General features: G+C 35.1%; 3 protein-coding genes across 4 annotated transcripts; 2 read left to right on the plus strand and 1 right to left on the minus strand.

Annotated features, from left to right (window-relative positions):
- The first annotated feature begins 817 nt into the window (after positions 1–817).
- MAPK15_3 (Mitogen-activated protein kinase 15) lies at positions 818–39051 on the plus strand. Of its 2 annotated transcripts, XM_051217334.1 has the most exons (16): positions 818–900; positions 11110–11208; positions 12124–12244; positions 12723–12853; positions 15901–16237; positions 16645–16830; positions 21439–21496; positions 24228–24359; positions 25818–25923; positions 27577–28016; positions 29090–29329; positions 32808–32880; positions 33907–34317; positions 35333–35908; positions 38519–38853; positions 38931–39051. In XM_051217334.1, exons 7-16 carry the CDS (start codon positions 21441–21443, stop codon positions 39013–39015), a joined length of 2454 nt encoding a protein of 817 aa, XP_051064720.1. In that variant the 5' UTR covers positions 818–900; positions 11110–11208; positions 12124–12244; positions 12723–12853; positions 15901–16237; positions 16645–16830; positions 21439–21440; the 3' UTR covers positions 39016–39051. The 2 variants fall into 2 exon arrangements, with proteins under 2 accessions (XP_051064720.1, XP_051064721.1); XM_051217335.1 differs by lacking the exons at positions 818–900; positions 11110–11208; positions 12124–12244; ... (6 more) ...; positions 27577–28016; positions 29090–29329 and having other exon boundaries at positions 32740–32880; positions 38519–39051.
- Positions 39052–41389: 2338 nt separating this feature from the next.
- On the plus strand, positions 41390–45276 carry MS3_00008993 (uncharacterized protein). The gene has a single exon (XM_051217336.1). It carries the CDS (start codon positions 42040–42042, stop codon positions 45088–45090), a length of 3051 nt encoding a protein of 1016 aa, XP_051064722.1. The 5' UTR covers positions 41390–42039; the 3' UTR covers positions 45091–45276.
- A 15493-nt stretch (positions 45277–60769) lies between these two features.
- On the minus strand, positions 60770–66439 carry MS3_00008994 (uncharacterized protein). The gene is made up of 8 exons (XM_051217337.1): positions 66150–66439; positions 66024–66113; positions 65897–65966; positions 65514–65606; positions 64453–64503; positions 63428–63492; positions 62382–62460; positions 60770–61043 (listed from the first exon to the last, which is right to left on the minus strand). The coding sequence occupies exons 2-8, from the start codon at positions 66093–66095 to the stop codon at positions 60973–60975; spliced, it is 501 nt and encodes a 166-aa protein (XP_051064723.1). The 5' UTR covers positions 66096–66113; positions 66150–66439; the 3' UTR covers positions 60770–60972.
- Between the last annotated feature and the right edge of the window lie 15 nt (positions 66440–66454).

A 66454-nucleotide genomic window follows, 5' to 3' on the forward strand; every position in this document is an offset into this window, starting at 1 on the left:
CCTTCCTCAGTGTGTGCCCTATCCACTTCCATCGCTTCTTCCTGATTTCTTCCTCCTCTGGAATCTGGTTTGTTCTCTTCTATAGTAGGTTATTGCTGATATTGTCTGGTCAACAGATCCGAAGTATTTTTCATAGACAACTGTTAATAAACACTTGTATCTTGTAGATGATGGCTTTCGTAGTTCTCCAGGTTTCCGTCCCATACAGTAGAAATGTTTTGACATTTGTATTGAAAATCTTGACCTTGTTGTTGGTTGACAGTTGTTTTGAGTTCCAGATATTCTTCAATATTAAATATACTGCTATTGCTTTTCCGATCCGCGCCTCCAGATCTGCATCAGATCGACCGTGCTCAACAATGATGCTGTCCAGATATGTGGAGGTTTTTACATCTTCCAAATATTCTGCGTCAGTTTCTATAAAGGAAAATCAATTTTTTTGAAATGTAGATACATCCAGCTGACTTAATCCTAAATAAGATTCTACTATTCACTACTATCCATTTTTTGCTTATTGAATAACAATCTAATGAAATAGAATTTAATTTTCTAAAATGAATAAAAATAATGATAAATAAATCAAATCTAAAAGTAAAATTTGAAAAGAGAAACAAATTTTTGCAACCAATCAACATTACATAATATAACCTTGAATATCTTAAACCAATGAGAAAGCAGTTGTATGGATAATGACCTTGTCCAATCAATTTTCAATGAATAGTCAATAGAATGAATAATCATTCTAATGTAAATTATTATTATTATTATTATTATTATATAATTAGAATCTACTATATTGATGTATATAATTTTATATATTGGATATTGTTATTCATGTCATCAGAACTTGAACCGCATATATTGAAACGTTATGAAATTGAGAAGAGAATAGGAAAAGGTGTAAGTGAGCAAATTTATTCGTTTTATTGTTTTAATATATAAACTGTTAAGTAATAATTATTATGTGCAAAGATGAATAATGGCTAGCAATGGAATCTAGGACTCATGTTTCGTCCTAGTTGAGACTCGTCAGCTGGATGTATCTGCATCTTACGAGTTGATGTTCATTACGGGACATAAACTCAGTACTGTTCATTTCAAACGCCATCGTGTTATGTAATTCGGTACTGAGTGCTGATAGCCACTTGCTTGTGCAATAAAGTGAAGTTTAAATTCAATTGACATCATTTATTTTACTACTATTCATCTTTGCATATAATCCTTGTGAATTAAAGTAATATCAAGGTAATACACACAGGATGCATATATATGTCAGTAAGAGACTGATCAATTGATCAATCTTAAACATCAATGAGACGATTCCAGTAAACAATATCAAATGAATTCATTAGGTAATAACTGTTGTTTGTCAAAATGTTTGTCACAATTTCTTGATTAGTCAACTTTATATTCATTGATTGTAACAAATTTACCATTCATATGTCTATATACAGATAGATTCAATGAGCTAATGAACCATGAAATTAGTAATATAAACTACTATATTCACGACTTAAACAGGTTTACTTTCCGTGATGTATTATTACATTATGTTTCAATGTTCTAAATGAATTATTCTAGTTGTTTGCCTTTAAACGGTTACTGATTTGGTTCAATCTATAAAATGGTATCTTTACGCTGGTCAACATGGTTCTAGTTGTACAGTTCTTTGCAGTCAAAAAAATATATTGTAATTTCACATTTATAGTTTCTAAAATGAGGTAGCTTACTAGCTTATCAAACAATTTCTAAATCTAATGGTTAAAATCATGAGTCAATTGAAACTAGACCACTATGGGAAACTTGGAAGCATTGGATGGCTGTTTAGTCCTACTGCGCAATGCTAAAATGTCCCACAATAGGATGAAATGACCGTTCGATATTTTCAGGTCTTCCATGGTGGTCTAGCTTCAATTGACTCATGATCTTAACGATTAAAATTACTATAATATCCACAAAATCTCTTCTAATATTAATTTGTAAATCTTTTGAAATATTTACACAGTTGTATCATTGTACAAAAATGACTTCATAAATGACCAGTGTAAAGCATTTATTACAGGGGTGTCTCTTTTTTTTCCCACAACAAATATACAAAGTGAACCTAAATGGATCCCTTACCCCATCTTCATTGACTATAGGACACTATACTTTGATATGTGGTCTAACTTACAAATGTAACTTTTCATTTATAATCTAACAATGGTCAGCTTTCGATATTATTCAATGTTTACTATAATTGTGAGTGAAGAAAGAAAGTCATTACATTATACTTAAATGCTTTATCATACTGTAGTGAACAAAGAACACAAACGGGAATAACCAAATGTATCCGGACACAAAATTATAGAATTTCTTAGTGAACTCTGAGAACTTTACAGTGAACACTTGATGTGTAAAATGTTAATCAGTCGTCTCACATTTCATTGTTCTTTCACTTCCACATCAGCCAATCTTTGTTCTTATTCTCTTTTATTCGATCTTCTTAACTTTCTCCTATCAGGCATTTCATATTCAATTGATGTTACATACTACTTATATCTGTCGATATCAATAGCACACACCAAAATACATCTCATGCCATAACTGTATCTCATTTGTATAAAATATCGAATTTCAATCCTTAAACCAGTTGTCCAAATCAACCTTGACTTGCTAAAATTTTAGTGACTAATTATAACTATTGATTATAAATGTGTTTTAGTGCAATACACTTAACTACATTAAGTTATGCACGTTAGCATTGTAGTGGACGAGAACTCAGCTGGTGACAACCACTTTTTTATAAAGTGTAAAAACCATACATTGAATACTTTATTTGTAAACTTCCATCAATTGTTCTCTACATTCTTCATGATTATTCCAATTCTAACTTCCTTTATGTTTTGTTATCTGTTACAAAACTGCTAATCATTCAATAATAAATATTCTTTGTTATATTCCAATGAGTAGAAAAATAATATTTCCGACGTTTCGTAAGTTAATGTAAGCCACTTCTTCAGAGTAGAATTCAATTATTTATTTACTTTGAAGAAGTAGCTTACATGAAGTTACGAAACATCGGGAATACAATTATTTCATTCATTGTGATGTAACAGAAGTACATATATATTAGTGTTATTATCATTTTACTTAATACTCAATTTGTTTGAAAGTATCAAGTCCAACCTTGACATTGACATGTAAATGACTAATCAATAGCTGTGTCATTCTAGTTTGAAGCATTTGAATAGTGTATAAATATGAGCCCATAGTATATTCATTCATGATGATTTCCGACTATTCACGAACCTGTTTCTCTATTCATTTTAGAAAGTTATTTGAATATATTTAAGGTTATTTTACTTTTACTGAGACATATGCTTATATCTTGAAACAGAACTAATCATGGAACTAATAACATGTGATTTAGAAATTAATAAAAGACACAATACACGGTAAATTATAGTTTAGAATTGATTGAAGTTAGACATTAACATGGTTGTATTCAAGCCAGCTCATTGTTCTAGTTAGGTTAGGTATTCTCATGCGACGAGACCAAATATCCTGGATTCGACTCCCGCGTGCAGGATCGTGAATATGCACTTCTGAATAGTCCTATCTTAGAACGAAACGTTTATCCAATGCATCCAGGTTTTCCATGATGGTCTAGCTTAAATCGACTCATGAATCCAACTATTAATTTTAGAGATATATTGACAAACCTTTATATAATAAGTGAATTTTTTCAATATTACTAAAGTTGTGAATTTGGATAAAAATCATAAAACCAAACAGGCTGTGTATCATATTATTTTATCGGGGAAATCTTGAACACTTTGGAAATAAGTAGCTCCAGGTACTTTCTTAAGTTACTGTAACTATACCGAGAGTAAGTCGGTCTATTCAAACGTCTAAACCAACATTCTTTCCAAATGGTCATAAATCCCTATATATGAAATTCCCTTTCATTTAATAATCCCGTTAAACATATACATATATGTATAGTCTCTTCAATAAATAGTGTACAACTTAAATACTGTGAAACTTATGAAGGACTATGAAAGTGGTATGATTTTATTTTTCGGTGAGACTATAATTTATGAACAAGTTTTGAGAGATGCTAAAATGATCTTGAGAGTGTCCACCTAATAACTAGAACCAAATGAGGATCATAAACCAGCGTGAGAAATTAGAATTAGGATTTACGTTTGATGAGTAGGTTTAGAAATTAGATTTATAGTTTTTGTCACGAAAGGACATCAGATAAAATGCCGAAATGTTATTTAGACAAGTGAATGAATGAATTTTGCGTTGAAATCTAAGACCGGTTCTCATAAATTTGATTGGCTCATTCATAAATTATAGTGTCGCCGTGTTTTGTGCTGACAAGTGTCAACTAGCATAAAAAAGAACCAAAGTCGAGCAGGGTATTCAACTGATTACCTCCAACTAGCTAACATTTCAACAACTTTCTTTTATTAATGTTAAACTAATATTGAAATGTACGTTAGTACTTTATTTGGAGACAAAATATATAACGGATTATAATCATTAGTCATTGAATTTAAATAAATAGTTTCATTATGCTTACTCTCCACAGGTTAGGTTGAAAGAACTGTCACTTGACATTTCTTAGTGTCTTATTAAACGTCGGTGTATTCAATTTACAGGAATTATCAAATTAAAAATCAGTCAGTCAGTCAGTCAGTAACAACGTAGGACTTCGTACACACGAATATCAGTTCGAATTGCCATACCACAATAGAAGAGAGATACAGTTGTCGATTCAAATCTCGTAGTGGTAGAGATAGTAACGTTATTAAAGTTATAAGTTAATCACTTAATCCTCCGTAAATTGTTTATGCAATCGTAATATATAGTACAATTACGAAATAAAGTTTCATTACTGAAAACATTTACTTACTTACTTACTTACTTACTTGCTTACTTACTTACTTACTTACTTACTTACTTACTTACTTACTTATTTACTTACTTACTTATTTACTTACTTACTTACTTACTTACTCCTGTTACTCCTCGTGAAGGAGCATAGGCCGCTCACCAGCATTCTCTATCCAACTCTGTCCTGCGCAATCCTTTCTAGCTCTTTCCAGTTGTTATTCATCCTTTTCATATCTGCTTCTATTTACCAATGTAATGTGTTCTTTGGCCTTCCTCTTTTCCGCTTCCCTTCAGGATTCCAAGTTAGGGGTTGCCTCGTAATGCAGTTTGATGATTTGCGTAATGTATGTCCTATCCATTTCCATCGTCTTTTTCTAAATTCCTCTTCAGCTGGAAGCTGGTTTGTTCTTTCCAACAATAGGCTGTTATTAACGGTATCCGACCAATGAATGTTGAGTATCTTGTATAGACAACCATTTATAAATACTTGTACCTTCTCGATGATGGTTGTAGTAGTTCTCTATATTTCAGCTCCATAGAGTAGAACTGCAGACACCAGTTTGTTATCATAATAAATTTGTAAAAAATATTATGAACTAACCTTATCAAACATACATTAGGAAACATTTTACAGCTGTATCATTCTTGTACAATACTGTCCCACGGTAGTCTTCATATACAATTTCATCAGAAGGGATTGAATCCTTGAAATACCTTGAAATCTTGTGAAAAGCGTTCAACTTTTGGATGGCAGAAGTGAAATTTATTTATTTATATTTGTAATAAACTTCAGTTAGAAACATTAAACAACCTTTTTCTAATTTCATAAATTAACAATGTTTAAGGTGTATTCTTATGATTTAAATATTTATAAGACATATACATTGATTCCTTGATTTTATTTCACACTCCTTTAATTATTCTTTATCTTAGAATATTTGGATTGTGATTAACAATGAAATTCCAGATGGTCTAACATCAATTGGTTCATGATCTCAATCAAAAACTTAATAATCTCCACAATCCCTATACTAGTAATTAATATATGCTCACTAGTGACTAGCTTTGTGAGGGAATTCTCGGCGTTCTAGTGAGAAGCCGTGATCAGTGGAGTTAATCCATGTTGAGTAGAGACAGGTATCTGCCTCAGTAAAATGGAAGATGGTTGCGCAATTTCGTGGATTGGTTAGGGTTTGGCATTAACACCATTCGATGCCGGCTCAGTGGTCCAGTAGGTAAAGCGTTCGCGCGCGAAACCGAAGGTCCTGTGTTCGAATACCACGAGCGGGATCGTGGATGCGCACTGCTGAGTAGTCCCACAATAGGACGAAACGGCCGTCCAGTGCTTCCAGGTTTTCAATGGTGGTCTAACATCAATCGGTTCATGATCTCAATCGAAAACTTAATAATCTCCACAACCCCTATACTAGTATATTAACAAGTGAAGAGAGAAGCTTTTAAATTCAAATCTGTGTTGAACAGTATCATTAAGATGAAGATAAATCTAGCGGATCGATAAGGATTAAGACGAAACAGATGACTTGAATTTCACTATTGGTTTCAATCAAACTATAATATTTATCAATGATAAGGGTGGATATTTTTTGGAAATCAGATAACTTGTTACATAATTTCGAAGTGATAGATTGAAATAATAATGATTGCAATATTAGTTTTTAAAAAAAAGTGAGACTATAATTTATGGACGAATCAATCAGATTTATGATAACAGATCCTAGATTTCGGCGTGAAAATCACCCGTTTATTTGGCTAAATAAAGTCTTGTCATTATAGCTGATATCAGTACATGATGAACATTATAAACCTAATTTCTAACCCTAACTATTTCCTTGTAAATCATAATCCTTATTCTTTAAACTGCTTTGTAGCTCATATTTAGAGCTAATAAGTAGGTAGACACTCTCAAGGTCAATTTAGAGTCGATAAAAGATCGTTCACAAATGATAGTCGCACCAAAAAACGCATATGTAAACTGTGATATTGACTAGAATTGGTTGCAGTAGCACAGATACATTTATATTTTGTTGCTTTTTAATTCTCCATTACACTCTTCGTTCTATGAATTCGTTCTGTTGGAGAGATTCGGAAAATTCCTCGAAAAAAAGTCAAAAAACGGCTATGAAAACTTTGAGAAACATTTTATGCAATCAGCATTCAATAGAAGTCGTGTCAGAAACATCTAGAAAGTGAAAAATAACATGACGTGTTTTTTGATTGGATGATTACTTATACTTCTACTATGTTTAATGGCGCTCCAGAAATTTCCTGAAGCTCAAGGCCATCTGTACATAAACAAACCTTGGAGTAAAACGTTTCTTCCTTATTTCGCGCTTTTTCTCTCGTGTTCAAGTCTCTGTGTAGAATTAACCTGAGGATTATTAGAAGAGCTCAGAAACCGAATCAAGCATTCAATCAGAAGACTTATCATATTCTTTCTATTCAAATCAGACTCTCTCCTAATTTGTCATTTGTCTTTCAACTCACTTTCCTGATGTAGTGTGGCAAGTTGAAACAAGGCATAGATGTGACAGGTACTATGTTTCTTATGACTGAATAACTGAAAATGTCCTAGATAATCATCGTTCCATTTTGCAAAACTGTAAGAAAATCACAAACTTATGATATTTCAATGAACAATTGTCTATACTAAATAAATAAAACTTTTAAGCATAGAATGAAATTATAAGATGAATTACTGGTGTTAAGCGTTCGCACGCAAGACTGAAGGTCCTGATTTCGAGTCTCGCGAGCGGGATCGTGGATGCGGATTGATGAGGAGTCCCACAATAGGACGAAACGGCCATCCAGTGCTTCCAGGTTTTCAATGGTGGTCTAATATCAATCTATTCACGATCTCAATCAAAAACGTAATAATCTCAACAACGCTATGCTGATAAAGTTTGTGCTCTGAGCTGGATGGTTTAATCGTGGGGATTTCATCAATCTTCTGAACAACATCATTAGCGCAAACTTCAGCTATCTGAAGTTGTTGCTGTTCAAAAGAACGATGAAAGCTTCACAACAAAACCATCCAGCTAAGGGAAAAAAACACCTTCAAAATCACTCACTTGAGTTACAAATCCTTTCCACTATTAATTTTAAAGTTAAAAACACTTTGGTTTAAATGAACAAGTAAACTGGTAGGTGTAAATGGGCCGTTGCTTGTCCCTTGTAGTGCTGGCTACTATGTTAAGTCCATATACCTTATTCTAGCTTCTGGACAGGCACGTTTTCCATTCTTCTTGAGTAACGTTTTGACCTTGTTAATTATTCGCTTATCAATCCTGACTGTTTTTGTATGAGCGTTTGTGTGTACACTTATCATATTCATCACATTTCTGTAACTTGTTTTTGTGCGATTATAAATACCGATTAACGTTCGATTAAATTGAGTTGGCTCAAACGCCATCTCCGCTGAGCGTCATTTCACTTCGTTCTCTTCTCTTAGCTTCATTCCCTGATTGCCTGTTGAAATCAATGAGTGCATGGTTTATACATATCCAAGATTCATTCTCCTATTTAACTTATTTAATTCCGTTATTCATTAACGCGATTTAAGTCGATAATTTTATACAAGGATAACCGGAATGTATATTTTTACAACAATCGATCATACGATATAACTAAAGTCAGATCCCGGGCCATTAAACTTTGCTTATAACTAGCATACGAGGACATATTTCAGTGTAGTTCTAGAAGAGTTGGTGGTGATCAATGTCATGCTTGTCTAGTCCTTATTAGTGCAGATCGAATGCTGTCGATCATGTTGCAATGTGACCACCAGTCTAGGTGACTCGACACTGCGAGCACTATGTATTGATATTTAGATGGTTAGTCACTGCTCGTATAGCTCAGTGGTAACGTCTCTGACTGTGAAGCTGGGTGACACGAGATCGAATCCGCCAGGGAGCACCAGTTCCCTCAAGATTACAGGTACACCTTGCTGACGAGTGCCAAGTAGCACGAAACCCGGGTCCAGGGTTTCCTGTTGACTACCTCCAACCACCATCTAGAAGATACAGGTGTTTATTAACAGTTGTCTATACAAAATACTTCGGATCCGTTTGCCGGACACTATTAGCAACAATGAACTGTGGAAAAGAACAAACCAGATCCCAGAGGAGGAAGAAATCAGGAAGAAACTCTGGAAGTGGATAGGACACACATTGAGGAAAGCACCCAACTGCGTCACAAGACAAGCCCTCACATGGAATCCTCAAAGCCAAAAGAGGAGGAGTGGAAGACCAAAGAACACATTAAGCCGGGAAACGTAGATAGACATTAGAAAAATGAACAAGAATTGGATGGAACTAGAAAAGCAGGTCCAGGACAGAGTGGATTGGAGAATGCTGGTCGTTGGCCTATGCTCCACTGAGAGTAACAGGCGTAAGTAAGTATGTAGTATTAATAGAAATGACTATACTATCTAAAAAAGGGTTGTGGAATACGCAAGTGAATGAGCTCAGAATCAGTTATTGCCAAGCACTAAGGCTATCAAACGCAAACACCTCATTAGCTAAGCAAATAACCATAGATTTTAAAGCGTTGTATGGATATTATCAGAGGTTGAACCTTAGATTTTCTGAACCTATGAGTATTAGAAACTTCAATCTTCCTTTGTGTATACAGAAACAATTTGTTCCAAACTACGATTAACCTTGATAATCTATTTTACGGCATGAGGTCTTATGACAATGTTTTATTGTTCCTGTATTATATAATCACTCTCTCTTCCATTTCCAATTAACACCTTGTTTTGCCTGGCAATCTGGTCCAAGCTTTTTCATGGAAATATATCTCCTTGGATATATTCCCTTGAAAAAGCTTGGACCAGATTGCCAGGCGAAACGTTGGATTTACTTCAAATTCTTTCACTGAGGTTTCACAAATACATTCTTTCTCATTGATGTCTCACATCAACTAGGCGCCCAAATACTATGAAACTATTCAATCAAATTTAGACGAAAGTTCTTATTTATTACAACACCTTTTGTTTATTTCATTTTCTGTTTTTAATTAATTGACATACATTAGTTTTCATACATAAACATCTTGACAAGATTAATGTAATCGTTTGTTTAAGGAGTTGGGAGATATGTGGCATTGAATCGATCGGTTTCGCTCAGATCTATTTACTCTTTGTCTTACCTTAGATGTTGAGTTTCAAAATTATCTTATACATTTTGTTTCACTAATTCATTATTCCTTCTCGAATCGTACTTTTAGTCTGATGGTTTTTATTAACATTAACACTGTTACCATTTCTGCAACCCTGAAATTTGTCTCATTAGTTTTGTCTGTTTGTGCTTATACACATAGTTCCCTTTATCATTTTGTCTGTGCTTATTTGGTATGGTGAATTGGTTTAAAGCACGCATGGGCCAGATTCTTCGCTGCTTATGATCGAAACATTCAGAACAAGATAAACATCACGCTTATTATAATTTATTATTCACTCACAATGAATATCTCAGTCATTTGAAAGATGTTTCATGACCTAAATAGATAAGTGGTGACGACACTGACTACAACACTGGTTAATATTGATTTGGATATCAAGTTAACATCATTCCATCCAAGTAATATTGATAAGTCTTGTCGATTGAACGCTATATTCGTCTCCTAAGCTATTCTGTAACCCCCAAACTAGGACTAGACAGCGACCTGAACACGAGAGAGAAGACTCAAAGTATGCGAGAAGTAGTTCACTCCAAGGTTCATTTTAATACAGAAAATACAGGGTTTTTATAATATTTTAAATGTCCTTGGGCTGCTAGAAGATTCTGCAATGCCACTAAACACAGTAGCAGTGTAGCAGCCAACCAATCAGAGCCTCTGCATGAGACGATTCGCTTCCTTGATATTTTTGGCAAAAACTCCAAATGAACGCTGATTGGAGGAAACGCTTCTTAGTATTTCCTGATCCTTGCTTGTCTTTTGCAAGCAGTTTTCTGGATCACCCCAACAAATATAGTCTTTATGATAACAAGAGCTAAAGTGACCGTCTTGTCTTCTTTCGATACTCTCATAATATTGACATCGGGACTAGAAATCGATTATAACGCTTAAAACGCCAGGTGGATTATCTCTTGAGCTACTGAGTCATCTTGTTGTCAATAGTTCCCAATATCATCACATCCACATATCATCCTATAACTTTTCACTGATTCATTTTCTCTTTATTTCATTAATGTATTTTAGGCATATGGAATCGTATGGAAAGCGATCAATCGAAAGACAAAAGAAGTTGTTGCTCTGAAAAAAAATTTCGATGCATTTCGTAATCAAACAGATGCTCAAGTTAGTGAAATACGACTATTATTTTTATATATTTTAAACAATATTTCATTTTAAGCAAAAATGGATAGTGACTAGCAATGGAATTCAAGATGCGCGTTTTGCCATATTTGCCACTCTTTACCTGGATGTGCTTGCATTCTAGAGTTGATGTTCACTCCGGGACTCGAACTCTGGAATGAAGGACCATCCAGCTGACGAGTTCCAATTAGGACGAAACACGAGTCCTAGATTCCACTGTTAGCCACTGTCCATCTTTTCTTATAATGTTTATGATCTAAGGCAATATCGAGGCAATCCGAACAGGATGTACATATGCCAATAAGAGACTGACACTTGCAATCCTAAACATCTGTAATAATCACAATCAGCTATTTTATTATTTGTATACTAACTATAATTTAGACACCCAATCCATTATGTAAATTCATGTGTGAATCTGATTGAGCTGAACGCGTATATGTACATCAATCTCTAATCTATTCTTCCATTCGTTGTAATGCACAGACAATCAATAATTTATCCACAATTGATTAAAACTCATTAATATATGTGGATTTTTAACACACACACACACACACTCTCTCTCTCACTTGTTTCCTTATGTGTTTGTTATCAGCACTCTTGCGGATTTTACTAATCTTTACCAATAAACTGTCTCTATAATTAGTGTTGAGGCTTTTGAATAATCTCGAGTAAATCCATAATTCAACTAAGAGATTTAGCCTGTGTTAAAGATTCAGTTAACGGGATACTATGTATTGGAGTCAGATAAAGAAAAAATTAACCATTACACAACAATGGTAAGATTTAAACATACAATACAAAATAGATTTACTATATCGTTTTGTCTTTTTTTGTTTGTTTGTTTCATTCTCCTCTTCTATATTTTTTCCTCTCTTTCCTTCACTTTCATAGAGAACATTTCGTGAAATTGCATTTTTACAAGCGTTTGGTAATCATCCAAATATTATTGGTTTATACAATGTAATACGAGCTGAATGTGACAAGGATATCTACTTAGTATTTGAATACATGGGTAAAAAATGAATTTATTGATTGAACATATAGATTTTCATAGTTGAAATCATGAGTCAATTAAACTTAGACCATCATAGAAAACCTGAAAGCACTGGATGGCCTTTTCGTCCTATTGTGGGACTCCTCGGCAGTAAGCATCCACGATTCCGACTCACGAGATTAAAACCTAGGATCTATTGGTCTCGTGCGCGAACGCCTAACCTCTAAACCACAATGGGGTTAATGTCTAACTTTAACTAATCCACGTTACTGAATGACACATCCACCAATAGATCCTGGGTTCAAATCTCGCGAGACGAGATCGTGAATACGAACTGATGAAGTCCCATAATAGGACGAAACAGCCGTCCAGCGCTTACAGGTTTTCCATGATGGTCTGGCTTCAATTGACTAATGATCTCAACTATTAAAATTACTATAATATCCATAAAACCCCTTCTGATATAAATTTTCTCTTTTATAATTCAATTTAATAGAGACAGATTTACATAATGTAATTCGTAAAGGGAACATTTTGAAAGATATACACAAACAGTATATTATGTATCAATTATTTAAAGCAACTGCATATTTACATTCTGGGGAAGTGATTCATCGAGATTTAAAGGTGAGTTTAATCAAAAAAAAATTTAAAATAAACTTCTGTTATTTTTTATACATATTACAAAACTTCGTGAGGGAATTCTCGGAGTTCTACTGAGAGGCCATGACCAGTGTAGCTAGTCCGTGTCGGGAAGAGACAGGTATCTGCCTCAGTGTAATGGAAGATGGTCGCGCGATTTCACGTTCTCACCCGAGACTGAAGGCCCCGGGTTCGAATTCGGCGAGCAGGCTCGTGGATGCGCACTGCTGAGGAGTTCCACAATGGGACAAAACTTTCGTCCAGTGCTTTCAGGTTTTCTATGATGTTCTAACATCAATCTATTCATGATGTCAATCAAAAACCTTATAATCTTCACAATCCTATTACTGAGAAAGGAATAAGTTTTATTTGAGTTCGTTTTAATTTGTCATTTATATTTATTAGCGATTAGTTTCATTTTGTAATGATTGACATTGAATGGTTATTGTGAAATAACACGAATTAATTGAAGTTAGAAATATTGCTGTTCAATACTTTGAGGTTAGACGTGATGACTTAAAGTTTTGGATTCGATTCCTGATGAGGTCGTAAGTGTGCTTAGGTGGAAAGAAATGGCTGTTCATTGATTCTCACTTTTAAATGGTTGTCAAATGGGATCAATCTGTAACGAATATGAACCTTATAGATAAGGATTTATTTTGAAGGAGAAGGATATCACGCTTGGGTAATCAGCATTAACGAGTAAACAATAGATAGATATTTTGATTTCAAATTTAAGACTGTTTAATTTCATTAGGAATGTAAGTTAATCTGGATTTTTAGTACGAGTTTATAGAGATTATTAAATTTCACTGAAAACCTAAACCGATCTAATTTAAACCAACAGTGAGTACCTAGAAGCACTGGACGGCTTTTTCGTTCTGATATGAGCATCACACATCACTATCGCCAATGAGGGACTTGAACCAAGGACCTTCGGTCCCACGCATGAAACTCCAATCTTTGGAGAGAGAATGTGTGTGTGTGTGCGTGTGTGCGATAGACTTTCATTTTATTTTCAACCAATAAATGTATCGAATGATATAGGTTTACATTAAAAATTACCGGATCGTTGTTGCTACCTTGATGTGGTTGTCAGGCTTGACTATCGTGGTGAACCAACCAAGCTATACTGGCTGGAACAACCGTTCCTCAAGGTCCTACCGTGTCAGACAGGTCGGTTGAAGAGCGTTAAGACTAAAAGCAACAAACCCAAGGTCTGAAGGGAAAGTCGTACTGCTGACTGTAAAGAGGTGTGAAAGCAGTAAGGTGTTTTCTCCAGACAACCAGCATGACAGCGACGTTGACTTCCCACAAGGTGGAGTGGGGTTAGAAAAGGTCGACTCTAAAAATGCACACCTCACCTTATCCCACGGATATCCGTCTTCGGTGGTAAGGTCCCAACAAGCACGGAGCTAACACAAAAATTACTCATAAAAAGGTCGTGTGTGACCGACTTCAAGCAGTTGTCACTTGGGCACTGCGGTCGCGCTCTCAGGTCACTAAGATCACCTCTAATCCAAATTCCTTTTCAGGTACCTCTAGAAGAACCTTTCTACGGTATGAGCGACCGGAAAGTTATAACCGCCCTCGTACCTCTAACAGCACTCAAGACCACTGCATTCATAGTCAACTGACTGACTGAAAAATATTAAAAATGAAAAAAAAATATGCAGTTCCTTATTTATAGGAAATATTTGGGTTAGTACCTTACTGGCAATTCATTTTGAAGTCAATTAGATTGGAGGATTATGTTATTGACTAGGTTGTTGATTAGCTCACCATTTTTAGTGACCCTTTATCTGACTCCAAATAATTCGTTTGATGATTGAATGAGTGTTATTGAAATATAAATATCGTCAATCCTCGTATCGACTTAAATTGCGTTAAGTCAAATACAATCCAGACAAATGATCGATGAGAAACGAAGTGAAGAGAGTGAAGTGAGATGTTGCGCAGTGAAGAAGGCACGTGAGCCAATTTAATCAAGCGTTAATCGATATTTATAGTCAGAACAAAAATAAGCTACAGGCATTTAATGAATAGGATAAGAAGTGTACACACAAACGCTCGTATAAAAACACCCAAGATTGACATGGTCAAAATGTGACTAAACAAGAATGGATAAACTGACCTGTCAAGAAGCTAGAATAAGTTGTGTGGCTTTAACATATTAACAGACAATGTAAGGTTGACCACTTATTTCAGTTTTAATCTGGTTGTCTTCAAAGATAGATGAAGGATTTTTGCAAGAAATACGAATTATCCTGAGAGAAGCTGTTATGGTTTTATGTCCGGCTTTTAACACGTGATTTATCTACTAATCAAAATACGAGTTATACAAATCTTCGCACTATGCCAAACCAATGACGTTCGACCGGTATGAGCAGCCTAGCATCCTTATTGGTCCTATGTCCGCCTAGCCCGTCCACTTGAGTCCAGAATACCAATACCAGCTTCCAATATGAGAATCGACTCGAATCATTTATTTCAGACATACTCGGTTTATATATCAACCAAACAGACGGCAACGCACCATAAAATAGAAAATAACATTTGTACAATATTTGGCCAAATGTAGCTGTGAACGTAGGAGGCAGTAGTCAATAGACTGAACATAACTTGAGAACAGTAAATCGCATAATAATAATCTATAGGTCAAAATAAAGCTTATAATAAGAGGAATATAAATATACATAATCTAATTGTTGAATAGTTATACAATAAGAATATTAGTCCATTATTAGTCGGAAGTTACCCGTAATTTAATCATCGCTTGGATATAACAGAAACATCATTGTAGAACACATTTATATTATGCCTTTAAATTTGAATTGGGTTCAACAAGACAAAAAATAGAGTACATTGCTGCAAATCATCAAAGAACCGTAAAACATTAACTCAAATGGTTTATTTCTAAATAGATTCCATTCATGTTCTATATTCACAATGAACCATTCTTCAATCACTTTTCTTACAATAATCATAACTAATGTATATTTTACCTGTTTCTATTATTACATCTATTACAGCCATCAAATGTTCTACTGGATTCTGATTGTTTAGTAAAATTATGTGATTTTGGTTTAGCACGTTCATTAAAAGGTCGAAATATGAAATATGATAATGGTAATGGTAAAATCAATTGTAAAACATTACTACCTGCATTAACTGAATATGTAGCAACACGTTGGTATCGTGCACCAGAAATTCTATTAGCATGTCATGATTATACAAAAGGTGTTGATATATGGAGTTTAGGTTGTATATTAGGTGAAATGTTAATTGGTACACCATTATTTCCTGGTACATCAACATTAGATCAAATTGGACGTATTATGGCTGGATTACCAAAATTAAGTAGAGAAGGTAAAGAGTTTTATATTGAACAATTAATTATTGATTAATAGTTCTATTCACGTTTTAATCTAGAATATGTTTCATTGTAGCTCAGTAAAATTAGAAGAAACCTTATCTTTATTTAAAAACCGTATAACTGACTACTAATGTATATAGATTATAACCATTCCTTGACAGTTGTTACTAACACCTGTTACTCCTCGTGGAGGAGAATAGGCCACCCATCAGCACTCTACATCCAACCTTGTCCTGGACAATCGTTTTCAGCTCTTTCCAGTTGTTATTCATTCTTTTCATATCTGCTTCTACTTCTCGACGCTATGTGTTCTTTGGCCTTCCTCTTTTCCGTTTCCATTCAGGATTCCAAGTTAGGGCGTAATGTATGTCCTATCCATTTCCATCGTCTTTTCCTAATTTCTACTTCAGCTGGAAGCTGGTTTGTTCTTTCCAACAGTAGGCTGTTATTAACGGTATCCGGCGAATGAATGTTGAGTATGCTGCATACATAACTATTTATAAATACTTGTACCTTCTTGATGATGGTTGTAGTAGCCTTCCAAGTTTCAGCTGCATACAGTAGAACTGTCTTGACATTCGTATTGAAGATTGTGACTTTGATATTGATTGAAAGTTGTGTTGAGTTGCATTTGCTTTTCAATTATCGGAATGCTGCTTTTGCTTTTCCAATCCTTACCTTTACGTCTGCATTCGACTCTCCTTGTTCATCGATCATTCTTCCCATCTTTCAGAGTTTCGCCAGCAACTGTGATTGGGTTGGTGTTCTCCGTGTTGTACTTGAGGACCTTGGTTTTCACCTTGTGTATGTTTAGGCCTAGCTACTAATCTACCAATATATATATATATATATATATATATATATATATATACTGACGAACTGTATAAAATTATTGTAATCAATTATAACGTGATGCTTCTACATATCCATAGATTTGGACAACTCTTTCTTATAATTTAGCTTATGACTATTTTTTGAAATCAGAACTCATTTGGTCTGTAGCTAGCCTGGTATCCTTTCGTTTAGACTATACGGACCGCCAAATATGCTGTAATGTATGCATACTATATACCAATAACACTTCACTCAACATAGATATATCTTTGGATTATACTTTTGAGAATAAGATCATTAGAACAAATATTCATAAATATCAAAATATTAGCGTTTTTATGTTGTTTAATAGAAAAGTAGTCGTAAACACATACATTTAAATTTACTCAGAAATGATGTATCATTGACGTGTTTCGATACAACAGTTTATATCCATCTGACTTTACAGCGATTGTTAAGACTCTGGTTTTGATCTCATATGAGGTTGAAATGAGGTGCACTACTTATTCAAACTACCATGGTTAAATGAATCAGTTGTTCCATACTCCTTGAATTTTAGTGAATTGTAGTCTTGTTAGTGTTTAAATCCCGAAACGCCCTTAGCAAAATCACCAGTGATAACCTGGGAGTGCCGGAACACTTCTTTTTCCCAGCGTGGAACTGTTCAGCAGTTTATATCTTCGACTCCACAACCAAAGATTGAACTTAGGACTTTCAGTCTCACGCTCGAATGCTTAAACTCTACACTACTTAGCCGGTATCCGTTAGTGTTGCCTTACGCCAATCAGTCGACGATATTGGACGACTTTCATCGATTGTTTGCAGTGGATAACTGTCTCACACTCCACATGGATTGAACTGTACTAACAATTGAATCATTATCTGTTGTTGCTTTTTGATGAAAAGCAATAGGAATCTTTACTACCAGAGAGGATCTGTTATAGTTTCAGATCGTGAATTGACCCAAAGAACATAATATACTAATTCTAATGAAGACATCGTAATTAAGTACATTGAGGAAGTTGAATTGTTCAGAAAAAAGATCATAAGATTGTAAACAAGAAGTGTTTCCCATGTATTATCAATAGAAATGTGAAAGGAAATGTCTAATTACTTTTTTTTAGCTTTAATCATAACATCAAAAATGTCATTTTTTGAAAATCACCATAAAAATTCTACCATTACTTATGTTACCAAGATGTATGATTAGTCGGGATGAATAGAGTATATGGGCAAGTGTAAAACATATAAAGACCTCCGGAAATTGAAATAGCATCACGATGGAATTATGCAATAATGTTATTTAACAAGCTGTATTTCACCAGGTTATAACAATCGGATTCTTTTTGTTATGTGGTTAAGGGTACACTATATTGATTCAGATAAAAAAAAAATGATGTAGAATAATAAGTAGTATGTAGATTAGTGTACGAATAAGATGTTTGACTATCTTAGTAATTAAATAAATAAGTATGGATTATAGCTAGTAATGGAATTCAGGACACACTTTTCGTCCTACTTCGAACTAGTCATATGGATATACCTAGGACTCTAAGACTCAAACCTAGTACCGTTCCTTTCAAATATCATCGACTATCAGCACTCAGCAGATAGGTGGATAACGCGTTAGAATTTAAAGCGGATGGTACTGGGTTCGAGTCCCAGAGCAAACATCAACTCGGTCATTCAGGTGTATCCAACCAACGAGTTCAAATAGGACTACAAGTGAGTCGTGAATTCCACTGATGGTCACCATCTATCTTTGCTTATAAAGCTTGTGAATTTAGGTAATATCGAGATCTTCCAAAAAGGATTCACATATGCAATAAGAGACTGATCAATGGCAGTCCTAAACATCAATATGAAGATTGAAGAAAACAATACGAAGTGGATATAAAATCTCATTGTATAAAACATTTTGATCAGTGAAAACTAATCAGTAATGTGTATTCATATCATCTACTATAATTAAATAACCAATCAGACACAAGGTCATCATTTTGATATCAGTAGAACATTCTAGAAAATAATATAATGTATGCTACTGATATCAATAGATATTAGTAGTATGTATCATCAATCGAACGTGAAATGGCTGATGGGAGAATGTTAAGAAGATCGAAGAGAAGAGAACAGTAACAGAGAGTGATTAGTGTGAAAATGAAGGAACAATTAAGTCTGAGACATTTGATTGATACATTTCGAATAAAATATCTCAGATTTTACTAAGAGATTCTGTAATTTTGTATTCAAATCCATTTGATTGTCCCCTACTTGTATATTCTCGTTCACTACAATAAGGTATCATTAACTTTCTTATCATAATATGAAGACATAAAAGCATAACCTTAAAATAAGAGAATATACTAAGAAACAACAACAACATCTAGAAGATCATGCTGTGAAATGATCATCAGATCGAATTATTTACTAATAAATCTCTTTAGCATATTACTCTCAACTCTTGAATAGGCTATAAATATCTATATATGAATGAATACACAATAATAACTCTCCTCTCTCTCTCTCTCTCTCTTCATTGTAATCATACTGCTACCCTATCGTGTTGAACTTGAATTGAACTCAATCAAATGTGTACTCGAACTGTTTAGATCACAGTATGAAATCGGTTCATTAGATCAGCTGAAAAACAAAAACTAGCTAATATTCCATGGAAATTTGATTTCTTTTTTTTCTCTTTTTTTGTAAGTCATTTGTACTAAAACGAATAGATTATTTTAGTTGTATGCCTATTAAATAGTTAATTATTAAGTCAAGTAGTAGTTAAGTAGTTAGTTGAAGAAAAGATTAGATTTGTAAAGTAAGTAGTTACCGATTAGTTCAAGGTTACTTATAGTCCAAATGAATAACTATGCTTCAATCTGTCAAGAAAACAGATTCTTTTAAATAGGGGATTAACTGTGGCAAAATTATATGGAATATAGTAGTAGTACTAGTACTAGTAATAGTTGTAGTAGTAGTAATAGTAGTACTAGTAGTAGTAATAGTAGTAATCGTAGTAGTAGTAGTAGTAGTAATAATAATAATAGTAGTAGTAGTAGTAATAGTAGTAATAATAATAATAGTAGTAGTAGTAGTAATAGTAGTAATAATAATAGTAGTAGTAGTAGTAATAGTAGTAATAATAATAGTAGTAGTAGTAGTAATAGTAGTAGTGGTAGTAGTAGTAGTAGTAGTAGTAGTAATAATAATAATAGTAGTAGTAGTAATAGTAGTAATAATAATAATAATAGTAGTAGTAATAGTAGTAATAATAATAATAGTAGTAGTAGTAGTAATATTAGTAATACTAGTAGTAGTAGTAGTAGTAATAGTAGTAGTGGTAGTAGTAGTAGTAGTAGTAGTAGTAGTAGTAGTAGTAGTAGTAATATCGTATCCAATTCTTCATTGAACCATTGTTTCACCAATTCACACTCTTTGAAATGTATACTAATCTTAACTTATGCATCTGAATCTTAAAAAGAGATTTTGAGTGTCAAGATGAAGAGTTTGTAGCCTAGGGAAGTATATATATAACATGTGCTTATCTTTAAATATCATCCGAAGATCAAGTGGTAGATGAGAAGTTACAAACAAGACGTGCTATTGGAAGAAGTTGATTAAGTTTCTAGTCGTGATTTCAAGATGTATGCTCTTGTTTTGGTCAAAAGAAACAATGTATTTACTTAATGGTTCCTTTACTTCAATAAGAACCTTATTGTTATCTCACAAACTTTCCACTCACATTGCTGGTTGAGAAAGTGTTTACAAAGCATATATATATATATATATATATATATATATATATATATATATATATATATATGAATAAGGCCTTGTGGATCGCACCAAAACGATTCTTATTAATTTAATAGTCTAGATTATTTTTTTATATTAAATGTTAAATTGAACTATTAATTATAATTAGATGATCAAAAAAACGAATTCATATTTTCAGCGTAGGGTTGTGGAGGCTATTAAGCTTTTGATTGAGATCGTTAACTGATTGATGTTAGACCAGCACTTAAAATCTAGAAGCACTAGACAGTCGTTTCGTCCCGCTGTGAGACTCCTCAGTAGTGCTCAACTACGATTCTGCTCGCGGGATTCGAACCCAGGGCCTTCGGACTCGTGCGTGAACGCTTAACCTTTTGACCACTGATCCGCTCGAGGGATCGTGGATGCGCATTGCTGAGCAGTTTCACAATAGAACGAAACGGCCATCCAGTGCTTGTGGGTTTCCAATGTTGGTCTCACATCAATCGGTTCATGATCTCAATCAAAGAATTTATATTTAATTTATCTAGTTACAACTTCATTCGTATTCAATAACTATTCACAAACTCTTATCATTTTTTAGACATGGAAAGTATTAGAAGTCCATATAGTATTTCAATTTTGGAAAAAACCCATATCAAGTAAGTGATATATTTTAAAAGTAGTAATTAATATCCGTTGAGTTGTATCAATGAGTGAGTAAAACGATGAATGAGTTATGATTTATGGGCTTGAAACTTTAATCTACTAACAGTTACATGTGTGTTACTTACTTGTTTACTTACTTACTGACTTACTCTTGTTACTCTTCGTGGAACATAAGTCACTGATCATGATTCTTTGACCCATTCTATTCTGAGATCTCTATTACAGAAAAACAATCATTCATATGTATTTACAACATATCTATTAGTAGTATAATGAAACTTTGTGGAAAAGTGTTAACAAAAAGTAACATGTAAAGAGAGCACTGTGAAATCAGTCATCATTTTCACAGTTTTTATTACTAGACCATCGTTTAGCATGAGTAAGTTTATGAAGTAACATTTGTCAGTCAGTAGTCTCAATGAGTTTCTTTAGTTTAGTTATAGTTATTGACCAATTATATTTTGAAAATTTAATTCTGTCTTAATTAGTTATTAGCCTCGTTATGGATGTACTCGTATCGTTGAACATTCTTCATCTTACTACGGTTTCCTATCTATCTATCTATCTATCTATCTATCTATCTATCTATCTATCTATCTATCTATCTATCTACATCAAGTCTGACTGAATATGGGGAAAGTCCACTGGTGAACCCAAGGAACCTCCAAGAAGCTCAGAAAGAGCGGAAGATATTCCATCCAATTATCTTTCGGAAGAATATTCCAGAATCCCTATGTGGAGCTTCCTTATTGGACAAATGTTAATAATCCCCTGTATGCGGATTAGAGGACTTTAATGATGATTTCGTTCTTACTAAAATCTTTAAACATCTGAGAGTTTCGTATCATAATTGACACTATTTGGAATAGCATTCCTTTCACTTATCTTTTGTCTTCTCATTTGATACTTGGGAGTGTTCTAGCTTTCGATGTTGAAGTTATACACGGTATATTAAGAATATAAGCTCTAGATATAACACTAAGATATTTAATTATTTGACAAGAGTAAAATTCCCTTCGCACTGACTGGTTTGTGTTTGACTGGTTATCTTCTGCTCTCCTCTTGACTCGGAAACTCGTCGGACTCTCCCTCTCTCTATTTATATATGTATATATATAAGAGATTAGAAGTTACGATTCGCACATAACTAGGTCTCACTTGGTATAAAACCTAGTAATCTGTTCATAATTAAGCAACGATAGTTTAAGATGTACAAAATGCAATGATATACCATCAACGTTAATCTCTATAGTTGAACACAAAGGCACAAACATATTTTTCATAAGGAAAGGGTGATACGATGAAACAATCTTACATAGGCTAAACGAACGAAGCTGACAGAATTATGCAACAGGTCAAGATTTAGCTTTACTTCTTATGTAAGCAAACATAAGCTGATAGTTAAATTTGTTGCTTAATATTTTTAATGGCATTAATTTGTATATTTACGATTAAGTTGTGTGCATATTCTTCATTCAGTTAACCAATAAACGCTTTCTTCTTAGTTCCTTCTAAGTTTTCTTATCTAAATGACTAGTTTTGGTACTTATATAGGGAGTATATAAAACAGTAGTCGACTGAGACAAAAAACACAACATAACAGGTACACTTACTTACTTTGCTTAACTACGCCTGTTACTCCTAATGGAGCATAGGCCGCTGACCAGCATTCTCCAGCACACTCAGTCCTAGGCCTACTTTTCTAGTTCCATTTAATTCTTGTTCATTTTCCTCATGTCAATCTCCATTTCCCGGCGTAATGTGTTCTTTGGTCTTCCACTCCTCCTCTTTTGGCTTTGAGGATTCCATTTGAGGGCTTGCCTTGTGACGTAGATGGGTGATTTATTCAATGTGTGTCCTATCCACTTCCAGAGTTTCTTCCTGATTTCTTCCTCCTCTGGGATCTGGTTTGTTCTTTCCCACAGTTCGTTGCTGCTAATAGTGTCCGGCAAACGGATCCGAAGTATTTTGCATAGACAACTGTTAATAAACACTTGTATCTTCTGGATGATGGAGAAAGGGTGAGAGTAAGCAAGCTTGCCTGACACCGGTCTTTACTTCGAACGAGTCTGTCAATTGTCCTCCATGCACGATATTTCAATTTCATCCATCATAGGAATTCTGTATGATATTGACTATCTTCTGAGGCGCACCGTAGTATCGAATAACCTTCCATAGTGTTGTTCTGTCCATGCTATCAAATAACAGGTACACTAATACTTAATAATTGAAATGAAAACTTCTAACAACGACAACAACAGAATCAAAATACCATAAATTGAATATTTAACAAATTTACAATTAAAAGATAATTTTTTAGAGAAAATAATTCACTTGAATCTACAGATTGATGTTTAGGACAGCAATTGACGAGTCTTTTATTCAGTTAGATGCATCCTGTACTTATTGTCTTAACATTGTTTTAAGTCACAAGCATTATAAGCAAATATAGATGGTAGATAGCAGTGGGATCCACGACGCGTTTCTTGTCCTATTTGAAACTCATCAGCTGGATGTACCTGTATTCCAGAATTGATGTTCACTCTGGAACTCAAACCCCGTACTGTTCATTTTAAACGTCATCGTATTATCCACTTAGCTACTGTGTCCTGATAGCCACTTGCTTGTGTAATAAGTTAAAGTTTAAATCCTCACAGTTTCAATGTTTTCAATGATTGATATTTTAATCTTTATAAAAATTTTTTGTTCACTTTTCAATTTTAGACGTCGTCCATTAGATCAAATATTAAAAAATGCTAATAAAACTGTAATGGATTTACTTAATCAAATGATTAATTTTAATCCACATAAACGAATTGATGCTTTAACTGCACTTAAACATCCATATGTTCGAAAGTAATTCAATGAATATGATATTCTCCTTTAATTAATAAATAGTTCATTTTAAATTCTCTATGATGATAGTGTGATGTGTACTACTTCTACCGACAGATATAAGTAGTATATATCTGTAATGGAAAGTAGAATGGTAAGGAAGATTTGTAGCTCAGGTGGTTGATTTTGATGGAGTTTTGTTCTCTGAGCTGGATGGTTTGGTCGTCAAACGCCATGATACTTCCTCACTTATATCAATACACGTGGAGAACTGCGGACACTCATTCGATTGGAAAAATGTGAAAATCTTGGACAGAGGAAATTCCAAAAACACCAGAGTTTTTAGAAGCCTGGCACTCAGGTCAATCAGCAATCAACAAACACATTGAAATCGATCCAATTTATCAAACAATCAGGAAAATTATGCACAAATATGGAAACAAAAATCAAACCAATGGGAGACACAACCAAAACAAAGAAGTAAACAATAACAAATTTAAGGTCAATAAGAACCAATCAACATCAAGTTGTACAGAAGAAAGCTGCGAAACGCATATGGAGAAATTTGAACACTTCACATCTATCTGAAGTTTGTGCTGATGATGTCGTTCAGAAGAACGATAAAAGCTCTACGACCAAACCATCCAGCTCAGAGAACAAAACTCCATGGAAAGTAGAATCCTTACGGAGAGAATAAGAAACTGAATAGAGAAAGTAAAGCAGAAAGCAATCAAAAGTAAAAGAACAATGGAGTTTCTAAAGAACAATTCAAGGAAGATAAGCAAATGGTGTATTTAGTGTATTGTTTTCGTATTTTACATATGTATTATGTGATTTCTGAGGATCCACATTGAAGTCAGTCATTAATGTACATTTGATCATTAGTGTGAGATTAGAAAAGTTGTGTAAGTAACTAACCATCACATGATTAACAGTGACTAACCTCAAGATGTAGTACACAAAGTTCTGTTGACATAATGTAGTCAGTAAACTTCAAGTTTCCTAGAACTGAGATAAGAATCGTTGATAAAATCGTTGATAACTAAACTTATGAATGAGAACTAAAGCGTAGACAACCAATTTATTGTTGAATATAAATTATAAAATATCTTCCTAAAATATGAAAACCATACAATAAGTACTTCATTTTCGCATCATTCATCAATCGTCTCTTATAAAATTCCTTTTTCCTACATTCCTGTTCTATTCAATTTGATCTTCTCAACTTTCTGCTACATGGCATCCCATTTTTAATTGGTGTGACATACCGCTTATGTTTATCGACATCAGTAGCATACAACACAAACACAGCTCTTAATGTAAACTATAGACTAATATTGAGTTTGAAGTTTTATGAAAATGATCCATTTCAACTTTTCCTTAGATACTATTTATCTCTTTTAATTACATCATTATCACTATCATTATATAATAATATTATTATTATTATTGTCTTCATTTCTTTTCAATATTGAACAGATTTTTTAATCCAGAAGAAATCATGAGTAAAACACATAATGTGGTTCCACCATTAGATGATAATATTCAATTAACTGTAACTGAATATCGTAATCGTTTATATCAGGTAAAAAGAGATAAAAAAAACACATTAAGAAACATAATGATAGTTTCATATTAGAAAACCTTTTAGTTCAATTGCTTAATTTGAAAGTAACTAAGAAATAAAACAGATTGGATTGATAATAAATGTAAAACACAATGATAGGCAAGAAGGACTCGCTAGGCGGTGTCGTGGATGCGCACTGCTGAGATGTCCTACAATAGGACGAAACTGCTGTACAGTGTTTCCAGGTTTTCCATGATGGTCTAGCTTCAATTGACTCATGATCTCAACTGTTGAAATTACTACAATCTCCACAAAACCCCTTCTGATAATATATTATACATTGATTTCAGTTCTTCAACTGCATGTTTCAATGTGTCCTGATATTTGAACTGGATTCTCGTCTAATCTCTAAGTGTATAGTCAACATTATAATTTCAATGCACTGAATTTATTCAGATTATCTGACAACTATAGCAACTACGGCGTCATTCACACGCTACACACTACTTACAAATGATCTTTTGAGTAGCGTCTACTACAAATCTATATTGATAAATTAAACTCTACTATTGTGATAATCAGTTGAAATATCTTTACAATTTACTATATTGTTTAAGATGAATTCGCACGATCAAATGGCATTTTTTGCCTGAACTTTAAAAGATTTAAAAAGTAAAGGACAGTTTGTGTTAGCATAGCTTATTGATCATACAATTTATTGGCTTTCAACTAGTAAGTTACAGAACGACCTCAAACTTGAATATCGGAATTAGTTATTAATGGAAAAACTACTGGAGGCTTGTGATAAACCGTTAATGTACATGAGACATAGAAATAAGTTAGTTTTTTCCTGTACTCAACCTTATTTTGAAATTATATGAAACAGTACTAATGAGTGTATGTATTTGCATTTCCTAGATGATCGTATTCAAGTTTGAATATAATAGAAGTCCATTAATAAAAACGCTCTTTGAATAGATCCTTCAATTTGTTCAAATTTATTAATTGATTAGATTTTAAATCTTGAAAAGTACGGTGCATGTTTAAGTCCCTTTGGAAATCAGTAGCTGAAAATACTTTTGTTTCAATGATGGTGATATCATTTGGGCTTGAACCCATTTCCCATCACTCTGTTTACTGAAGGTTAAGTATAGGTTAGGCGTTCGCGCGCGAGACTGAAGGTTCTGGGTTCGAATCCCGCGAACGGGATCGTGGATGCGCAATGCTGAGGAGTTTCACAATAAAACGAAACTGCTGTCCAGTGCTTCCAGGTTTTCAATGGTGGTCTAACCTCAAACTGTTTATGATCTCAATCAATACTGAAGAAATATCTATTCGAGTAGACAGTCATTATTCTCATCAGTTTGTTTAACGGTTATAATATTTATGATAAATTATAAGTTTGTGATTTTCCATGATTGTTGCATCTGAGCAATTTAACATTTAAATAATAAGTACCGTGTTCATCGTTCACCGTTGATTTGCACATTCAAACATAATTCAGTTCTGTTGATGAATCCAAAATGGGAATAAACTTACACAGCTCCATGATTCATTGTAAATAGCCACAATAAACTCCATTACCAGTGATTTGATTTCATTTACCTTACTTTATTTTTTAATCAAATTAACGTCTTATTAATTTGCGAAATAAATTAAATAATTACACAGATAATTAACTCAAAGAAACTACGCAGACATAATCGAACTAAGGCGATGGATCAATTACAAAATGCAATTCCGAATACAACACAAACAGAGAAGAGTGATTGTGAACTGACTGTTAGAAATCAAATAGCTATGGATAAAATCACATGTTCCGAACTGAGAAATAATCATTTCGAAGATGGAAAACAGTTAGAACCTAATCAAACACCTTCAACTATGAATGTTAACCATAAATCATTCATTCAACCGGTAAATCGTACCACTCCTGACCAAGAATGTCATAAAAATTCTCATTTAAATGTTTGGAACCCTGAAAATATGAGACCTATATCTGATTTGGCTACATATACAGTTAAATCTAGCTCTTCATTATCTGTGGTCAGACCTTGTTCTCATACAGAATCCATGACGAATGTGAACAATGAAGAATTGTCATGTGTTGGGTAATTTCTTTATTTTTTTAGTCTTGTAAATTGTACTACCTAATTTTTATTTAAGTAGCATAACTTGTACAGCAGAAATCTTGGGAAGTCAATCGATGAATAGTAGTGATAACCACGACTTGCATTTCATCTCACTTGAGATTCATCAAGTAGACAAACGTGAATCCTAGTATTGATCTTCGATTGTGACCAAACTCGTATCATGAATTCCTCTTTTAGCTATGGCCCAACCTCCTTTGAATATGTGACCAAGTGACCGTGTTTAGGTAGCTCACTCAGGACCTACATTCAACTATAGACTGATCAATTGCAGTCCTCAACACCAAACAACAAGAAAGTACAAACACACACATAAATTTCTTGTTACTAATGAAATATGAACAACTTTGCTGGTGAAAAGTTCGTGGTCAAATTGATTTATATAAGAAACACATTGATTTGGACTCCATATTATAGAGTACCCCATAAATACCCTATAAATAATGATATATGATTCCTAGTTGGGTTGTTGAAAATGCCAAAAGTAATTGATCAAACCATAAACGCTGAAACTTATGCGTAATTTTAATCAGTCCTCCACCATGTCAACTTTAATATCCAATGAAATTTGACTTTCCTCTAGTTTATTATTCAAAAATGACTGTAGTTTGTATCAAAATAGTGGTCCTTACCTTATTATACGATAATTAATCTAAAGACTTAGGAAGCCATTATTTTATATACTTAATTTATGGATTGACTGACGCCTACATTACGGAAGGCAATATCCCTTTGAAGAAATGAATTATTAGTGAACAGATTACTTACTTACTTAATTTGGTATGTAGATGAGGTGTCCTTCTTTCTAGTCCATCAGCAATTGTTCTTCCTTCCAGATCCTCCTGAATAGAATGTAGTGTATGTTTGAATTTAGTGCTTCCATTGGTTTAGTAACAGGTTAAGATTGTTTTAAATTATGAGTAACAGCTCACATAACTTTAGATCAAATATTACTTACTTTACTTATGCCTGTTACTCTTCGTGAAGGAGCATAGGCCGCTGACAGACAGTTGTTTTGAGTTCTTCAATTGTAGGAATGAGGCCCTTGCTTTGCCAATCCTCGCCTTTACTTTTGCATCTGAACCTCCTTGTTCATCGATGATGATTCCCAGGTATGTGAAGGATTCTACATCTTCCAGAGTTTTGTCATCAAGTGTGATTGGACTACTATTCTCCGTTTTGAATTTGAGGACCTTGGTTTTCCCCTTGTGTATGTTGAGGCCTACTGATGTAGAGACTGCCGCTACACCGGCTGTCTTTATCTGCATTTTTTCGTGTGTATTGGATACGAGGGCTAGGTCATTAGATCAAATATGGTTGACATCAAATATTTTCTTCATATCAATTTTGTTTTAATACATCAATCGAAATTTATTTACTGATTACATAACACAATTGAACGTCTTTTTTTCATTTTTCAAGTGGGCAAAATTATAATGACTCCTCATGTGAACATGAAAATATCAACAATACACATACAGTAATGGTAAAACCATCTGACATGACAAAGTCGTCATTCAATCAAAAATCTTCTAGTAATCATTTCAACACTTCAATTCTTAATAAAGAATCAAGAATATGCATTTCTACAACTGATTGTTATCATGTCAATGAAGCTGATAATAAAACACTCAGTCATAGTAATGGAAATATATACGAACGATGTAATACACCAAGTAATTTACGTAGTAAACAAGTACGTTTTTCATATCTTTTTTTATTATAATGACAGTTTACTCAAACCTACAACTGTAAAATTTGTTTTACCTGATCACTGTCATCATTCTTATGTAATTTCATATGATACTGTCTAGTTATTCAGTTAAAAGTTATGGTTAGAACAAGTAGGATGTATCTGTATATGAAACACGAACGAAGAAAAACATAAAAAACATAAAAACATTTAGAAAATACTAGAAACTGAAGAAAATGGTGGAATGTGAGGTAAATAGTCAGTCAGTCAGTCATTCAGTCAGTCAGTCAACAACGTAGAACTTCGTACGTACATACATCAGTTCGAGTTGCCATACCAAATTAACACAGAGGTATATCTGCCGATTCAAAACTTAGTGTGGTAGATGTAATAAACACATAGACAGTAATCGGAAAGATTACGGTTTGAAGAGGTTATTCAGGGAGTATAATCTAGTAGAATGAATTTGGAAAGTGAAAGAAAAGGACATGAAGAATATAGAAGATTAATTTTTGGGAGAACACAAATAGTGGATAAGCCTCAGCCATTGCAAACGATTTCGAGCCATGTCATTCAAGGTCTCTAAGCATCGGTTGCTATCGTCTCGCGGATCCCAACTAGGTAGTCTACACCTAACAACATGGCTCAGTCCACTTGTCAGTGACTTCATGGATTTATGACACGTTTTGGTCTGGACGCCCCTAGCTTTCTTCCAACCTACTCCTACATCAGGAAACATCGCACGTCGAGGCAGTCGGTGGTTGAGCATAGGTAACACGTGACCAATTCATCTCAACTGATGAGTTTTCATTATTTCATCAATTGATTTGCCATCCTTACCTAGAACCCGTTTCCTAACAACTGCATTAATTACTCGGTGGTCACAGGATATACGAGGAATGTTTCGAAGATATCGATGGTCGAATACTAGTAGCCTACGAATATCCTCTACTCTTACCGGCCATGTTTCACAGCCATAAAGTAGGACGGAACAAACTGCTACGCAGTAAACCTGTCCCTTCGTTGGTAGACGAACTATTGTAATTTAAACAAAGATAAACAAAACAAACAAACATTAATGCATTGAGAAAATAGTGGAAGCTGAAAAATGGTGGAATATGAGATAAATAAATGGGAAATGACCAAAAAATAAATGGAATCGGTACACTTATTGAACGTTGACAACGTTGAGATGATCTTCAGCCAGATTTGAAATATTTTTGTTTTACTATTCACACGAAATTGCTTCCTGACAGGTTCAGTTTTGATAATCAAATTATTCCTTGATTATTTTCTTGTATTATTTTACAGAAACTAAATGGATCTATTCAAAATAATTTAAATTCTGGAATTAATAAGTCATATAATGATCAATTGGATCCACAAACAATGAATAATGATACAAATAGTATTAATGGTACACATGACACATGCAAGTTGAATGGATCCAGTTCAATTAGTAGAATCAATAATAATAATTCATTCAGAAAATCATTTTCTTCCTTTAATTTACCATCCTCCTCCCCATCATCATCATCATTGTCAACATCCATAATTAAAAATAAATCCGATCAATTGAATACTAATCTGATACAACCTAATGAATCATTGAATCACTCCTATGACAGTTATCAATATCAACAACAGTCAGTAAGCAATTCAACACTGAACTGTAATTCAAATGAACAATGTAATTTAACATGTTTTTTTTTAAATGTTCATGGCTATTACTTATTGTACTGGTGTGGTGTGTACTTGTGAAGGCCCAATTTATTGAGATAAAATCTGTTGACAATTATGATTTACAGTTATTCTAGATATAACTGTTTAGTATTGTCATACTATTTGAGCTTGTTGGTTATTTAAATTGTGGAAATCTCTTTATTACTCTATTCAAGAAGGTATTGATGAATATATCCATAGTGACAATGGAAAATTTGATCCAAGTCAATAATGTTTACTATTAGGTGCCAAATCATTTGTCTATTAATTAAATGGTCATAATTAGAAAAGAAGTTTCTGCGTTTAATCCGTAGCTGTGATATGGTTATTCACTGATGACGAAATATTTATTCAGTGCCAGTTGTCATTTAATATGACTTCAACTGATATCAATCACTAGCGAGACTCTAATTTATGGGCGACCTTTGAACGAATTTTAAGTGACCTTGACAAACATTAGTCAATCAGCAAACAGTCAGTATAGAGTAAAAAGATGTTATACAAAATGAAGGAAATAAAGTGGATACACTTCTTATACGTAGTTCAAAAACTTGTCAAGGTTAGAAAGTGGTTCACAGGTTCTAAAATCGTAATACGTGCAGTAGACGAGATCATCCATATGGGTACAGAATAGTCGGCCTCTGGAGTCATGATAACGTCTTAACAACTCTTTCAACCTCGACCACATAGCTTCAGTATTATTTATCCACACTCCGGTTGTTCAGTGCACAAAATTCAACTTGTGGATAACGACACGATGCACATAACCAAGCCTATGTAGGAGTCTATACGCTCTCCAATCATCCGTATATATTGTAGTACCTGGCTGTAGCTGGTGTGACTGGTGCTTTTATTATCCAGTTCTCAATAGTTATCGTAATTTACCTTAGTTAGGAATTATGTATGGGGTTTTCATCACGAACTGACATCAGTTATAATGCCAGAAATTCAGTTAGCCAAATGGAAGAAAGGCTTTTGCGTTAAAATCCGTGATCTATAATCTTATACCTCATTGATTCCTCCACAAATTATAGTCTTGGCGTTTTATTTGTTATGACCGCTCAATTATCACGTTTTGTACAAAATTCCCTCTGAATCCATTGTACGTTAGCATTAAGCTCTGAAGTTTGCGCCGTAACCTTGAAATGTCAAAAACGCTTCTGATTGGCTCGTCCATAAATTAAAGTCTTACCCAATCACTAGCGAATAATGTTTTCTCTTTTTTTGGAAATAAAATATTTTTTTAATATTCATTTTTCCTCTTTTTATCAATTCTCATAAGTAAACATCAACTGTACCATGAATAACTCATTGGTTGAAATGAAAAAACCGGAAAGTTTCTTAGATAAATCTGATCAACAATTTGAGAATCCGTTTGGAAAAACATTGATCTCAATCAATAATAGACTGGTAAGTTTTAAAGAATTATCACATTTATGAAAAAGTGATTTGAGAATTTTTATATTATACTTAAGATACTTGCTAAGGTGAAACTTAATTTGAAAATGATCTTCGATGCAGATCGATATCTTCTAAAGAACATTGAAAATTAAAGGGCATTGAATAACTGTTTTCTCCCAGTGTATAACTTGTCAATAGTCCATTGGCACTAACTAACCTAGAGTTGAATATCAGATTTCTTGATCAATGTGTGTATACTTCTAAACATTAATTAAAAATCAAATGATCTCTACAAGCTTAAGTACATTGTTCAGTGGTTTTGTAAGTGAACCACTTCTTCTTTGATCCTGATATGGTCTATTTCCATCAGTCATGACTGCATACTAACGATTTAGGAATTTACCCCAGAGTTTGTCACCAGTAGTTATACGATTTTAGTTTGACTGAGAGATGAGTGGAGTGAAGATTATTAAGTTCTAATTCAGGTCTGTCACTTGTAGTTATAGATTAGTGTCTTAGGTTATATTTGTGGTAGGGTGTGTTGTAACTGTTAATTTAACATATTTTTCACTCTTAGCGGTATACTACGCTAATACAATAATATCATAATAAGGTTGGTCTATGTGAATGCCTAATTGAAATGCTATACATAAAGTAGGTTATATTATATGAGATACGTAATTTACGATTAAGAATAGAGAACCACAGTAATTCTAGACAATACTTTATCACACACAATTACAAGCAGTCTACATTTAGTGGGTCCAGAGTTCAAATCAATACGAGGAAAGGAAATTACATTTTCAGTCAGTAATTTTTATCTTTTTTTATTTACATTCTGGGACTAGTCACATTTACTTTCTATATCACACATCAGGTTGTGGATGCATACTTCCGAAAAGTTCTGTTATGAGATGAAACAGATCTCTATTAATTTCTGATTTTTGATAATTAGCTAATTAAGATCAGTTACTGGTGGAAACCATAATGCTATCATCCTAATTTTTTGTACATTTCTTTCCATGTTTTATTTAGAATCATTTACTCAAAACTAATTATCCATCTTCATCAACAGTGATAACATCATCATTAACATCGTCATCATCATTATCATCATCATCAGACTGGCCAAAATGTCAAAGTCCTACACCGATTAAATCAAAATCATCATCATCATCAACAACAACAACAACAATGTCATCATCACATAAATGGTTGAATGCAAATGATAACATTGAACAGAATAAATCGAAGTTTGTTACCATGAATAAAAGTCATAAATATAATTTTAGTAAATCAACAAATAATTTATTAAATCATTCAAATACCTTGAATAATAGTAGTTCATTAAGCAGTGGACAATTAACACCATGTCAAATTCAGACAACAACTAATTTAAATGAAGAACGAAATTATAAAAGTATATCTGAGAATAAGATTAATGAGGTATATATCTATGTAGATTGTATGTAGATTATAATAATGTGAATTTTGACTGAAATATAAATCTCGCGACGAGTGATCATGGATCCTCACTGCTGAGGAATCCAACAATAGGACGAAACATCCGTTCAATGCTTCCAGGTTTTTCATGGTGGTCTAGCTTCAATTGACACATGGATTCAACTATCGAATCATTTAAATCTCCACAAAACTCTTTTCTGATAATAACACTTCGTTATCAACTAGACATAATAGGTCAGTAAACACTATGTGCCTTTGATACATTCAGGTGTGTTAAGAGAAACGATATTATGGTTGTTATTAAAGAATATTGAGTTTGAAATTGAATATCATAGATTGACTTTTTTCAAAAAACTAGCAAAACTAGTAATCACTGTCTAACTGTTTCGTTCCAATGTAGGACTCCTTAGTATTGCATATCCATCAGCAAACAAAGCGATCTCATTCAGGATTTTGAGACCTAGGCAATAAAACAGGATGACTACTAAATAAATAAATATACGAAACAATCAGTTGAACGCAAGTTATAAAAATATGTATATTGGTAGGTGCATTAGTCTAACTGTATCATTGTATAATTGAGGTGAACTCTAGGAACTCTAGGGAAAGTGATACTGAATATGCTTCCTACGTACACAGAGACTCTAATTCTTCTACTTTTTATGGATATTGGTTTATCCATTCAATGAAATTTGAACTTTGCCACTTTTGAACGATGATAATTATAATAATAATAAATAGTTGAATTCATGTGTCGATTTAAGCTAGACCACTGGTGAAAACCTGGAATCACTAGATGGCCGTTTCGCTTTAGTATAGGATTCCTCAGAAGTGAGCATCCATAATATCGTGTTCGGAACTCAAACCTAGGATTTTCGGTCTTAACTTCTAGACTACTCAGTCAGAAGGTATTCAGCAGTGTTAATGTTTAACATAAAATGCTATGTACACTATATTGCAGTCTTTTGTGATGAACTGTCTTAATTCCTTTTTCCAGTTGGATATGCAAAATCGACGATTTGCCTCAGCTCCTTTATTACCTGCACCTTTATTAACTGGAAATATCATACGAAATCGACCAGTCATTAACATCACAAGTACTACGACTACTACAACTACTACCAAATCTACTGGTGATATATTCAGTTCAACTAAACTTAATTCTAAATCATATTTAATTAGTTCAAATACTGGTTCATCATCAGTTGTTCGATTACATTCATCTAGTGAATTAAATAATTTATTTCAAGACTATAGGCTACGTAGAACATCTAAGAGTACTTCGATAGATGAATCAATATCCCCTGGTTGTGTTTCATCTAATGATATCCATACTAATAATCAACGGCATACGAATATCAATAATCATCATACTACTAGTTTGGCACAGTTTTATCATCCAAGTCATTTACGAAATGACAGTATGCAACCGAATCTCAATGGAATTCATGATCAGCACAGTGATTTGAGGAAATCATCTGTAAAATATATGTCGACAGCCTCAAACATATTAGACACTGCCACAGAGGCTTCAAAGAATTCAAAGATACAGTTAAGCACAAGTGATAGTCAAGTGAGTGAATTTAAGTATTAATTACATTCTAAAACTTATCATCACTTACATGAGTTCGTCTGACTTTTATTTGATATTAATTGTGTCATTTTAGACCGTATTCGATATAATTAACTTAATTATGTGGCTCCTCTAATAATCTCAATCTGGAAGAGTTAAACCGGAATGGTACAAACGATGAATCGATGCAATCTTAAGTTAAAGATCCACTATCTAATAAGTCTTTATCCTGACTCACCCTGATACGGTATTGTGACGGTACTATTTATTTTGATATATCAAGACATTATCCCTTATTAGGCTAATTTTATATTTAAAAAGAACATATCCGACGGTCAGAATGTATCGAGATTATGATCAAGCTGTTGGTTGTTTTTCGTCTTCCTCACTGTCTGTCAAGTGGACAACTACCTATCATGATTTTGACTCGTTAGTTATTTTCATTCTTCTATCCTTCTTTATCCCCCTGATTATTCGTAATCTCATTGGATAATTGAGGCCTCGGACCACTTTATGATGCCATCTTTCCTATTCTTCTGTAGACACATATTTTATCATACAACTGTGCATATAGATGCACAGCTTAAGTAAATAATTTTGTCGAAAGTAAAATTTTCTCCACTGAATTCTCTTCATTGCTGTCCAATTACACAATGAGTTACTTCAAATCTTGATTACTTCAGTTTGTATCTATAACGTAGTAGTGATGGTTTGTAATTTCTCGTTGTTGAGATTCACGAACAAAACTAAATAACTACTGTTACCAGATATAGATCTTAAGCGAATGAACTTGATGCAGCTTCATGTCACCATTCTTAGTATATTTTATGTGTATCTAGTAGTGGAATTCATGACTGGGATTCCACCATAGCTAGGACTCGTCAAATTGATGTGTCTGCATCATATTGTTAATATTCACACTAGAACGTGAACCTGATACTTTTCCCTCAAATGTTTATGAGTTATCTACTTAATTAAGGATTCCGGATAGCCACTTAATTTCTCAATATGTACACAGTTATTTCTAACGGTTCATAATTTCTCATAGTTAAAGTTCAGGACTGTCATCAATCGGACCATATCCTATGTATCTATAAGGTTGTGGAATAAAATATAACCAGTGACCAGTAAAATTTGTCATTCCTTGTGGTTGATGTTTAAATACAATAAAAACATTCATTTTCTGTTAGTCAATGCATTTCATGGAAGAAGGATTGTACTATATCACAACTTTATACAAGAAAGTATCTACGACCAAGTATATTTCAACGCTGAAAACCATTTAAGTAGTATTGCTGAATCATTTATCGCTTGTCTACTTTTGAAAATAAAATTTTAATGATATAAAATATGACCAAATGTTAATGTTTAATAATTAACATCTATTTATTAGTGCAAGTGAGTCAAGTAACAACGATATTTCGAAACTTACCCCCTCCCTCACCCCCATTTTATTTCTGATTAAACCACGCAAGTGTTTGTTTCATACACATAGTTCCCTTTATTATCTTGAAGGGAGCAAGAACAAAGATTGGTGCAGAATAATATGAATTTATTTTATTTCGTTCGGTTCTCATCAGCTACTTACAAGGTAGAATATATAAAATTCAACATTACTACAGATATTGACATACTTATACACAAGAGGGTGATTACTTACTTACTTACGCCTGTTACTCTTAATCGAGCATAGGCCACCGACCAGCATTATCCAGCCTACTCTGTCCTACAACAGGGTGATTTTGGCTGAATGTATGTATCATGGTGTGGCGAAGATCTCAAAAGAGTTAATGAAATCATAAAATTTTTGTCTCGAATAGATTAAGTTTTCGATGGAAAGTTCCGGAACATTGAAATAGTGATTAGAACTTATGAAAATACATTAATGGTAATAAAAAAAATATGAATTGAAATCAATCAGTTATGTATGACGCTAGTTAAACTTCAGAAACAGTTGGAATAATGATGCAATAAATAAATAAATAGAAATAAATGAATGAAAACAGGAGGTTATTGTTACCCTGGTAACAATAACCGCTTCGCTACATCATGATTATTTATTCATCCTTAATCACCCTCTTATTTATAAGTATGTCAATATCTGTAATGATGTTGTAAGCAGCTGATGAGAACCTAACAAAATAAAATGAATCCATTTATTATTCTGCATCAATCTTTGTTCTTCCTCTCTTTAAGTGTTTGTTAATGTTGTGGATGCGCAGGAATAGACCAATAATTATCATGTTAAGTCCAATGGTGTCCTTGGACTTTAAATGGAATTTCCTATTGGTCGATATCTGTTCACTTGTACAAAATGTTGTTTCTATTTTTATGGTACGCTGTGGTATGCTTAACTGGTATATAAACAAAGTATGTTTGAAATATAGTGATTCATATCTCAGAGGTTGTGACTTGTCTTCTGGACTCAACTAACTGGGCTAGACAGGGAAGTGGGACCAATCGAGACTCTAGGCCGTCCGTACGTGTTTGCGTGTCATTGTAATCGATCGATAACACAGGGTAGAAATCTACATCAATTTTTAAAGTCATAACAGTTAATGATTTGTTTAATACATAATCTTGTAATGTTGTCATCTGTTTATTCATTAGGTAAATCACGTAATTCGAACCAAATTTCTATCCAATGGAATATCCAACAATACTAGTAATCATCAAAAATCATATCGTACACTTTTACCATCGGCTAATTTAGGACTTCAATTCAATACCATATCGGATAGAACAAAATGTTCCCATTTAAAACAATCCCATATAAATATCAACTCAACGTTGAATGATACAAATAAATTGAATCATGAAACATTGCCAACAAACACAAAATATACACCATTGATAAATCATAATCGACAACGTTTAATACCACAACATGTATTGTCACGTTTAAAATCATTGAAAGAAATGAACAATAGTGAAAATCATTACATGTAAGGTGGTAACAATAAACATCCACCATAACTGATACCTTTGTGTGATGATAACTGTTCAATATTATTACAACTAGAAATGTGAATGATCATGATCATTCTCTCTTTTTTATTGTACACTATGAAAATATAGAATATGATCATGATGAACACTTCTATTAGTTGTACTTGATCAGAACACATTTACTCATAGATTCGATTGATTCAATATGAAGTGTGTGTGTGTGTGTTTTTTGTTAGAAAAATAAATGAAAGATTCTATTACATTCTATTGGAATCCATTGAAATATATAGTCACATTGATTTCATTGATGTTACAGAGAAAAATCTAGAAATAAATCAAAATGAATGATGATTAAGCATCATACTATTGATGGTATTGCTAAGTATGGTGTTTCAAAGACACCCTATTGATATGACTGTATGGAAACATGTTTATTTTCTGTCATAAGAGAATTCACAATTATTTAGCTGCTTATTAATGTTTATTGTAAATATTATTCAGCTTTTATGTGGTTTCTATTTATCTTTATTCTAAGGAAGCATGTTTTACAGTTGGTTCTCTGTTATTGTACTGTGAAACCCTTAAATATTGAATTGAACTTGTTTGTATGATTATGGTAATAAACAATATGTTTTTAGGTTTATGATTAAATTCAATAAATTCCTATTTGATGGTCAAATCTATTTGGTCTTTTCATTTGTTTGGATTGGAGTCGTAAATCTAACAATTGTTCGTATATCAGTGTACAACACTCCTCATGAAGTAATCGGATCACAATCAGATCAGTGGATAGCCCAAAGTTAACTCCTTAAATTCATTGAGAGATTTGGAAATGTTAAGTTAGTTACATATCGTCCTAATTGAAGTAAGCAAACAAGACAAGATTTTTGATGGAGGGTACCTAAGACCTGAAAGTTTGGACAACATTGACAGATTGCTCATTTTTCTTAAACTGTATCTAATGAAATGACCTTGAGTTGACATCTGAATACAGTGTAGAAGGTAAGAAGCTCCCATTAAACAAGCTATTGTCAATTGCAGTACGATGTTTTACAAACATCTCAAAATACATCAGAAAAGTCTTCCAAAAGTGACATTCATTTTCCTTATAGTCAGTAGCTTCTATTTAGGAGGTGAGCACAAGTTTTACTGAACTGGAATTTATGTACATTTCGACTTCATTCGTGCTGATCATATTCAACGATGATATGTAAAAGTTAAAAAAAGTGAAGAAACTGAGAAAAAACTTAATTCTCAGTGTTCATGGTATCGTTCATGTGCAAAGCACTTGATATTCAAGCTAATGTGAGTTAAGCTATAAATTATCAAGGGAAACTTGATGTTTGTCTCATCAATACCCAGATGCTGATCAACAAAACATAGCTACTTTATGCTACTATTCCGAGAACACAAATAGAGATAATCGAATGTATTCGATCACAAATAACAAAATCTCGTACTATAATCTGATAACCATACAGTGAATAATCCATTCGCTAAATGTTCATTATTTGTTTCAGACCTCATTGTTCCTGCACTTCCACATCAATTGCTTTCTGTTCTTGCTTTTTCCGCCTCGATCTTATCAAAATTCTGCTGCCAGGCATTTCATTACTCATAAGCGTTTTATGTTACTTATTTCGACATAAGTAGCACACACCACAAAATCTTTAGTTACACGATTATATTAATACACCATTTTGAATAATGGCTAACAAAACAGTCTAAAAAGGATAAGTTTAATGTTCAGAGGGATTTGTCAGTATTGATGTTCACATCTTCACCTTGAACTCAGCATCTGTAACCTTAAACATTAAATTCTACTAACTAATGAACCACTGATCCACAATAACTAACTACTTATTCAATGTTTGCATGAAGAATTATGATGTCTAAATAACAATTCACGGCATCATCGTATGGGTGGTCTGCTTCCGGTGATCCACAACTTCGAGACATCAGTGGGTCAATCCACAACTTTAGGATCTAAAGATTTCAAGTTCCTGAATGAAATAATAAACTCTATACTGCCAATCAACCATACGATATATTGGGGGTCAGATCACGGGCCACTAAATGTTATGTAGAGGAGTGACCAAGTTACAATTAAATCGATTGGACTTGATCAATTGTATTATGAACTGAACGAACATGACATTTGTCACTACTCAGTAATTAAACAGTTATTCACATGACTTATTGACTGAATCATCCGTTGACTTCTTGTTACATCTGTCTTGTTAATAAATGCTTTGCTCTTATAGTTTTGGTCAAACAATCTACGAAGAAACACTTCGAGACCCAGTCATATAAGAAGTTAAGATGTTGGAAGTTGACTCTGATATCAGAACCCACAAATCTGCTCAAAGACAAAGTGTTAGCGGAATATGGATTGGATTAAAGTATGTTCTGTGTACGATTGTGTTGTGGCACTCTGACTTACTATTTTCTAATGAATCAACGCCAGAGGACACTTAGAGAACACTCTTGAATCTTCTTATATAAAAAATCATACATCTACCCCCTGAATGCCCTGGTACGGCCGAGAGTGGGGAGAGTCCGCTCTCCCTCTCGAAATACTCTCACACGGCCACGCGTATATAGCCTCTGCCAGGGAAGTCCTACTCATTGCCTTCTCGTGGCGGGGGTGTTGTTTACGAAAATGAGAGGACGAAAAGCGAATGTCCGGCGCTTTAACCGGATTCCAAACCAATGGTGCACATGGGCTCCAGTATCCTGCGGGAACGAATGGCGTATGAACCAATCGTTGGTCACCGGCTACCATGGGACTGCATCTCCTTACGATGCTCCACTGCCTTGTGGGTTAGACCTTTAGGTCAAAGGCTCGGGGAGTGGCCCCCTAAGATAACCACCTGCTTCGGTTTGGGCACCCGGGCAGTATCACAGCCCACACACAAATGATGAACTGTTTATGTCTATGGAAACTACTTTTGTCGCTTTGAAAAACAATCAATTGATTCAAATTATGATCACTACAATTATTGTCATTATTAATACTAATATTATTATTACTACTATTATTGTCATTATTGTTATTATTATCATTATTATTATTATTTTCCACATTATTCACCTTCTTTTATACTTATACAGCGGCTCGTCTTTGGTGGAATTCCGACTGTATCTAAACGTTCTCGAGTCACTGTCCGGTTGAAAATTGTATGTTACCACCGAATACGAGGACTGAAGCAGATTTTCTGAAACCACGTGCACCATTCAAACTGGCTGCCTTCAACGTTCGCACATTTATGCAGGTCGGACAACAGATAGGGCTGGCTATGTCTTTGGAAAGTCTTAATATCGACGTGTGTTGTCTATCCGAGACCCGTATTCAAGACTCTGGCGAAGTACTACAAATTCGATCTCCATCTGTCGCTTCGAAAAGCTTGTTTTACGTGCGCTTATCCGGGGACCCTGTGGCATCTTCGTCTGGTTTTGCTGGCGTTGGTGTCGCACTAAGCGCTAGAGCTGAGGCAGCACTAGTCGATTGGATCCCCATTAACAGTCGGTTATGTGCTGTTAGATTAGAAAGTTCCATCAAAGTGAGAAGAAATCGGCGTGAGAAACGATGTCTTTTCGTCATCTCCGCCTATGCCCCGACAGATTGCAGCCCGGATGCAATCAAGGATGAGTTTTACCACCAGTTATCAGTTCTTCTCCAGAAAGTGCGTTCGACAGATATTGTAGTACTAGCCGGAGACTTGAATGCTCAGGTCGGGCGTCTAGGCACAGAAGAGAGTCGTTTAGGTGGCCGATGGGGACTCTTTGGTCGCAGGTCAGATAACGGGGACCGTCTACTGCAACTTTGCACAGACCACAACCTGTTTCTGCCTAGCACTAACTTTCGGCACAGTCATCGCCGATGTGCCACCTGGCGTCCTCCCTCTGCATCTCAAGCCTGGACTCAGATTGATCACATCGCGATCAGCTACCGCTGGCGTGGTTGTGTACAAGACTGCCGCTCCTTTTGGAGTACCTATCTGGACTCTGACCATGCCTTGGTCTGCGCCAATCTTGCCTTACTTTTCAGTGGACAACGAAGTGAACGCCATCAACGGATTGATGTTAGCAAGCTGGTTGCAACTTCTGTTGCAAGTAAGTATCGAACCGAGCTAGCCTCTAGGCTAGCTACCACTCCACCGAAAAGTATAGATGAGCATTGGTTGCAATTGCATGACGCCATGAAAATGGCGGGAACAGTCAGTTGTGGGTTTGCGAAACGTCCCGCTTTTAAGCACTGGGTTTCTTCTGGTTCCTTACAACTCATTGAAGCCCGTCGGTCTACTCCGGGTAACCGTGAGTTTGGCCATAAACGAAGGATTTTACGTAAGGAAATCGGGCAAAGCTTGGGAAAGGACCGAGAAGCCTGGTGGTCGATGCGTGCTAATGAGCTGGAAGCAGCAGCTGCATCTGGTAACTACTGGAAGCTCCTCCAACTCATCCGAGCCACTGGCAGCAAGAAGTCTGGTGTGAGTGAAACAATCTGCGAGGATGATGGGATGCCAATCACTAACATCCATCGACGTCTTGGACGATGGGCAGAATTTTTCGAAGGGCAGTTCAACTGGCCTGCTGCTCCGGCAACATCGGTCAGACTGTCCTGCCCTCCATGGCCGGTGACGACTGATCCACCAAATGAGGAGGAAGTCCGCAAGGAACTCCAACTCTTGAAGCGTTACAAATCACCTGGCCCAGATGACTTACCTCCGGCTCTTTTTAAAGATGGTGGTGACTTTTTGACTAAGGAATTGACGACGTTGTTTACAAAGGTTTGGGAACTAGAGAGTGTACCAACGTCATGGAATGAGTCGATAGTTGTCCCTATCTTTAAAAAGGGTTCACGTCGTTCTTGTAACAACTATCGGGGGATAAGTTTACTTCCGATTGCGTCCAAGCTATTGGCTTCCGTCATTCTTCGTAGGTTGTTCAAAACCCGAGAAAGATTGACTCGCGAGGAGCAGGCTGGGTTTCGTTCTGGTCGAGGATGTATTGATCATATCTCCACCCTCCGCCAAATGTTAGAACACCGCCATACTTTTCAAAGGCCAACAATCGTAGTGTTTCTTGACATCAGGGCTGCCTTCGATTCGTTGGATAGGACTGTTCTCTGGGATTGTCTATTGAAGAAGGGTGTGCCTGAGAAGTTTATTAACATCCTAAAAGCCCTGTATAAAAACACCTCAGGCAGAGTGAGGGCATACAACCACCTCTCTCCATTGTTCCATTCGAGCAGTGGGGTTAGGCAGGGTTGCCCAATCTCACCATTCCTCTTCAACTTTGCCATCGATGACATTCTGGAAACAGCTCTGATGAATGTAAGTAATGGTGGTGTGGATCTGTTGCCTGGAGAAAGACTTCTCGACCTTGAGTATGCGGACGATATTGTCTTACTGTGCGATAATCCCCAAGACATACTATCCGCACTTAATCAGTTGGCAATCAGTGTCCGTAGGTATGGTATGTGCTTTGCACCTTCGAAGTGCAAAGTACTTCTACAAGACTGGCAGGATTCTAATCCTGTACTCACCCTGGATGGTGAGCAGATAGACGTAGTTGAGAAGTTCGTGTATCTGGGTAGCTGCATAAGTGCTGGTGGGGGTGTGAGTGATGAGATCAATGCACGAATAGTGAAAGCCAGAGCGGCTTATGCCAATCTGGGCCACCTTTGGCGCCTTCGTGATGTTAGTCTGGCTGTAAAAGGCCGGATCTACAACGCGTCGATGAGAGCAGTTTTGCTCTATGCTTGTGAAACCTGGCCTCTCCGAGTTGAGGACGTTAGACGACTCTCTGTGTTCGATCATCGCTGTCTCCGAAGGATTGCTGACATTCAGTGGCAACACCATGTCAGTAATGCAGAGGTTCGGCATCGTGTGTTCGGGCACAGAGATGATAACTCAATTGGTGTCACCATCTTGAAACACCGACTTCGGTGGCTTGGACATGTTCTCCGAATGTCGTCCCAGAGAATTCCACGTCGTGCATTATTTGCCGACTCTGGGACTGGTTGGAAGAAGCGGAGAGGTGGTCAGTGCATGACATGGTGTCGTGGCATGAAAGAAAGCTGCAAAGGACTGGCTTGTGTTGGTCCTTCACGACTCCCTGGCTGGGGTCCGAGAGATGGTGCTACACAGTGGCTAGAGACGTTATCAGATATGGCTCAGAATAGAAGCCAGTGGCGATCCTGCTGTAACCTTCTTTTACTTTCTTCATAAAAAGTGGTTGTGTCTCCTTTACTTGAAAGATTTCTTCTGATTGTACCTCTTCGTCATTACTCTCTTTTTCTTTTGCGTTCCTTAGTTTTTTTTTTCTCTTCGAATTCCCATTGTTTTGTCTGGCGCATATATATTGGCGCTCTCTTGTACCAATATTTATGTGTTCAAATAAATAAATAAATAAATAAATAAATAAATAAATAAATAAATAAATAGAGAACACTCTTGAATCTTCTTATATAAAAAATCATACATCTACCAACGTTTTTCTTATGGTGGCTCCTATTTCTATCGGAGCTTGTTATTTAGAATACAGTTACGTTTCTGTTAAACCGTGTTGTGATTTAGGGACTTGTTGAGTGAAGTAGTGTTCAAGTATACTGAGCATCAAGTGTAGCTGGATCATAATAAAAGAATTTATAACAGTATGCTAGAATAGATTTTCATACTAGGACGAATTAACTTGTTAGTTTCTAATGGTTTAAGAACTAAAATTGGTTGCTGAAATAACTTGTAAAATCCACCAATATAATCAAACCCTGCACGTCAATAATATCCTTTATTCTGGTTTTCGACGTTATCTCAGTTATTGTCTTATCACACCTCCCACCAAACAGAAATTTCGGTGAATTATTATGTGAAAGGTGATGTTGAGACATCTCATACAGCAACTAATCACACATTATTATTATCTATCAAAGTGAAAATATTCACTCAAGATCTTATCAGCCTATAGATGCTTAAGAAAATGGATAACAGCAAATAAATTCTTTTAGTAAGCAATACGAGGACGTTTGTAGTGTCAGTTATTATTTTAAGCCCATATACTTTGTTCTAGTATTCGGACAAATCAATCCATTCATTCTACTTGGGTCATATGTTGACCTTGTTATTTATTTGCTTATCAATCTAGACTGTTTTTATATGAGCGTATATGTGTGTGCCCTTCTTATCCTATTAATCACATGTCTGTAGCTTATTTTTGTATGACTATAAATATTGAGTAATGCTTGACTAAAAGGGAGTTGGCTTCCCAGCCATCCTCCCTGTGTGTCATTTTGCTCTGCTCTGTTTCATTACCTTCATATACGATATATATGTATTCTCAAGTCAATTCTCGTTATTCCACTTATTTAATTCCGTTATTGACTAACGCGATTTAAGTCGACGATTATATACGGGAATAGGCGATAACAGTCATTCGTACGATCTTGAAGTCAGATCCATGGGCCACTAAACGTTTTGCGGATGCAGCTTACGAAGGACTTGTCCCTCTTCTTCTACTACGTTTACTCTTTGCTGCCCTACAAAAAGGAAAACGGACTCACGTTAGTAACGTCGCATGATATAGTTCCAAGTAAGCAAATCCATAACTTGCACCTTATCCATCTGTCCTTGAAACTGCAGAATTCTAATGTCCAATAAACTTGTAGCGAGTTCGTGTTAACTAGCTGATTGATTTGTACTCGTTTTGTATCGTCCAACGCTGGCGGTCTACCTTTTTGACTGCAATGATTATAGTAAACGGGATAGTTAATTGAGACATATTATGTACTGTATATAAGCGCACGTATTTCATCATAATGAATTTACAAAAACCAAGAAATATCATACAACGAAGTGGGAAAATGGTTTGCTTGAATATAAAATGTTGTGAAAATGTGAGACTAGAATGTAGCTTAGTGGTAGCTAGTACTATTTCAAACTCATATAGTCTATTTTAGCTTCTGGAGAGACCAATTTATTAATTCTTCTTCTCAAGCCACGTTCTGAACTTGTTGATCATCCGCTTATTAACTCTGTCTATTTTTATATGATCTGGTGTGTTTTAATTATGTACCTTATTCATTAAGCGTCCGTTACATATTTTTGGTCTGACTACAAATATTGAGTCACGCGTGGACATATAGAATTGGCTAACTCTCCTTCCCCACTGTGCATCACTGCGTTCCGATTCGCTTCTCTTTCTGCACTTCGTTTCTCCGATCGTCTGTTCACATAAACAAGTCAATAAAATATGCGTATTCAAAGTTCACTTTCGTATTTGACTTATTTTCTTTCGTTGTTCTCAAACTCAAGTTAATTCGGCAGAAATATACAAGAGTTGACAACGTGTATATTTCGATAACAATCAGCAGAAGATTTATCTGGAGTCAGATATAGAGCCACTAACTCAGACTGTGATACTACTGTAGCGTGGAGTCGAGTCACGGTTGACTATGAACACCACTACAAGAAGAGTGCCTACCAGAAAATCAGAAGGCAGATGAAGGTTGTAACAAGGTTTATTCGTTGACGATCTCGTAGTATCGAAAGTATACCGAGATCGTGCCAAAGAAAATACAAGCGGAATCAATGAGAAAACGTGCGAGCGTACAAGGCCACAGTCGACGGAAGAATTATGGAGGGGTAATGGGTGTCTTTAGTACAATTAAACAAACAAGAACAGTGAAACAATCACTGGTAAAATTGGTTAAAGTAATAATTGTTTCCATTAAACCAATCACGCTCTCTTGCTAAAAGCAGGTCACCACACCACTTCGATGAAGAACCTTCCACACTCACTGCTTCCGACAGACGAATTCAGCGTAGCCTAATCAGTCGACTTACGACGCAGTTTTTCACCGTACGAGTTAATTTTGAAAATTCAACGTAATTGTTTACAATTTAGATTGCCATTGTGTATTACAGTCACAGTTAGCATCAAATATACTTTTCTATCTCCAGCATAACTGTGTTCTTTAGAAACACTAAACGGCATACTGCTGATTGTTACGATACGACGAGCCAGTGTAGACAATGATGCGACTTCCACATAAGATCTCATAGATAAGGTGGTCACATCATGGCAAATCTACAATTCTAAGATAGTGTCCGTCACACTTAGGCTGGGGATAGAATGAAATATTTTAATGTGAACAGGGATTTTTTACAAAGATGGCCACGCCTGCAAAGCTGAGCCATCCCATCTCGATCAATTGTTCCTGAGTTCATTATTTCTGACCTTCCCCAAGTGTTATATGTTAAGCGTTGATCCCATCAGTAGTCATATGTTCAGCTCCGAGAATCGTGTGGTTAGAAGACAACAGCCCTACAAGGGCATTACCACTGCAGTACGTTATAATCAATTTGCTAACTCCTGATTTTTCTCAACCAACGAAGTTTTGTAAAGGTGCATGCTTAAACGGGGAGAATTACCACTTTGATAAGGGTTAGACTAGGTATTCATCAATATTGAATTGGACTACAGTTGAGAAACAAAAGTGTTGGTATGTACTAAAAAAATCATCACACACCAAAATTTTGACGAAAACGTTTTTACATAACTCTTCTCATCTAGGTATCCATAACAAACGTAATCAGTTCTCCATTCACTTGAAAGAACTCTGTGAACTCACCGTGATGAGAGAAAGTATTCACATTTACGAAATAACCCAATTTACATCAAACACAACTAGGTGAGCTCAGACAAACGTGTTGCAATCGAAGTTCGAAATCTAGTAGTCATCAGTCACAAAGAAATCATTAGTTCATATGAACAATGCATCCGACACAGCCTCAAAATTGTGAATATATACGAAGGATGAACGGAAACACTCAGCGTAAATGGATTGAAACCACAGAAATTATCACTATTTGTAGCGGAATGGATGGTGGTTTTACAAACTGCCTGTGTGTCCAACATCATCACAATTAAAGCATCTAGCATCGCGAAATTCACATAAATTACGTGAGTGATTTTTACCACAGAAAAAACATTAACTAAACGTGTGCTCACCTTTGTGATCTGAATTGTTACGAATTGTTATCTGCACAACCTTGAGTTCACTTTGGATTGAGATGACGTAGTTGTGTGGTGGGGTCCTTCTTGTGCTGATGAATCGTTTTGTAAAATTTCTCTCTTTTATAGCTTTCAAGATTTGTATACTTTACATGGCCTGATAGGAGTTTCTTTAGAGTTGCATAAGGAAGTTAAATGTACTTTTCTAGAACTGTCAAAGTCTTAATAAGCTGTAGCTTTCTTTTTCGATGAATGTAAAGAAATAAGCCACAATATGAACATCCTCAATATATTCCTTTTTCATAGTCTAGATTTCGTACATTTCCATATGATCCTCAAAAGCACCGAAATTTGGGTGTATGTTTAGCTGTTCCATCGCAAGCTTCATCGCGACACTGATTTGATGATTAGTAGCATTTGACTTATTACTTCTACTAAGAGTCCCCGACATGATGCAGTTTGGGCAAAATAGAACTGAGTGAACGCAGGCGAACGTATTGTATTTGGAATTTGAAATCAAGCAGTCATCAAGTACAAAAGAATCGTTTATTCATGCAGACGCCACAGAAACTTGATGCATCTGCTGTTCGAATTACAGAAAACATCAGCGCGCTTAGAACCAAAGTTGACTTTGTTAAGAAAATGCCCCAGTCGACACAAGATGAAATAAATTATCTCTATGAATCGATCTCCTTCCCAACCCCCGAAGACTGTTTAAAAATTGTTTTTCTTGATTTGGTGGGACCCCTACCAGATCTAAATGTGTAATCTCACCTGTTAACTTGAAAAATCACTTCACTTCAGGTACATTAATGCTGCTTTAGTGGTCTGCACCGTCGTCCAACGTTGGGTATTAAAATCTTGATTTTCATTATACATTCAATATTTTATCTTCTATATAGTAATGAACCAATTAAACGTTTATTTCCTGCATTCAAATGTATCCTCTGTCATGACAAAACACATGAATAACCTTGAATAAAACATTGATTTCGCTAAAGATAATCAACGATTTTTCTTTCAAATTATCGTTCAGATAACTTAATGAAAAAACCGTCTTTATTACACAGCGCTGAACTGCCAATTTCGAGTTCTGTAACTATCACTTACAATTCAAAACGCACACGTAATCAAATTTATCATTCTTCATTAGGACGAGCGATGCTTATCTCGGTTCCATAAATTTCAATCCCATTGGTTTTGTGAATAAAAAGAATGCCTCTCAAGCCCAGTCACTTATGTTGTGACTGTCAAAACAACAATAAAAACACATTTGCGACAGACAATATTTATTGAGTTATCAGTATGGGGTTGTGAAGTTTGTTGAGTTTCATTAAAATCACAAGCCGATTCATGTTTGACTATCATTGAAAAACCTAATGCACTGGACATCCGTTTCGTCTTTGTGTATGGCCACCAGACAATTTGCATTCACGATTCTAAAAGTCCTGCGTTCAAGTTCCATTTGTGGCGTTGTGAATAAGCACTATTCAGGAACCCGTTGTTAGTACACTTCCTACTAGTTCTCAACAGTAGAATGAACCATTCAATTTATTTAGACATCTATTAATCATCGTACTGTCTAATGTAGGTATATATTTTTTGATCTACAAAACTTTGATTTTCATCAGCTAGAAGCCATTTGTTTACGTAGGTAATAAACGTAATAGCTTGTGTATGACTATTCCACGATCTCTACATATCGGCAATCTGGTAATATGATAATGCACTTCTTTCGTTTTAAAGTTCCGAGTGGTACTTCATTTTAATTAATGAACAAGTTTATGGAGTTATTGTTCCACGTAAAACATCAGTGACAAAGTTCGTGTAAGAAATTATCCTTTTGAAAATAACTTTTGATAAAATAGCCGGTTAAAGGCAAATAATTCAGTTTAAAGTTGTTTTTTAAACTCGAGGGATAATAGCTATGACACTTTACAATACTGGTTATTCCATATTTGAATAACCGTCTGAGTGTGTTCAGTAGATGTAGGTATTTCATCACATTGAGGTGTGTTCTTTAGTGTTTGGATCCTATATTGCAACCTGCTGGAATATCGCTCACTATATGTGGAGGTGTATATCACTCTGAGAACGATGTCAGTTTTTGAGCAAACAGCCCTTAGAGGATCAACCGTACACCCGTTGATTCATTGTACCTAGAAGCGAAGTGTTGCATTTTCGGTCTTGATATTGCCTGGAGGCGATTAAATTAAATGAATTACTTGCGTCCCTTAGAAGTGTAAGGGTTATGTATACATAATAGTTGACAGTACGTTCTGATAACAAAGCAAAGTTGCTTTAGTGACCACCATGTGAACATCAGGGGTAAATAACTGCAGAAATATATCCATAGTATTTGTAAATGAAATATTTCACAGTATGTGTTTTGAGTGAAAATTCAAAGTGAAATTTCACCGTGAAAATCATCAAGAAGTGAGACTTTTCAGTCGTCATCACAGTCCACTGCCTCTCATCAAACACAGTTGAATTCGTCTTATCTGTATTATTTTACAGAAATCATGAACCAATCAACTTTGGATAACGGTAGAAGATAAAGAAGCACTGGACAAAGGGTTTCGTTCCCTTATGGGACTCTTCAGCACTGCATATAGAACTGGCGCGAACGCCCAATAACTAGAATAACTAACTAACGTACTTTATTCAATTTCACCCCATCGAGTGGTTGGTTCGATAATGGTCCCCCTCTCTTTCGCCAACCTAAACTTAATGATACATATGTATATCAATTTTATGTTAATTACATACAGTCATCAAAGCGGCCATGTGGTGCATGCTACTCACGTTGACAGTTATGATTAGTATGTAACACCATCCATGGTGGAGTGCTTGGCAGCAGAAGATTGAGAGGACTGAATTTAAGAGGACAGAAAATAAAATACTGATTATTATAATATTTTGAATTGTTTGAATTATAGCACGAGCTAAGAGTCCCAGAAATAACGCAGTTGAATTAAGAAGTAAGACACAAGCACAAACGGATGTATTGTATTTGGAATTCGAAATCAAGCATTCAACAAGAACCAAGGTATCATTGGTTCATTCAAACACCACATCCGCCACAGCTTAAATTGGAGTCTAGATGTTCGTAATCAATCGTACGTCTTCTTCTCAAATTCATCCTGAGTCTGTCTGACATTGTATTGGATAAGGATTCTGTATTATCCAGAATATGCTCATTAGCATTAGAATTAACAATCGAAATTGGAACTGACTCGCCTGGTTCCTGAAACTGTATTTGATCTACATGTCGACTGTGTGTACTTAAGTCATCGATGTCTAGAATTCGCATAATCGATGTTCCGACATTCTTCAGAACAATACCCGTAGATGGTCGAAGATCATTTCCTCGATAATATGTAACTACTGCAGACTCCAAACATCTCATATTCGACCGAAGAATTCTTCCTTTCAAAAGCTTCGCTGAAGTCTCCTTCGTCATCGAATGTCTGGTATTTCTGTATTGCAATAGAAAGGCATCTACCCCCCTCTCCAGCTCATTAAATGTTGAGGCGGCTATAGAATCAATAGCAGTCTTTAATGTCCTAACAAAATTCTCTGCCTAACCATTAGAACACGGATGTCTGGGAGCAGTAAACAGATGTTTGCATCCTATACCGTTCAACTAGGTAGTGACTGCATCTGCAGCAAAGTGAGAGCCATTATCAGTCACTAACACCATGGGAACCCCTTCTCGACTAAACACCTTTCTTATTGCTTGGATTGTGAAATCAGAATTTGATGAAATTATAAAAAAAACTTCAGGCCACTTTGAAAAATAATCAATGACTACTAGTGCACAGTATTCATCACGAAACGGACCACAATAGTCAGCATGAATTCTCTGCCAGGCCTCAGACAATACTGGCCATGGCACCCACTTCGAAGGATGATTTTTCAACTGATGACATTTCTCACAATTGCTTGCCGTACGACATATATCTGCATTTATCTCTGGCCACCAGCATGTGAGCCTTGCCAAGGACCTCATTTTCTCAACACCTAAATGACCACTATAAAGATCTTCAAGAACAGATTTACGCAATGAAGGAGGAATGACAACGCGATCATTTTAACTCAGAATACCATCAGGAGTAGTAGATAGCTCATCCCGCTTTGAAAAATAGATAGGAAATCTACGTTTCAAATTAGCATTCCAACCTTTCCTCATAGCACTGAGTATACATCCAAAATATCTACGCGTTTCTCTAATGAGATCTGAAAGTCTCACTGGCAAAGTTGCACTAACAAACAATCCGAAGTATTAATAGGTTTATCTTGTAATGACTGTCGAGAAATGTAATCAACATGTTGAATCTGTTTGTCACTTCTGCGCTGAACCGTATAGTCATATGCACTCAAAGCAATACTCCATCACTGAACCATAGCTGCTGAGGAACGTGCTAAAGATTTTTCGGGATGATAAATAAACTTTAAAGCTTCATCATCAGTAACAATAGTGAATTTCTTTCCGAATAAATATTTATGAAGTCTTTTAACAGCCCAAAACACAGCTAATGCTTTCCTCTGTGAATATCCTTGTTCAGTAACAGTAAGTTTGCGTGAAACACAACGGGTCTACCTTCCTGTTCCGAAAGTGCACCAATTCCCACAGGTGATGCATCAGTAATAAGCACAGAATGTACATTAGGGGAGTACGTTCGAAGAACAGCATCACTTTGAAGAAACTTCAGTAGACTTCGTAAGCATGACTATTGTTTCTCACTCCATTTGAATGAATTGGATGTTAAAATATTAAATAAACAATTTGCACGACAAGAAAAATTAGGAATAAAACGGGAATAGTATTGAAGAGCACCCACCAGTGAACGTAATTCTGTAAGATTTTTCGGAGACGGTGCATTTGTCAGTGAAGTTAGTCGTTTCATATCTGGTGTAAAACAATTACCATCAACTAGGTATCCAAGGCATTCAAAAGTAGATACACAAAATGAACACTTATTTGGATTCACTGTAATATTCTTCTCATTTAAACGACGCAATAAAGCAATAAGTCTCTTGTCATGAACTACCTTATTAGAACCATGAACAATGAGATCATCTTGATAAACTTCAACACCTTCAAGATCACTAACTACTTTATTCATAACTTCCTGAAATATGGCTGGAGAACAACTTAGACCAAATGGAAGGAAATTGTATTTGAACAGACCAAATGGAGTGTTAATTGTTGTCAAAATAGATAAAGAGTGATCTAAAGGAATTTGAAGATAAGCATCTTTTAGGTCAACTTTCGAGAAATCTTTGGAACCATGAAGTCAATTTAGAACATCTTCAGCCTCTACCGTCGTGCACGTTTGCTTTAACAAACGGGAATTCAGAGTTAGTCTATAGTCACCACAAATTCTAGGGGTCTTGCCGTCCGACTTCAGTGGCGTAACGATAGGAGTTCCCCATGCTGAAGACTGGATTGGTTTAATTATGCCTTTCGCACACAAGTCGTTTAATGTCTTACGTACTGCTTCTCGAAGACCATAAGGAATTATTCGTCTTTTAAGAAAGACTGGATCACCCTGTACCAGAAGTTTTATAGGCTGAATTTTCATACCTCCACTGCACTTAGCACAATTAGCTATCAAATCTTTAAGTAAAGTAACCAAATTTTCTTTAGAAACTAGGAAGGACAACTCCACCTTAAGCCTCTTCAAATTCTTTAAACCCAAAATTGACAGTCCTGTTTCGCTAACTAAAAATTCACAAGGTATGTATGAAGAATTATCATCTCTTATTAGCAATTCACAACATCCTCGTATTGGCAGTCTGTGTCCAGTAATCCCCAATATTGATACTTCAGTGGGTCGTACCACAACGTTAGGATCTAAAGATTTCAAGTTCTTGAATGAAATAATGGACTCTATACTACCTGTGTCCAGAATAAAGTCATGAAATGAACCAAGTGATGTATATAATCGTTTTTTGAATATGGGCATTACTTTTCGTAACAGCAGACAAAGATAAATGATCACTAGAAACATCCGAATTATTGAGATTTAAATGACAAGATTTAGTACTACTTGAAGTGAAATGGACAGTAGCTTTGCACACTGACTGAATGTGTCCTATCTTACTACATTTAAAACATTTAGCACTACGAAATGGCATGAACTACGAGTATGAAACTTTCCACATGATAAACATTTACCAAACTTCATCTCACCTTCGTGATTTTCTTTGTAATTCCTTGTTGAAACACCTTCCATATTTACACGAAGATAGGAATCACTGTTAAATGAACGCAATTTTGATTGACCCTGAGATTGTAGTTCACCACGACGACTAAGCAAAGTATTAGAAATCTTCATCGACTGGATATCAAGTTCATTGACCGCTTCGTAGTTAATATACGCAGTTCCAGCATCTTGAAAGTAACAGTCTGGCATTCTTAACAGCTCTCTTTCCAAACTCGGTATGTTAATTCCTGCAATTAATCGATCTCTCAGTTGCACATGAAGTTGATCACCGAAATTACACTTGGCAGCTTGTTTCTGCAATTCAAGGATGAATTCCCGAGCCTTTTGATCATTTTGACGGACCATCTTATGAAACTTCGCCCTTTCACGGCATTCAAAACTGGTGCATTTTACATGAAACAATAATAGCTCTTTAAGAGTTGCATAAGGGAGTGAGATAGGTTTTTCTGGATATGACAAAGTTTTTAATAAGCTGTACGCTTATCTGCCAATGAATGTCAGAAAATGTGCCACAATTTTATCACCTTTAACATCTTTCTTAGTTATGCTCCAGATTTCAAACCTTTCCAAATAATCCTCAGAAGCTTCCTAAGTTGAATGAATATCCAACTTTTCCATTGCAGGTTCCATCGCGACGCCAGTATAATGTTTCGAATTATTTGAATTATAGCACGAGCTAAGAGTCCCAGATATAACGCAATTGAATTAAGAGGTAAGACACAAGCACAAACGGATGTATTGTATTTGGAATTCGAAATCAAGCATTCAACAAGAACCAAGGTATCATTGGTTCATTCAAACACCACAATTATCCATAATACAAACAGAAATAAAGGAACGATGAAGTTTGTAAGTCAACTTTTGGAAGATGTGCAAATGAATTGTTTTATGTATAGTTTTCATATTTTATGAAGACAATCTGTGATTCTGCATCAAACAATAAGTTGTTCTTCCACACATGAGTTCGCATTCACTACAGCCACAGTACCTGAATATTACTATGACCATGAATCTAGCGCTACAATGCAGAACCTTCTTTTCGGTTTCGTGTATAAATGACTCTGGAAAAAAGCGAAACTCTTGGAGAATACCTAAAATGAAATTAATTCCGTTAAGGCAAAAACAGTAGTATTGGTACGTAATTTAACGATCAACTCTATAATATGTACTCAGAGGAAACACATCACTGTCCATTTTAAATAGCGCGTGGATTTTCGGTTTTGTGTGTGGACGTTTAACCACTGACAAAATTACTACTGTTAGGCTCAGAGATCTTCTTAAAGTCATCACTTAAAATGCAAAAACTTCCGCACTTTTAGGTGCTCATGCGCGTTTATTGTGGAGAACTTGATTTTTCACTTTAGGATCACTATTCATCGGTGAAAGCTCGCGATTAATTCCTTTCATTCTGTGATTTGACTGAAATTCGTGGTTAACTTTGCAGCTTCTGTGAATTTATGCATCTTGAAGTAGCGTTTCTTTAGGTTTTATACTTAATTATCGTGCTTATCAGGATAATTTGTGCGTTTGGTTCAGTAGATTTGTGTTTAAAGATCCGCAAAGGAATCAGAACACCAAATTGTGACTTGACAAAAGATATATAATAAACCCATGAGACTAATTTACTCATGAAGTGTCACTATGTTATCAATTTCATTATGGCGTTCTGAGTTGAATGATTTCGCTTTTTATATTGACAAGCCTTTTGTGAAATGAGACACTGGATAGGTAAATTGAGAGTGAGACTCTCTATGCTGTTGCTTACTTCCACCCAAACGGATTCAAATGAGCTGTAGAGAACACCGTTTCCACTTTACTATCTACCAGGTACTTCAGGTATTGTATTAAACAGTCAAATCTACGTAATTCTTCTCTGTCACAGAGATAAAGTTAGCTGGAATGTGCAACTGTGAATCCAAAACTGTAGAAGAACACCATGAATTTGTGAAACTTACAAAAGATGGTTTGTCTGGTAAGACTATGGTTTTTATTGGCAAAACTCTATTCAGAAGTGAGTGTTCGATGACATGCAGTAAGTTTTAAAATGAAGTAATATTGTTTAATACAAATATTCATATCCGTATCGATGTTGCGTGATTTAGTGTCTATCAGGCTATAGTTTTTTTTAGTGTCGGACCGTCTTGGGCTATAGTCTGAACGGGTAACAGAGCAGGAAGAACGAAGGATTTCCGTGGACCGAAGCATTCGGTACTTTGATGAAGGCATTAGAAGTGTATATATCGATTTGACACAGAGCTAGAATAGTTGTAATTAAGCGGTAAAATATTGATATGATGATGAGGAATGTCTTAAGCGATTACAGATTGCGTATTGGACAATTGTGGGTTCAACCGTGGAATGACTTTATATCTTGTTGTCAGCCTAGTCTTTGTATTGCGTTTACTTACATTAAGGTTATTGCTGCCTAGTATTTTTGAGTAAAGATGACTTGATAGATCGGTGTTCACATATAGTGTCCTCAATGATAAGAGGAATCAGACTTAGTGTCTGATATTATATTTTTGTTTCGTGGTTACGAATCGACAAACGTTTTATGAGCCAGTTACTTTAGTGTGCACTTTTTTCCTGTTCAGCTTGACATTTTTATCCCTTGAAATGTTTTGCAAAGACTAAAATTCAATTTACTAATTACATCGTCCGAATGTGTAAGGTCACAGTAAGCGTCAAACAATTGTACGCATCCCACCAAACAAAACGTTTGTGACAAGAATTATGTCTCTTATGCTTGTATGTTCTCCCTACACTTGAGTTTCATTTATAGGCGAAAATGATTTTGAGATAACTATAATAATCATTTGCATAAGATGACATTAATTTCATCATATAACAACAATGTCTGAAGAGTATTTGACAGTCATAGGTCTGTTCACTATTCCATACACAAATATATCTGCAACGAGTATATCCATTACAGTCTGTTATTGTTAAGTTTGTGCAAATTCACAGCATTTATGCGTATTTGTGCGTGTGTGATCATCTAAAATAATGAAATGAACGAGGCCAACTAGTAACACCTGAATAATTTCAAATGCACTCTGATAGTCCCGCGTATACCAGTACGACGTTACGGAGAAAACAATGAGGAAATATATATGTAGTGCATTCGGAAATCAATCCAAGCAAAAAATAAAAATGAATGAAAAAATCAGCACTCGTGAAAAATTCCATAAAACCTATGAACAGAATCTATGATCACAGATGAGTAGTATTTGCCGAAAAACGGCCCGCAATATTCTGGATGAATGCTCTACTGAACCTCAGATGACACTGGCTTTTGAGTCGTTTTGAAGGATGGATTTTCGACCTATGACGATTGACAATTTTCACTGTGCGCCATATATGTGAGTGTATCACCGTCCAAAAATATGTGAGTATTGCCAAATACTTTATTTCCGCAACACTGAAATGTCCACTATGGAGATCTTTGAAAACAGATTCACGTAATAACGCAGGACTAGCGGCGTAAACACATAGGCAGAAAATACCATCGGAAGTAGTGGATAATCCATCAATATTGGCAAAATACACTAGAAATCTACATTTCATATCACCATCTCAAACTGTTTTGACAGTTCATAGTACATATCTCAAGTATCCAAGTAGAGTGTATGCACATATAATTTAAAAGCAATGAACTTGACCAGGTATATCTCCGGCTCCAACTGCGGTGTGTTTTCTTCAACAAATGTAAATTCAATGTTAAAGACTGAATTCGTATCCCCTCATAGCAGCTGACACAAGCAGCCGTGAAATGTTTAATGAAAGCGTCAGAATCTTTCTTGAAGGCTAATGAAGATGTAGTGTGGCGTTGAGTCGCGGTTGACTGTTATCACCACTGCGGGAAGACTCCATGACAGTGACTAGGTTGGATCCCTCCGTAGGCCAAATTTAAGATGGCAGTCGAGGGTTCTAGTAGGCTGTATTTATTGGTCATCTCGTGGTATCAAAATAATACCGAGGTCGTTCCATATTATACAAGTGGGACCACTGGGTCCAGAGTCGCAGACAACGGAAGAACGTGTGTTTTTATTGTACTTAGATAAAAAACAGGCACAGTAAAACAATCACTGGTACAATGGGTTATAATAATGATTGCTTCTATTACACCAATCACGTTCTCTTCATAATAGTGAGTCACACAACGTCAAGGGTAGTTGGTGCCTTTCCAAAGACAAAGATCTGAATAAATCAATGGACTGTATTCTGCCGGTGTCAACAATGAAATTACAGAACGAATCAAATGTCATATATAATATCTTTTAAATGTAGAAAATATCTTTCAATATCGCAGATGAAAATTTAATATGATCGTCAAAAGCTCCAATCTTATTAGGATTTATTAATGGGGTTTGGTATAATTATTATCAAAATGAACAGTAGTCCAGAATACCAACATAATGTCAAATGTCAAGCCTCAAGAATCACGAAGAAGATGTGACTTCCGAGCACGCAGTTTGCGATAAGACTATCATTTAGCAAATCTGTGTTCTTCTTAACATGATGTATTGAAGTTGTTTAAAGAATCCAGTGAGTGTCCATACTGAGTAACTAACGAGATGACGTGACGATGTTTAAAGTAAACAATAATGAGTCAGAGTGCCTCAGCGACACATTAACTCTGTGATGCAAGTACAACCAACTGACAGGATCCGGATGATAAAAAGTGACACGTGTCTTCGACTTTACTGCTGGTCACCATTCATCTTTGATCATATTATTTGTGACTTATTGGCAATAGTGAGGCAACTCGCACGCGATGCACATTGAGCGTGAAACGACCGATCAAATTTCAGTCCTGAACACCAGCGAGAACACTCCAACGATCAATGTAAATGAATCTTTGAGAATCCTTTCTCATATTCCCATGAGAACGGGACAATTTATTAACCAAGGTTTGTATAATAAAGTGATCAAACATTGGTGCTAACACCACAGTGTATTTTTTTTCAAATCTGTCAACCTATCTAGCAATAATACGGCAGGACTGTAACTAATTGGTTTAATCTACACCACTTTTCATTGCTACTTGTGCATCAGCTGAGATCTCCAGAATTATTTTATAATCAGCATTCATAACAGCCAATTAACAATAGTCTGTCATCAAACTTTCACGAAACAGTGAATAATCAAATAACGAATGATTGAGGTAACTTATTAAATACTTATGACGTATTTCAACAGTTCAGCTTAAACCAATGAACGCTGTCAAGTTCAAATGATATTTTTTAGTAGTGAGACTTCATCAAAACGGATATTCACAACGGACCAAATGTTGATTGCAATTGTTACAAAATCACATATACACGATAATGTTAATTCACAAGTACAATGTTGTTGACTTTTGTAAAACTATTCAGCTTTTCCAATGGCTAAGATCATGAGTCAATTGAAGATAGATTATCATGAAATAGCTGGAAGCACTGAACGGCCGTTTCGTCCTGTCGTGGAACTCCTCAGCAGGAGGCGAGGTCATGGATGCGCACTGCTGAAAAGTCACACGACGGGACGAAACGGCCGTCCAGTGCTTCCAGTTGTTCCATGTTGGTCCAGCTTCAACTGACTCATGATCTTAACCGTTGAAATTACTATAATATCTAAAAGAACCCATTTCATATTCAGCTCTTATTGAGCAAAAACACTCACGTACATTTTAAAAACTATATTTTATATTTTATCGACAAAAACATGAAAATGGTGTGTACTTCCATGCAGAACTTCGCAATTTATTGAAATTATTAACAAAACAGAAAGTGTTTTAAGTAAAATAAAAATAACGAATTCAGTATGATGAAAACAAGTGGTATGACGTCTCACAGTATCATACACTAATTTTCTTTTTTCTAGAGGCTATTCATACTCTACCAACGTGCCAGGTTTGATCCATTTTTCAGGAACATTTATTTTGAAAGTTTTCTTATCTAGTATAATAAATTGTACAAAAGAAGACAATTGAAATTGCGATTTCCATTTTAAATATATCAAGTAATTTACTTGTTTAAGGAGCGTTCAAAATAAGAAGCTGCTTAATATCTGATTACGGATAAAATGGAGGCTAGACAGTATCCTCACAAAATATGTTTGACATCACTTTTACTTCTGAAAATGATCAGTATGCAACCAGTAAATGAAAAATGGTATCGTTAAATTTCTGATTTGTTTGTCAAGGGTGACTGTCTAACATCTTTGAAAGAATATTTTTCACTCGTCACAAATAGTCAACAATGAGATTTGTTGTGAAAAGACTCAGAAATTCATTTGGACCAATCATCATGTACACTTTGACCAAATATTCAATGCATTTTCTGAAATTAAATCATTAAACACTATATCCAGCCTAATCGTCTACACTTATTGATTGTGTTAAAACCCAGCAACATCTTTCAAGAACATACGATCATGCTAATGTAGCATGACGATTGAGCACTTGATAAAACAACTATCGGTTCTATTTGACTAAATACACTTCTTTTTGCGTTGAGGAGCGATATGAATAACGACTGCAAGTGTGGCTGATCGAGTAGTGGGTGAATGAAAATAAAACAATTGATGTATCGTCTGCCTAGTGTCCTAGTTCATACATTGTGTTTATATCAGTCAGTCGTTAAACATACATATGTAAGGCTTCACCAAATATCCATCCGCACTTTTGCAATGGAGACTTTTACATTTCTTAGCCATATTACTCGATATACTAGGCGGGGAAGCGTAAGCAGACGTGTTTTTCAAATTCAATAATGATGCAATTCAACATAGAAAACTGTCACAAATACCATTGAGAATTCATCAAAAGAACTCAAATTTGCTTTGCGATTGTAACAAAGATGACGTTTGTTTACGTGGAGATACAGACACATTGATTATAATTCAGATAATATCAGTGGTCCACTGTTCGATACGTTTGATCAAAAGTATCAGGGATTCTCCACTGTTATAATACAATTTCGCATCAGGATATGTAAACGCTTAATAGATAATGAATTTTCAATTAACAATGAAGTTTGGAAGGTGCGTTTTCGAAATCCATTCCGATCTTATTTCACACCATTCTCATCAACACTCCAATGACATTTCGATCCAGTTATTTTAGACACGAAACAGCTGGTTAATGTAGACTCTGAGGAAGAAATATTTGCTCACTCTGATAGAACACAGCAAATCCCTGTTTTCAAATACTGATAATAGGGTACAAATAGAAGCAACGTTAGTCTAACAAATGATCGGTTATGTAAGTCATTGAATATCAGAATATAAATTACATTTTTTACCACCTCTTCTGCAAACAGTTGCACCTTCAATGATCGATTCAATTTTATATTTCCCCAAATCCTGAGGAATCTGAAAAGAAATAATGGAAGTCATAGTCAATATCCATCAACAGCAAACCGCAGATATCAAAACCGACTAACCATTGAAGTAACGTGTCGTCATTCGCATTATCTTGCACAATGACAACTGATCACACTCACAGTGGGCATACTGATCTTCTCAGTTCTCTTTGAGCTATGCTGCATCTGGTCTACAGAGATATTTCGACTCACTTCAGTTGTCAACTTCTGTCAAGTTAGATGAACGATCTATCTATCATGGAATGAGATGACACATTTTGAGATAACAATCTACGTCCGTTGACAAAAATATGACTGTAAATCACTGCAATTTCGCTGCACGTGCATTTCTTGTCATGTTGTGGAATTGTGTTCATGTGCTCACTTCCATTCATTGCCGTTCGTTCTCGATGCAAATTCATTCCATAATGTGCGCAGATTACCTCGAAACAATCAAAACCGATTCACTTCAACATACATGAAATCTCTTATGTAGCCTTCCCTTACTGGTTACCCAACATCCATTGTTTTCTAAATTTAAAAAGTACTGAATACTGAAACTCGAACAACTACACGATCAACATTTTAACACTTAATAAACCAGAATATTTAAAAGTCGTCTTTTCGAACATCTGAACTTCAGAAGACGTTGTAAATCGTGACAAAATATCACTTTTCCTGTAGAGGGCCCTAACATTCACTGTTTGTCCCCAGTCGGTGCGAACACATTGGAAATTCCATTGATAACATTTCACTATCTATAGTTACCTGCTTTAAAATGTATGCTAAGATAAAATTTGTCATTCAGGGATTATTGATATTTTCATATAGTCTGTGTTGACATTGCAAAATTTTGGTGTCCTTCTATCGTGTTCAATGTATCTTGATGCATTCGACACTATTGACACGCACGAAATATGAGAATAATCTAGAGCACTTTAAACAATAATATATTCCCATTCAATCTTGCAACTTACTTCATCAAAAAAGATAGATATCTTCCCATTCGAATGTATCACAGTGATTACTTTGAATGGCTGATCTGTAAACAGAAGATTGTCGATATTTAGAATTTCAAGGTTTAGTGGTGATCATGTAATTGTTAGATGTTATACTGTATGTGCCTACTGACAAATTGCCGAGATATAAGCTGGTATTTACTGTGCTGTCACAAATGTCTCTTATTAGTTGAATTCGTAGCAAATATAATCTACTGAACGTCGTGTAAATGAAGCAAGCATCATGCTACAAAACGAATGTCAGATGATCAGTTTTCGAGTCTTCATTACACTCTCATTTTCATATTGAAACAATAAATCATTAGGCTTCTAATTAGATCTGACAGTTGGAGTGTTATTCACATTGACCGGATACATTCTAATATGTGGGCAAATGATATGAACTGTGTATTTACAGTTTACAATTGGAGTTTTGTACTTTATTTGGTTATGTAACGCACTGGTATATCAGTCGATCAAATGACTCTGACCACAATATTTGTTAAAGATGAGAAGTGAATAACTTAATAAATGTTGTCTTCAAGACGTCTTAATTTGAAAGAATGATATCTAAGAATGACCGTGTAATGGGTGGATGCATAAATGAACGTAATGTTTACAGAAACGACTGTGCGATGAACACAAATGTACTTATTTCTAAAACAAACTTTCCATCATGTTTCGTTTAAGCCTGTCAACGAAGATGAATCTCTGCATTCATTTATCCACAAGTGAAATGAGATTATGACCGAATTTATCAATAGTGGTCGAGATAATGCCAACTGTTCTTCAAGTCTCAAACAATTTGTTCAAACGATCAGTGGATTTCACATATAATTCCTCAATAAGTTTCAGGATGGTTACACTTTATTACTTCTGTCCGTTTTTGAAAAGAATTCAATTACACAAACTGAGCAGAAAAAGTGGGAGTGATTACAATGAATGATGCTGTATATGTTTTAGTATTTCAAATTTTATCAAACAATCATCTTATGGATACATACTTTCGTCATGATCTAGTCGATAATAAGACGTTCTGACGGCTAACAATTCCTCTGAAATAATCAAAGTAAAAATATGTGTTCATATGTCTGTATAATGAATATCAGCTTCTTTACATGAACATACATTACAACACAAAATTTGTTTATACACGAGTTGTTATCTTCTTTCCAAGACTGAACTGGTTTAATTAAGTGGGAGTTTTAAGGATCCTTATAATCATTTTAACGATATGATGAACGTTCCAGTCCAGTCAACTGAGAAGAATATTTTCTGAAACGTTGGTTTTAAAAGCATTTGGCTAACTAACAAACCGTGGGTATCTCTCAGACAATACACATACAAAATCATTTTCTGAGATTCGGTTATTCCGATCGAACAGTGTTCCATCAATTGAATTAATGGTTACGCGAAAATGCTACTACAATGTTAATAATTCCGATAAGTGAACAAAATGAATGAACTTCATTTTGATGTTCAAGGCATTCTAATTCGAATAAATTATGTTATGCTAGCGGAATGTTCATGGAAGTTTGCTTATTAGATGTTTAGGGAAGAGAATGAGTTCAAATTTCAGGATCCTACGAATATGATAATCAAGAAGGCGTTGAATATACAATAACGCACCAACAGTGACTAAGAGACATTGAAAGTTTTTGAATCTCTCACAACATCACTAAATTTTGCACCCGTGATCAGTTTGACTCATTAAATCCACCAATAAGTGTCGTATTGATGAGATATCTGATTAATGGTGGTTTAAACAGACTGGAGAGTAAGTAGTTTTCACCTAACCAGTTGCATCATTCAACTTATTATTTCTACGCAATCAATTTGAGTTTGCTTTGAAGTAAAACGTTGTTTAATTCACCATTTTCACTGCACAGTAATGTATATGTGTTGTGAACACATTTTAAGGAATCAAATCACACAAACCAAATAATCACTACTCACCGATCAACTCTCATATAATAGTCAAGTTAACTAATGAATCATTTATGCAAAGTATAAGTAGGCAATAAAAACGCAAAACAAAATATTACTGGATAATAGAAACACTCACCCTCATTCAAAATCTCAGATTCAGACCAACGCCAGCCATTTAGAAATGTTCCAATTGTTCCTAAGTAATGTGGTCCCAACAAGTCTATTGCACCTGTGTTTATCGAATGAAAACATGAAATTTGATTCATAATCTACAGTGAATGAATGAAAGACCTTGAAACCATTTAGAGACTGAAATGAATTGCATAAATCGTAATTAGCTTGCCATAAGGTGTCAAACTATTTACAACTTGAACGAAACAAAATTTCGGCAGTTCCGAATGTTACAAGAAACATAAAACTGATTTACTGAAGAAATTCAGAAAACTTTGATTCAAGGAATGAAGTGTTTATAATCAAACCTCAGTAACAATTTTAGTCCGATGAAAAGGATTCTCTTACCTGTAAATTTTACACGGAATTTCTTGACGTTATTATTGTTAAATTTAAACCGGAATCTTGGATCGATTTCCTGAAAATATGCAAACAAATGGATTAGTACCTTCGTTGTAAACTGTAGTCAACTCACTTGATCAGTGTCTAAATGCTTAAACCTCTCTGGAAGATATGGAGGAGGCTGATCGACGCGGATTTTCTGCATATAGGTGGAAAATTTAGTCTGAATATGTGTATTATAACTTGACTAAATGCATACATATTTATGTGCATCATCCTCAGAAACTGTTTCATTATACGAATTTGGTCTAGAGTCTTCACAAATGTTATAGCAGTCGAAAAATGTTGAAATCAATACGATAACCGAATAGATCGGTATCAACTGGACAAATGAAAAGGTATATCTGAAATGGTTCAGATAAACAAAACAACGTTATCTCATCGGGTTAAATTGAGATTCATATAATGCACTCATTTGTTTTAACTGCACGGTCAACACTCACCTCATCTCCTTCAAAACGTTAATAGTTGTTGCTGGAACATGTTGTGCTTATATAGATTTTT

This window comes from Schistosoma haematobium, chromosome 5 (genome assembly GCF_000699445.3).
Source record: "Schistosoma haematobium chromosome 5, whole genome shotgun sequence".
Classification (NCBI taxonomy): domain Eukaryota; kingdom Metazoa; phylum Platyhelminthes; class Trematoda; order Strigeidida; family Schistosomatidae; genus Schistosoma; species Schistosoma haematobium.

Coding starts and splice junctions, on each gene's coding strand:
- MAPK15_3 (XM_051217334.1), top strand. CDS start 21,441: ATGGAAAGTATTAGAAGTCCATATAGTATTTCAATTTTGGAAAAAACC. Junction 21,497..24,227: donor TTGGAAAAAACCCATATCAA/GTAAGTGATATA, acceptor TTTCAATTTTAG/ACGTCGTCCATTAGATCAAA. Junction 38,854..38,930: donor AATAGTGAAAATCATTACAT/GTAAGGTGGTAA, acceptor TATTACAACTAG/AAATGTGAATGATCATGATC.
- MS3_00008993 (XM_051217336.1), top strand. CDS start 42,040: ATGTTACCACCGAATACGAGGACTGAAGCAGATTTTCTGAAACCACGT.
- MS3_00008994 (XM_051217337.1), bottom strand. CDS start 66,095: ATGCAGAAAATCCGCGTCGATCAGCCTCCTCCATATCTTCCAGAGAGG. Junction 63,493..64,452: donor TCGACTAGATCATGACGAAA/GTATGTATCCAT, acceptor TTCTGTTTACAG/ATCAGCCATTCAAAGTAATC. Junction 61,044..62,381: donor CAGAAGAGGTGGTAAAAAAT/GTAATTTATATT, acceptor TTATTATACTAG/ATAAGAAAACTTTCAAAATA.